This window comes from Amblyomma americanum, chromosome 3 (assembly GCF_052857255.1).
Source record: "Amblyomma americanum isolate KBUSLIRL-KWMA chromosome 3, ASM5285725v1, whole genome shotgun sequence".
Lineage (NCBI taxonomy): Eukaryota > Metazoa > Arthropoda > Arachnida > Ixodida > Ixodidae > Amblyomma > Amblyomma americanum.
In genome coordinates, this window is record NC_135499.1 from 187,697,691 (window position 1) to 187,768,642 (window position 70,952).

A 70,952-nucleotide genomic window follows, 5' to 3' on the forward strand; every position below is an offset into this window, starting at 1 on the left:
CTTCAAGCAATTGGCGCGCAGCGAGGCGGACACTCCAGGAACACGGGCCCAGTCTCTCCACATCTCATGCACCTGTGCGAATTACTTCTGCGGTAGTGGATCACTCGTCGACACGGGCGGAAAGAGCGATAGGGCGAATTGCAATATCTTCCCAGACTTCCACCCTTTACACTTCCCTGGGTAACGACGTGTCGAGGCATAACGCCTGGCCTTGCTTCTAAGGGTTCTAAGTTACGGTACCAAGTTCTGCACGGAGCCCAAGGGGAATTCTGTGGAGCTACTGGCTACAGTAAAAAGGATCTCAAGTAAAGCCAACGACGAAGACAAGGGAAGATGCAGTTCCAAGAGCACCCGCTGTTTTCCAAAATAGTAGGAAAAGTAATTAATCTAAGGTTAACTAAGCACTTAACTGAAAATTCGTTGCTCTATGCAGCCCAGTATGGTTTCCACAAGAGGAAATCAACTGAATCTGCACTAGTATTCATTAAATATAAGTTAGCACATAGTATAGAAATGCAGTTGTTTACCATAGGAAATTTTGGGGATTTTAACAATGCTTTCGACTCAATTAAACATGAAATACTTTTACAAAAATTACCGCTCTACGTAATAAGAGGCGTCGCGCTCAAGCTATTTCGCAGCTATGTGTCCAACCGTTCTCAATTTGTCGTTATGAATGGTATTGCCTCGGATTCGGAGTTCATAAATTATGCGGTTCCTCAGGGTTCCATCATATACCCTTTATTATTTCTTAAATATATATATTAATGATATCATTGATACCCTGGAACTTCTAATTTATAGCTCGATGTCGATGACACTAGTGCATTTTTTGCCTCACGAAACTTACCCGCTCTAATGTCTGTGGCAAACAAATGGCTTAAAGATCTGTCGGAATGGCTTTGTGCCAACCAGCTGATGTTGAATGTTAATAAAACGAAATATATAATTTTTTTCCGCTGTCAATAAACCAATAATTTATTCTATCACACTTTTGTTCCAATATAGCTCCCTAGAACGTGTTTCAGTGCGCGTATCTTGCCATATCCGCTTGTTCGCTGACGATTGCGTTATTTATCGTTCGGTAACCAACCCTTCTGACCAAGAATCCCTTCAAGCAAACATAAACCTCGTACTAAACTGGTGTTCGCAGTGGATGATGACACTCAACCCTAACAAATGTAAGTACATGTCTTTTCACCGCCGTCGCAACCCTTTTGTTTTTGAATATTCCGTTTCTAACTGCCCTGTTGACCTCGTCCAGTCTTACAAATACTTAGGTATCACCATTTCTGATGATTTATCTTGGCGACTGCACGTAACTAATCTGATATCATCAGCTAATAAAACATTAGGTTTCTTAAAACGTCACCTGAGGGAAGCCCCTCAACACGTCAGACTACAAGCATACATCTCACTTATCAGAACTAAACTGGAATACGCATCGCCCATCTGGAACCCTCATCAAGCATATTTAACAAATGCCATCGAAGCTGTACAAAACCGAGCTACCAGATTTATTCACTCTTCATACTCATACGACGTTAGCATATCATCTCTAAAATTAAGGTTTGTGTGATCTTTCTGCTCGCCGTCGCATTGCCAGTCTTGTTTTGTATCACAAGTTTTTTTATTCGCCCCTAAGACAAGAACCATACATATGCGCACCCCCACCACGCAGATCCCATCGCATCGGTCACCCTCTTCAAGTTTTGCGTCCACGAGCCCGTACTACTACCTTCATGAACTCATTTTTTTCACGAACAGAAACTGACTGGAACGGCCTTCCCCACCATGTCGCTGCCATAACCTGTCCATCCACATTTTCGACTTCTGTGATCGCCTGCATCTTGTAAACCCCACCCCTTATGTAACACCCCGAAAGGGGTCTTTAAGGAAAATAAAGTGATGTGATGTGATGTGAAATATTAGGCGTGCTGTTTCACAAAAACCTCCGCTGGTGTTACCATGTAGACCTTGTAACCAGCAAAACTGCCCGATACATCGGTATACTAAATATATTTCACCCCCTTCTCCCAATACATTTGAGCAGGCAACTATATTTTTCCATGGTCCAGTCTCGCGTGCAGTACTGTTTGTTGGTATGGGGAGCGTGTACGAAAAGAAACATGGAAAATGCTTATATTCTACAAAAAAAGGCCTTCTTTTCATTGAATATATGTCTAGATATGACTCTGTTTCAGCATACTTTAAAAGAAGTCAGATATTAAGTATAACAGCACTCTATAATCAAGAACTGTCCGAATTTATATACTTACTATACAAAACTCATTGTAGTGCGTTTTCAAATACGTTTACTAATACAGACCTAAGAAAATTCAACTTCCTAAAACCTTATATAAGAGCCAGGTATGGTCAGCATTTAATTCACTGGCAAATCGCGAACCTTTTGAACTGTTACCCTCGCATATTTTATCATCTTGAACAATCATCATCCTTGTCATGCTTTAGAAAAAAAAGCTAAATTATACTTTGTGGAACGTAGGCGATTATGTGTGCCATATTCCTTCTGTGTTCTCGCATTCTCTGATCTTCTAACTGTTCATTTGATGTAAGTAAAGGGTTGTATTTCTTATGCGTTTGTATATGCACTTTACCCGCGACCACTGACTGATAGTTTTGTTTTGTTCCATGCCCCCCCCAAATTGCGTTGCATATGTAATCTATGGTACCGAAGGCCCAGTCAGGTGACTTGTACGTCACCTTTAGCCTCGGTCCCATGGCAAGTTTGTATTTGCTAAAAATTTCAATAAATAGATAAAAATAAATAAAAAAGGAACTAAAGAAAGTGTGAGTGACCCCGTCAGAAATACTGTTCAGTACCTACGAACGAACAATGTAAAGCTATTAGTTGCGGATAAGCAGGGTGGTTTTGCGGTGACGTCGAACCGTTTGTACGAAGAAAAGGCAAAAATGGCAATATCTAAGAATTTCGTTGCTCCAACTATAACGAGCCAGAAAGCAAAGAAGCAGGCTTTAAGGCTGTGTAAAGAGACTGGACTGGACAGTTTGAGCAAAAGAATAGGCGCCAGGAAGGAAATGGCACTCAGCGTTCTCTTTACGGCAAAAACACATAAAGATGTACCGCTGAGGGCGACTGTGTCGTAGAAAGGGTCGTGGCAAGGCGCACTTTCCAGATTCCTGCAAGAGAAATCGTCTCCTGAAAGTCGAGGACCCTTTTTTGGTTCGTAACTCTAATGAGGCAGTGGATTATTTTAAGAACCATGAGGAATCGTCGCAGTTCAACTCTGCCTTTTCTATAGATGTAGTAGACCTGTTTTACTCGATACCACAGGAGGAAATCATGATTGCCTTGCGCGACTGTATTGAAAGTGGGAACCCTTAGTCCTTTCAGAATGCAACGGCATGTCAATCGACAGCTTTTTAAACTTAGTATCGTTTTACTTTTCGATGACTGTCGTTAAGCATGAAGGTGCATAATATTGTTATGAAGACGAAGAAGAGTGCAGTGGCGCGGGACGGAGTGCTCGCGCTAGGCCCTTGAGCCATTAAATCATATCTCCATTCTGTCATCATGTCGTGCTTTCCTTGGCTTGCCACCACGCAACATTTGGTGGAGGTGCTGGGTACTCATCGTCATCCTAGTCCCCGGAGCATCGCCGCCTTCTGCTCGCCTTCGTCGTCGGCCGAGGGGACCTGGGCTCCGCCGCCCGGCACAACCCCAGCTCGAACTGACCAGAACCAACCAGCCGCTTTCCCCCGCCCCGTCCCCTGCCCCGAACACAAGACACGACGACCAGAACCTGACGTACGATGACCCGACTACGACCCGAACCAAGATGGCACCCCCGCCCAGGCTGTGCGGCGATCCCTCAACCCTTGACCTTCGGCAGTGGGTGACCGACCGCTGGACCTGAAGCTCCGGGGGCAACCGTCCACCAGATCATCTCCTTTATATTTGTGGCAAGCCTTTCATCTTCTTCTATCCTTCCTAATCATCCTCATCGTCACCTCACCATTCGTAATTCAAGCAATCGATCGGGACGATCGCTCTGAGGACCGGGGTCATGTTATGACGACGAAGAAGAGTGCAGTGGCGCGGGACGGAGTGCTCGCGCTAGGCCCTTGAGCCATTAAGAGAGAGAGAGAAAACTTTTATTTCTTTCCAAGAGGTTCGCGGGGATGAAGACTTCCTGGTCGTCTTGCTTGGGTGCTGGCGACTTGAGTCTTCAAGCAAGAGTGGGCCCTCAGTCCAGGGCTCCACTGAGTTGTGCCGCTTCAGTTGCGTGCTTTACCAAGGCCCTCTGGACCTCAAGCTCGCTGCTGAAGAGACAGCTCTCCCATTGCTCCGCACTCGGTGTTTGTTGATTGTGGAATGCTATGTTTCTCTTGCATTCCCAGGTGATGTGATAGAGTGTGGGCGTACTGCCGCACCAGGGGCAGTCTGGTCTGAATTGCGTTGGTGATATCTTGTTGTATGTGTGTAGGTTAGGGAAGGTGTTCGTCTGTAGCCTACGCCATCCTACAGCCTCTTCCCTATTTAGTGCTTTGTGTGGTGATGGATATCTCTTTCTGATTCCCCTATATAGTTGTAGGGTCTCTGTGTAGCCCCCCTCGCATATGAGTAGCCGTGACTCCGAGACGATCGATAAGCCTGCTCGGTAAGTGAGCCCTCGAGCTAGACTGTCCGCCCTTTCGTTTCCTGCTACGCCTGCGTGGGCTGGCACCCAGATTATATGTTGTATGGGTATTCTTTCAGCTGAGGCTGCCGCCTCGCTGATTATTCTGAGGGCAGTGCCGCTGATATTGCCCTTCGTATAGTTTCTGCATGTTTCTTTCGAGTCCGTTAGGATATTTAGGGAGCGACCTTTTCTGTAGCCTTCGGCTATCGCTAGCGCGACGGCAATTTCTTCGGCCTCTGCTATCCCTGACACCCCTACTGAAGCGCAGGTGATAGTTTCCCCTGTACCGTTGACCACCGCTACCGCGGCTGTGCGTTTCTCTGCTCTTGCGTACATAGAAGCGTCTGTGTATAGTGTGCTTTCGGATTGGCCTAGCCTTCTGTTTATCTGTTCGGCCCTGGCTCTCCGCCTTTCTTCGTGTAGGTTGGGATCCATATTTTTAGGTAAGGGTCATTCTGTCATCATGTCGTGCTTTCCTTGGCTTTCCACCACGTAACAATATGTTCAGAAGGATGGTATATGCGTTGAGTTCTTGTATCGCCCCAGCACTTAGTGACATTTTTTAGCCTGTTGTGACTAGCTTAATGTTGCCCGGATAAACAGTGACAAACTAAAACGCGTTTTCAGATATGTTGACGACTACCTTGCAGTAACGAACCTAACAATGTCTGACAAAAGGGAACATACGGTAGGAAATGTACTTGATGTGTTTTATTCCTGTAGCCGGGGTCTAACCTTCACAACAGAAATGTCAAGCGACGATAGACTGCAGTTCCTTGACATATGCTTGAAGTTTGAAAGGACACGCGCTTGCTGGTTGTATCAGCCGAGAACAAAAAAAAAAAAAAGAAATCCGCAAGCGTCAATCGGCGAATTCAAAACTAGTAAAGAGAGGTATTGCCTAGAATGCCATCCGCGCTGCTCTCTACAAGTCGTGCCAGCACTGCATCACCGAAAGCGTGGCTTTTCAAAAACTGCGTCTAGAGGACGCCGGGTTTCCTGAGGAAACCGTAGCATCTGTGGCAGAAAAGCTACTGAAAGAAGTGGGAAATGGGCAGTGACAAAATCGCGAAGATCCACTTCGACGAACTTGACTTGTGGCCATGCCATATGTGCGCAATGTGTCGCACTGTCTAAAAAAGATGGCAGAAAAGTGTGGCGTCGATCTTGTATTGACTGACTTGAAAAAGCTTGTGCGCCTGTGCCCACTCGTGAACGGCGCGGCAAGGCAGCCAAGCTACACTGCGAGCTACCAAACGCAGTTCGTCCCTTGCAAAGTCGGTGTCGTGTACAGGATCCCGCTCACTTGTGGCAAGTCATACATTGGGTAGTCTGGTCGATGCCTAAATGATCGGCTTAGAGAGCATCGCTTGGCGGCAGGACCCTTATCGGCTGGGGGGAATCTCGCTGATCACTGTAAACGGTGTGTTATCGACGATATCCTGGTGACCCTAACCCTATACCTTGCACTCCTATCTTGCAGGAAACGAGCGTGCTATCCAAGATAAATTCGCAATCAGAGCGGGAAATTTTTGAAGCCCTATGTACTGATATCGAAGGACCAAATTGTGTCAGCACTCGTTCTGTCTATCTCTCCAAGAAAGCGATATAGTTCCTGAAGTGTGGCACCACTACTGCGCGTGTGTAATTTTCTACATCTTTGTTAAAGAAATGGCAGTTGTAGACTAGCTTCTGTCCTGCGCGTATGTGTTACTCTGTACTCGTGTCGAAACAAGCGCTAGCAAATATGATTGTGCATCATTTCCAACTTGAATATTTGATAAGCGCCCCCTTTCGCAGCAGACGAAGGTTGGGGCCAGAACGTGGGAATCCGTGAGAAGAAAAACAAAGTTTCGGAAATTCACTGCCGTTGTTTTTTGCCTATCTTTTGATAGGCAAACAACAACAACAACAACAACCCGCAACCCAGCGCGACCGCACCCTGAAAGAATCCCCAGCCGGGACTCGCATTGTGCATTTAGTCTGAGAGGAGCGCATCTGAGACATGTGCAGCTGGGTGCACTGTCGGCGCCGGAACAATTTTTGGTTTTTGTGTAGTAATTATGTGGAATCATTTCTCTTTCCCTTCCAACGATAGCGGCGTTCACTATAGACGAGAAATTACCAAAAATTTGGTTGTAAACACGCCAAGTGGCCGGAAAATGAGCAGTATTTAGCTACTTTCATGACGGCAACACAATTCGTTAGCAACGTTTCCTGCTTTTGCTACGCTGCAGGTAGGTAGAGAAAGCATCCTTGTTTCCGACGCGCTCAGCGCCAGTTTCGTAGCTCGAAAAAGAAACCAGACACTATGTCATTGAAAGCTGCTTCTCCACTGTGCAGTTAGATCACTTTGTGCGCATTTTTCTTTATCTAACACCGCTGCTTGACATGACATTCTTGTACTTGCTGTTGTCGCATCACAATGAAATTTGGTGTGGATGTGCTTTCCTATTGAAATTGCCCCTTTTCAAGAGGAATTAAAATGCGTTACAACCATTCCTGTCCCCTAAAGCAGATATTCTAAACAGTATTAACATTTAGCACAATCAAAACTGTTATATATGGCACACTTTTCTCCGGCTGCTTAAAAGGAATCATAGCGAGGAAAATGAGATATTTTTCAGAGTTGTCGTATATTTATACTCACGACAAATAGGTGCACAAAAGCATCCCTACATTTCAAATGCATGACTTGCAAAAATTGCAGAGACAAAAATGACAACCGTTTCAAAAAGAACCTCCAAAAACCTGTCAACTATTGAATTTCCAGTCACCTGAAACAATGTGTTCTGGAGCATGTCTTCTTAAAGCCCTCTTTTATCTCATTTTTAGTGAACGTGCCTCATGCCCGTGGCCATCTTGCGGGAACTACGGGATCTGCAACGCGAAGTGCTGCACTCACTGCGGGGAGTTGCATTGGAGCTGGCAAGTAGAAAGATGGCCCCTGATCTGGCCGGTGTGGTGGATGCCGTACTGTTGAAGCCACAGAGGCTACCTTCACTGAAAACGGACCTTTTATAAGCTCAGAAGAGTTCGAGAAATGAAATACAGGTGTCGCCATCAGCGGCTGTTCCCACAAGCAAACATGCGGTGATGCCAAGGCAGTTCTTTGGAGCGGATCCCTGGAAAAATCCTGCGCCTCCTTTCCCTTCCACACGGTGAGCACGAAGCCTCTTTTGCCTTTAACCTCATCAGTTCGTAATTAGGGGCAGGGGGAAAAAAAAGGTGCATTTTCAAATCCTTATTTGTTAGCAATGATTTAGTTTTGGGTCGGACAAACTAGCACAGCCAGAAACAGCTGCCCAATCGGTTTCCACTGAGAACAAACATTTCATTCAGCTGCACCCCGCCTTCCTTGAAGCTGTCATGATTAGTATGCGCTCGGACGCGTTACAAACCCATCTTACACGAACTATGCCGCAATGCGAGTGACCCAAACTACTCAGCGCTAATTTCGTTTAATTTCATTTTTATTTCCTTAAGGAACCTTTTTAAGGAGCATTACATAAGGGGTAAGAATGAAGAAGCAAAGAAAAAAAACAAAGCGGGCCCGTCCGGGATTTGAACCCGGGACCTCTCGCACCCAAAGCGAGAATCATACCCCTAGACCAACGGGCCGCACAGTTACACGGCCAACGAGCGCGCGGAGAAACGCGTCCTGTCGTGAGAATGCTTTGAAATCCAGTTTTGCGATTTCTTCTTGCTGTTGAGCCAAGATTCGTCTCTCGGCATTCACGAAGCCCTTCGGTGTTCCTCATTGAAATTCTGCAGGCTTCCGGTCCGTTACGGCTCGCTGTGTCGGTTACGTACTCTGTCCGCTGCTTTATCTGACCTTTTGTTTCTTTTGCATGCTTTATTTTCGTATATTACAAAAAAGAATAGGCGAGTATCCTCTTCAAGTGCCTGCACGTTCTCTTTGACCACCACTGATTCTGGAATAGGGAATAAGAGCAGCATAATATCTGTAAAGAAATAGCCTGCTTTATTAAAGATGATTTGTTTCTAGGTTTTAACACGGGGCGGTCTAATCGGGATGCTGTTCTGGCGCTATAACCAATGAGGGCTTCATTCGCGTATGAGCTTAAAACCTCCTCCGAAAAAATCTCAGTACGCGCAACGCGTACAAGTGGAGTTTCAATGCTCCGACGACTGAGGCGTTCCAGTTTCCAACGCACAATGCCACAGAGGGCACGCACTGTTATTTGGCGCACTGGGTGAACTCTGGCATCCATGCATTAGCTCCAAAAAATTTCCAGATACATCCTCGCGACATATCTCTATTTGTTATAACAAAAAAAATCTACACACAGCTACAGGCCCAGCAGTCTTTCGGCTGTTGGATGCATGTGCGCCCCTTTGTTCTTCGAACTGGTGGCGTGCATGGCCTCCCCCAGCTGCTTTCGCAGTTTGAGGTTCCTCCGTCAAATGTAAGAAATGTGGAGCGAGAGAGACCCTCGACCATGTTACTTGGGAGAGCACACATTCCCCAGGAAGGGCGAATGAAAAAAAATCGTTTAACTGCGTGAGGGCGAAAGCCGTTTGCGACTGACTGCACTGATTTGAATTTGAGCTGTGACGTCACGCTGCGCATGCGCAGTTGTTGCTTGGCGTCGTATCACACCACCCGCCACAGTGGGCAGCTTGCTCACAGTCCAGTTTGCAGGTTGTGATCACGTTACAAGGTCACGTGAGACGAGACCTAGCACGGTACGGACGGACACGGCCACGTGACCTAGGATGTAACACAAAATCTGTGAGACGTTCCACAAATGTCTACGCCTTTCCTGCAGTGCAGTGCATGCTTACGCCTACTCCCGACGACGGCATAAACTTCAAATGCGCCGTACGTCATAAAATTCGCCCATTGGCATCATGGAAGTGACGTCACTGCACTTCCGGTAGGCATCAAGAGCTTCCAAAGCTATCGCACTCCCAACACATAAAGTGATCAGGCGTCCTTGCTATTCTGCTTTTCTGAAGCAGAATGAAAAGAAACAGGAAGTTGCCTTTGTTCTTCACTGAACATGTAAAATCCAAGCAGTTCCTATTAGGCAGAGTAGCAGTTTTTATTGGGTGGACAGTAGCTTCCTCTATACCCACTTATTTCCAATACTGGCGCATTTTTATTTTTTCCAGTGACCTTAGCGCTGCTTATCGCTAATTTCGTTTAATTGCACTTTTATTTCCTTAAGGACCCTTTTTCAGGGGCATTACATAAGGGGTAAGAATGAAGAAGCAAAGAAAAAAGAAAGCGGGCCCGTCCGGGATTTGAACCCGGGACCTCTCGCACCCAAAGCGAGAATCATACCCCTAGACCAACGGGCCGCACAGTTACACGGCCAACGAGCGCGCGGAGAAACGCGTCCTGTCGTAAGAATGCTTTGAAATCCAGTTTTCCGATTTCTTCTTGCTGTTGAGCCAAGATTCGTCTCTCGGCATTCACGAAGCCCTTCGGTGCTCCTCATTAAAATTCTGCAGGCTTTCGGTCCGTTACGGCTCGCTGTGTCGGTTACGTACTCTGTCCGCTGCTTTATCTAACATTTTGTTTCTTTTGCATGCTTTATTATCGTATATTTTCAGAAAGAATAGGCGAGTATCCCCTTCAAGTACCTGGACCTTGTCTTTGACCACCACTGATTCTGGAATAAGGAATAAGAGCACAATATCTGTAAAAAAAAAAATAGCCTGCTTTATTAAAGAGGATTTGTTTCCAGGTTTTAACACGGGCCGGTGTAATCGGGATACTGTTCTGGCGCTATAACCAATGAGGGCTTCATTCGCGTATCAGCTTGGAGTCTCCTCCCAAAAGACCTCAGTACGCGCAACGCGTGCAAGTGGAATGTCAATTCTCCGACGACTGAGGCGTTTCATTTTCCAACACTGAATGCCACAGAGGGCAGGCACTGTTATTTGGCGCACTGGGCGAACTCTGCGGCATCCATGCATTAGCTCCAAAAAATTTTCAGATACCTCCTCGCGAATTATATCTCTATTTGTTATAACAAAAAAAAATGGAGAAATACCAGCGCACGTAAGAGGGTGATTATGATCTAATCTTTTTTTTTGCACCTAGAGATTTTTTTCTAGAGAAAGCTAAACCCAGATTGGCTATTCTTGTAGTCATCAGGAGAGGTCGTGAAAATATCAGGTAGACCTCCAGTGACGAAGAATGCGGTATTAAGTTTGGGTACATCGTCCCATTTGCTACGCGTACTCAAGTGCTCGGTACATCTTATCCAGCCTTCAACATCTTGATCATCAGTGCCGCTATAAATGGGTGGATCACGTTGGCGGCGAATGGGCCTAGTACTTGGTCCGGCGTAGAGATACATAGTAGAGGTTTCCTGTCGCGGAAACTTGCGGGTGCGAAGTTCGAGGGTGCTATCGCGGGTTCGGGTTACCCCGCAACCTCCACCACCTGAAAAAGGAGGTTTATTTGCAGGGCTCGATGGCAGGGAATCTCAGAAAGCTGTCGTTCAACCTCTTCACGTGCAAATTCTTGTATCTAATGAAACAAAGAGGAGTCGATACCGGCAGTCAAACTGGATAGTTAGGTCTCATCTGTCCGCCGAGTAAAGATGCATTGCCGACGTAGCTCTTCGAAACTTTGGCAAAGAGCGATCACATCCGTGACAGTGCGGGGATTCTCGGTCAATAGCATTTTAAATGCGCATTCGTCAATTCCCTTGACGGGTTCGAACCCGACCTTCACGGCCGCGTTTTGATGGAGGAGAAACGCAGAAGGCGCCCGTGGGCTGTGCGATGTCAGTGCACGTTAAAGATCCTCAGGTGGTCGAACTTATCCGGAGACCTCCACTGCGGCAGCTTTTTCCTCCTTTATTTTTTTCACTCCCACCTTTATCCCTTCCCTTGTGGCTAGGCTGCGCCTTCGGTCGCATATCTGTGCTGTCATTACGGAGGTCCTCTTGGTCGGGACGCCATGAGTTTTAATCAAGTGGCATTGGAATTTTTTTTTTGAAATCCATTTCTCTCCGCACACATGCGCCTTTTTTTGTTGAACAAACGTAAACATAGGCAGAAAGAATCACATAATAAATTTTTGTTAAAAACAAAATTTGCGTCTCAAGATCTCCTCAGTGCCTCTTCTAAGCATTCATGATCGCGCTTGGACGTGTCAGAAACATATCTTACGTACGCTGCGCCACATACCGAGGCAGCCCATTACTTGGCGCTAGCTTTGAAAAGCAAGTAGGTAGAATGACTAGAGGGGCCTGTTCGGGATTTGATCCCAGGACCTCTCGCACCCAAAGCGAAATTCATAATTCTGAACTTGGCTTGCACAAGACCCACCGGTGGCAGCACCTGCGCTCGCAGGGCAGTGCACTCCTTGACCGCTTCTCCATTGCGCAGTGAGTGTATGAGGAGGGACATATGACTGTAAAGTTGAGAATGACCAATTCGGCATATATGGGCATTAACCGATTTACGCCACCGCGTCATACCTTAAGGATGAGCTTAAGTGCCCCCTACAATTTTGAACGGACTCTATTTAAGGACGAAAAGCTTATACCTTCCACCCTCCAAATATTCAGGCGAAAATGGTCTGGAAACCGCAATAAATTAGAGGCCGAAGGTGAAGACGATAATATTGGAAAGCTTCTTAATTGTTTAGTCAGAATGGCATCCAGAAGAAAAAAAATAACGGCGTGATCAGACACCTGATGCGAGAGATCCGCCAAAGCAGTAGAATTTACCCTCTGTTATTTCTTTGATGCTTTTTCTCTGAGCCTAATTTCACTCACACGGCAGGGTTTGCCTGGAGTGTAAAGGTGGCGGAAATGAAGCCTAGGGGGCGGCTGATGCTTCTGGAGGGCAGCTGGTACTGCGTACGCTTCCAGCGGGTGTGGGCAGTTGCGTTACTTGTAGGGGGCACTTTTGCAGGGTAGATTTAGGTGCATGGGTGGAGGCTTCACTCTCCACATCTGCTGACAAATTATGGCATTTTTCCTATGTGACTCTGGCACAGCGCTTCCGCAGCAGAACTCGCTTCGTGTGGGATTCAAACCAGTGCCGGCGCAAAGACAGCAGCTCCGTTTTTCCGATGCCTCGGGTGTTCCAACTGGCAGTCCTTCGCGGTCGGCGTCGCTGCCTCCGAAGCAGGGCATAGCAGTGGCAAGAGGTAAAAAGCTCGGCTATGCCGCCTTTTATGCAGCCTCACACGAAGGTGAGATGGCGGCCGAGGAGGCTAAAAGCATCGCATCGCTATGGCTGATGAAAAGTGAGCAGGCGCTATAGCGCCTCCAACAGCAAAAGCAGCCGAAGGACGCAGATCGCGTGCCCATCACAAAACACTTAAAGCGCGCCACGTTAAGAAACAAAAGCGGCGACGGAAGCAGAGCACGATGTCAAACTAAGGAAAGCGGCTCATGACGGAGTGAGTGAGTGAAAAACTTTATTGTCCAACAGAAGACGACCTCATCTTATCCTCCGGCTCTCCCTCTCAGTCGAGTGATGAGGGCCAGGAGGGATTGCGCTGGGCAGGGTCTCCGCGTCAGATGCTCGCCTGCAGATTTCTTGAATCCCTGCAGCCTCTTCAGCCAGTTGGACGGCTAGGAGCTGGTGTTCAGGGTTCGGGCTGCACAGCAATGTCTCCCAGGCCTCTATACTATCGATTAAGGCGAAAGCCTTTAATATCTCATACTCGCAATGCCTGTCCGTCCGGCCACGTGACTTCGCGGTGTCCGTGTGTTACATCCTAGGTCACGTGACCGTGTCCTTCTGTTACGTCCTAGGTCACGTCACCGTGTCCGTCCGCTACATCCTAGGTCACGTGACCTTGTCCGTCCGTTATTTTACATCCTAGATCACGTGACCGTGTCCGTCCGCTACATCCTAGGTGACGTGGCCGTGTCCGTCCGCTACATCCTAAGTCACGTGACATTGTTCGTCCGTTACATCCTAGGTGACGTCACTGAGTCCGGCCGCTGCATCATAGGTCACTTGACCTTGTCCGTCCGTTACATCCTAGATCACGTCACCGTGTCCGTCCGCTACATCCTAGGTCACGTGACCGTGTCCTTCCATTACGTCCTAGGTCACGTCACCGTGTCCGTCCGCTACATCCTAGGTCACGTGACCTTGTCCGTCTGTTACATCCTAGGTCACGTGACCTTGTCCGTCCGATACATCCTAGGTCACGTGACCGTGTCCGTCCGGTACATCCTAGGCGACGTGGCCGTATCCTTCCGTTACATCCTAAGTCACGTGTCACGAGACCTTGTAACGTGATCACAACCTGCCAACTGGACTGTGAGCAAACTGCCCACTGTGGCGGATGGTGTGATACGACGCCAAGCAACAACTGCGCGTGCGTAGCGTGACGTCACCGCTCAAATTCAAATCAGTGCAGTGAGTTGCAAACGGCTTTCGCCTTCCCGCAGTTACACGATTTTTTTTATTCGCCCTGCCTGGGGACTCTGTGCACTCCCAAGTAATGTGGTCGAGGGTCCCTCTCGCTCCACATTCCTTGCATTTGACGGAGGAACCTCAAACCGCGAAAGCAGCTATGGAGCCCATGCACGCTGCCGGTTCGAAGAACAAAGGGGCGTACATGCATCCAACAGCCGAAAGCCTGGGCCTGTAGCTGTGTGTAGCTACCACAATCTGTGAGACGTTCCACAATTGGCTACGCCTTTCTTGCAGCGCAGTGCATGCTTACGCCTACTCCCGACGGCGGCATAAACTTCAAATGCGCCGTACGTCATAAAATTCGCCCATTGGCATGATTGGAAGTGACGTCACTGCACTTCCGGTAGGCATCAAGAGCTTCCAAACCTATCGCACTCCCAACACATAAAGCGATCAGGCGTCCTTGATATTCTGCTTATCTTAAGTAGAATGAAAAGAAACAGGAAGTTGCCTTTGTTCTTCACTGAACCTGTAAAATCCACGCAGTTTCTATTACGCACAGTAGCAGTTTTGGTTGGGTGGACATTAGCTTCCTCTATTCTCACTTATTTCCAATACTGGTGCATTTTCACTCTTTCCAGTGACCTTAGCGCTAATTTCGTTTAATTGCACTTTTATTTCCTTAAGGACCCTTTTTCAGGGGCATTACATAAGGGGTAAGAATGAAGAAGCAAAGAAAAAAGAAAGCGGGCCCGTCCGGGATTTGAACCCGGGACCTCTCGCACCCAAAGCGAGAATCATACCCCTAGACCAACGGGCCGCACAGTTACACGGCCAACGAGCGCGCGGAGAAACGCGTCCTGTCGTAAGAATGCTTTGAAATCCAGTTTTGCGATTTCTTTTTGCTGTTGAGCCAAGATTCGTCTCTCGGCATTCACGAAGCCCTTCGGTGCTCCTCATTGAAATTCTGCAAGCTTCCGGTCCGTTACGGCTCGCTGTATCGGTTACGTACTCTGTTCTCTGTTTTAGATAACCTTTAGTTTCTTTTGCATTCTTTATTTTCGTATATTACAAAAAAGAATAGGCGAGTATCCCCTTCAAGTGCCTGAACGTTCTCTTTGACCACCACTGATTCTGGAATAGGGAATAAGAGCAGCATAATATCTGTAAAGAAATAGCCTGCTTTATTAAAGATGATTTGTTTCTAGGTTTTAACACGGGGCGGTCTAATCGGGATGCTGTTCTGGCGCTATAACCAATGAGGGCTTCATTCGCGTATGAGCTTGAAGCCTCCTCCGAAAAAATCTCAGTACGCGCAACGCGTACAAGTGGAATGTCAATGCTCCGACGACTGAGGCGTTCCATTTTCCAACACACAATGCCACAGAGGGCACGCACTGTTATTTGGCGCACTGGGTGAACTCTGTGGCATCCATGCATTAGCTCCAAAAAATTTCCAGATACCTCCTCGCGACATATCTTTATTTGTTACAACAAAATATTGGAGAAATAGCAGCGCAAGTAAGCGCGTGATTATGATCTAATCTTTTCTTTTGCACTTAGAGATTTTTTTTTCTAGAGATTTCCATATTCGCTACTGTTCCTCACAAGGAAATGTCGTGAAAATATCAGGTAGACCTGCAGTGATGAAAAATACGGTATTAAGATTTAGTACATTGTCCCATTTGTTACGCGTACTCATGTGCTCGGTACATCATTTATCCAGCCTTCAACATCATGATCAGCAGTGCCGCTGTAAATGGGTGGATGACGTTGGCGGATGGGCCCAGCACAGACGATAAAAGGCGCTGGGGCCGTTGGTACTTTCTCCCGCGTAGAGATACATAGTAGAGGTTTCCTGTCGCTGGAAACTTGCGGGTGCGAAGTTCCAAAATGCCATCGCGATTTCGGGTTACCCCGCAACCTCCACCACTTGAAACAGGGGGTTTATTTGCAGGGCTCGATGGCAGGGGATCTCAGAAAGCTGTCGTTCAACCTCTTCACGTGCAAATTCTTGTATCTAATGGAGCAAAGAGGAGTCGATACCGGCAGTCTAACTGGACAATTAGGTCTCATCTGTCCGCCTAGTAAAGATGCATTGCCGACGTAGCTCGTCGAAATTTTGGCAAAGAGCGATCACATCCGTGACAGTGCGGGGATTCTCGGCCAATAGCATTTTAAATGCGCATTCGTCAATTCCCTTGACGGGTTCGAACCCGACCGTCACGGCCACGTTTTGATGGAGGAGAAACGCAGAAGGCGCCCGTGGGCTGTGCGATGTCAGTGCACGTTAAAGATCCTCAGGTGGTCGAAATTATCCGGAGACCTCCACTGCGGCAGCTTTTTCCTCCTTTCTGTTTTCACTCCCACCTTTATCCCTTCCCTTGTGGCTAGGCTGCGCCTTCGGTCGCATATCTGTGCTGTCATTACGGAGGTCCTCTTGGTCGTGACGCCTTGAGTTTGAATCAAGTGGCATTGGAATTTTTTTTTGAAATCCATTTCTCTCCGCACACATGCGCCTTTTTGTGTTGAACAAACGTAAACATAGGCAGAAAGAATCACATTATAAATTTTTGTTAAAAACAAAATTTGCGTATCAAGATCTCCTCAGTGTCTCTTCTAAGCATTCATGATCGCGCTTGGACGTGTCAGAAACATATCTTACGTACGCTGCGCCACATACCGAGGCAGCCCATTACTTGGCGCTAGCTTTGAAAAGCAAGTAGGTAGAAAGACTAGAGGGGCCTGTTCGGGATTTGATCCCAGGACCTCTCGCACCCAAAGCGAAATTCATAATTCTGAGCTTGGCTCGCACAAGACCCACCGGTGGCAGCACCTGCGATCGCAGGGCAGTGCACTCCTTGACCGCTTCTCCATTGCGCAGTGAGTGTATGAGGAGGGACATATGACTGTAAAGTTGAGAATGACCAATTCGGCATATATGGGCATTAACCGATTTACGCCACCGCGTCATACCTTAAGGATGAGCTTAAGTGCCCCCTACAATTTTTAGCTGACATTCTTTAAGGACGAAAAGCTTATGCCTTCCACCCTCCAAACGTTCAGGCGAAAATGGTCTGGAAACCGCAATGGATTAGAGGCCGAAGATGAAGCCGATAATATTGGAAAGCTTCCTAAATGTTTAGTCAGAATGGCAGCCAGAATAAAAAAATAACGGCGTGATCATACACCTCATGCGAGAGTTCCACCAAAGCAGTAGAATTTACCCTCTGTTATTTCTTTGATGCTTTTTCTCTGAGCCTAATTTCACGCACACGGCAGGATTTTCCTGGAGTGTAAAGGTAGTGGAAGGGGTGATGGGGTGGCGGTGAGTGGAAGGAAAGCCTAGGGGGCGGCTGATGCCTCTGGAGGGCAGCTGCTATACTGCGTGCGCTTCCAGCGGGTGGGGGCAGTTGGGTTACTGGTAGGGGGAACTTTTGCAGGGTAGAGTTAGGTGGATGGGTGGAGGCTTCACTTTGCGCATCTGCTGACAAACTCCGGAATTTTTCCTATGTTACTCTGGCACAGCACTTCCGCTGCAAACTTGCTTCGAGTGGGATTCAAACCAGCGCCGACGCAAAGACAGCAGCTTCGTTTTTCCGATGCCTCGGGTGTTCCAACTGGCAGTTGGCGTCGCTGCCGCCGAGGCTGGGCATAACAGTGTCAAGAGGTAGAAAGCTCGGCTATGCCGCCTTTTATGCAGCCTCACACGAAGGCGAGATGGCGGCCGAGGAGGCTGAAAGCATCGTTAAGGCTGATGAAAAGCGAGCGGGCGCTATAGCGCCTCCAACAGCAAAAGCAGCCGAAGGACGCAGATCGCGTGCTCATCACAAAACACTTTAAGCGCGCCACGTAAAGAAACAAAAGCGGCGACGGAAGCCGAACACGATGTCAAACTAAGGAAAGCGGCTCATGACGGAGTGAGTGAGTGAAACACTTTATTGTCCAACAGAAGACGACCTCTTCCTATCCTCCGGCTCTCCCTCTCAGTCGAGGGCCAGGAGGGATTGCGGTGGGCAGGGTCTCCGCGTCAGATGCTGGCCTGGATATCTTGAATCCCGGCAGCCTCTACAGCCAGTTGGACGGCTACGAGCTGGTGCTCAGGGTTCGGGCTGCCCAGCAATGTCTCCCAGGCCTCTGTACTATCTATTAAGGCGAAAACCTTTAATGGCTCATACTCGCGATGACCGTCCGTCCGGTCACGTGACCTCGCGGGGTCCGTCCGTTACATCTTAGATCACGTGACCGTGTCCGTCCGCTACATGCTAGGTCACGTGTCACGAGACCTTGTAACGTGATCACAACCTGCAAACTGGACTGTGAGCAAACTGCCCACTGTGGCGGGTGGTGTGATACGACGCCAAGCAACAACTGCGCATGCGCAGCGTGACGTCACAACTCAAATTCAAATCAGTGCAGTCAGTCGCAAACAGCTTTCGCCTTCCCGCAGTTAAGAGATATCTAAGTGCCTCCAACGATTTTTTTTTATTCGCCCTGCCTGGGGACTGTGTGCTCTCCCAAGTAAAACGGTCAAGGGTTCCTCTCGCTCCACATTTCTTACATTTGACGGAGGAACCTCAGACCGCGAAAGCAGCTATGGAGCCCATGCACGCTGCCTTTTCGAAGAACAAAGGGGCGCACATGCATCCAACAGCCGAAAGCCTGGGCCTGTAGCTGCGTGTAGCCACCACAATCTGTGACATGTTCCAGAATTGGCTACGCCTTTCTTGCAGCGCAGTGCATGCTTACGCCTACTCCCTACGACGGCGTAAACTTCAAATGCGCCGTACGTCATAAAATTCGCCCATTGGCATCATGGAAGTGACGTCACTGCACTTCCGGTAGGCATGAAGAGCTTCCAAAGCTATCGCACTCCCAACACATAAAGTGATCAGGCGTCCTTGCTATTCTGCTTTTCTGAAGCAGAATGAAAAGAAACAGGAAGTTGCCTTTGTTCTTCACTGAACATGTAAAATCCGCGCAGTTCCTATTAGGCACAGTAGCAGTTTTTATTGGGTGGACATTAGCTTCCTCTATAGCCACTTATTTCCAATACTGGCGCATTTCTATTCTTTCCAGTGACCTTAACGCTACTTATCGCTAATGTCATTTCATTGCATTTTTATTTCCTCGAAGACCCCTTTTCAGGGGCATTACATAAGGGGTAAGAATGAAGCAAAAGAAAAAAAAGCGGGCCCGTCCGGGATTTGAACCCGGGACCTCTCGCACCCAAAGCGAGAATCATACCCCTAGACCAACGGGCCGCACAGTTACACGTCCAACGAGCGCGCGCAGAAACGCGTCCTGTCGTAAGAATGCTTTGAAATCCAGTTTTGCGATTTCTTCTTGCTGTTGAGCCAAGATTCGTCTCTCGGCATTCACGAAGCCCTTCGGTGCTCCTCACTAAAATTCTGCAGGCTTTCGGTCCGTTACGGCTCGCTGTGTCGGTTACGTACTCTGTCCGCTGCTTTATCTAACCTTTTGTTTCTTTTGCATGCTTTATTATCGTATATTTTCAGAAAGAATAGGCGAGTATCCCCTTCAAGTACCTGGACCTTGTCTTTGACCACCACTGATTCTGGAATAGGGAATAAGAGCAGGATAATATCTGTAAAGAAATAGCCTGCTTTATTAAAGAGGATTTGTTTGCGGGTTTTAACGCGGGCCGGTGTAATGGGGATACTGTTCTGGCGCTATAACCAATGAGGGCTTCATTCGCGTATCAGCTTGGAGTCTCCTCCGAGAAGACCTCAGTATGCGCAACGCGTGCAAGTGGAATGTCAATGCTCCGACGAGTGAAACGTTTCATTTTCCAACACTGAATGCCACAGAGGGCACGCACTGTTATTTGGCGCACTGAGTGAACTCTGCGGCATCCATGCATTAGCTCCAAAAATTTTTCAGACACCTCCTCGCGACATATCTCTATTTGTTATAGCAAAATATTGGAGAAATAGCAGCGCACGTAAGCGGGTGATTATGATCTAATCTTTTTTTTACACTTAGAGATTTTTTTTTTCTAGAGAAAGCTAAACCCAGATTCGCTATTATTATAGTCATCAGGAGATGTCGTGAAAATATCAGGTAGACCTCCAGTGACGAAGAATACGGTATTAAGTTTGGCTACATCGTCCCATTTGCTATGCGTACTCAAGTGCTCGGTACATCTTATCCAGCCTTCAGCATCATCAGTGCCGCCGCAAATGGGTGGATCACGTTGGCGGATGTGCCCAGCACAGACGATGGAAGGCGCTGGGGCCGTTGGTACTTGGTCCGGCGTAGAGATACACAGTAGATGTTTCCTGTCGCTGGAAACTTGCGGGTGCGAAGTTCAAGGATGCTATCGTGAGTTCGGGTAGCCTGCTCCACACCGGTAAGCCGCGCCATCCTGATTAAATTGAAAAAATTGCGCCAAGCTCATAGCTTCTTACTATGCAGGCAGACGGAACCTTAGCTCTATAGCCACGGTTTCAAAATATCAGTGTACGTTGCAGATCACTTACAACGAGCATGACTGTCGATCACGAGGCATTGGTTGGTTATATGCCTCCAAGTTTGCAGTAAATGTACGAATAAAAGCTAACGACGCAACACTGAATTCTATGCTTAATTGTTTTGTCATATGCGCGAACTTCCTTTGGTACGCCGAAGTTTCGGTAATTGTTTTCGAGCTGCTGCCGTTTCTTCCTTGCTGTCATGTCTTCAAATCGAACCTTGGTAGGTATGATTCCTACTGACCGGCCGATTATGTATAGCGTGAGTCAAATGATCCAAGTTTGCGTTTAATTTTGACGGAAATAACATTTGGTTGTGCATTTACACGTGAAAATATCGCGATTTCTTCGTATACCGAGCATCGCAACTGTACGACAATGCTGTCTCTGCTGAACGCTGAAGCTTGTGAGGAGAACCCACTGCGACGCTGCGCGCAGGCATCGTTCCATGATATGCAGCCAAATTTTTGAACCTAATAAATTACACTTAACCTTGTAAGGCCCGTTTGTGAAAATACCACAGGCAGCGCGGCATAGGATAGGATAGGAAAACTTTTAATATCCAACAGAAAGAGGGTAGCCAGAGGGCTACCCGCCTAGACGACGGCCGAAAGGTCTTGACTCTCGGCGGCGGCTTCGGCCAGTCGGACGAGTTGTAACTGAGTCGCCGGGTCGGAGCTCAGTAGTAAGGTCTCCCATTGATCTTTTGTGTTAATACCTCGTCCCTCCCGGGGAGCATGAGGACATTCCCATAGTATGTGGTCCAAGGTGGCTCTAAGTTCGCAGTTCGCGCATTTTTCTGAAAATTGCCCTGGGTACATAAGACTCCAGAGGGCCGGGTTTGGAAATGTGTAAGTTTGTAACCGGCGCCAGTTGATGGCTTGGTATCTGGACAAGGATCTATCCGCTGGAGGAAGTCTAGCTCGTTGCAAACGATAGTGTTGTGTAATTTCTCTGTAGGTCACCATGCGATCCCTGTCTGTAAAGACCACCTCGCTCGGGTCCGCCCGGAAAGAAAAGCCTCGGGCGAACTCGTGGGCCGTCTCATTACCAGGCAGGGATGCATGTGCTGGTGTCCAGACTAGCGTAATTTTCCGGTCTATTACATGACGGCTTAGAATTGTATTCGTTAGAGGGGAGACCCGGCCCCTGCTGAAATTTAGTATGGCAACTTTGGAGTCACTGATGATGTATCTCGCTTTTGTGCCTACACAAGCCAGTGCTATGGCAGCTTCCTCTGCAGTCTCTGGGTTACCCGAGAGTATGGAGGCACTTATTTTGAGGAGTTGTTTATTATTGACGACCGCGACGGTCATCGTGTTGTTACCATACTCAGCGGCATCCACGTAGACCACGTCCTCGTCTTTGTAGGAGCGGAAGCGTTTCTCTAGCGCCTCTGCCCGCTTGGCCCGGCGCACTGAGTGATGAATAGGATGCATATTCCTGGGTAATGGGGGTACAACTATATTGTCTCGAATTTTTCCGAGCATGTCAACTTTGGCGGTTGTTCTGTTATCTCGGCTAAGATTGAGTTTTTCTAGAATGGCCCTGCCGGTTGTGGTCCCGGCTAAGCGTTCGATTTGGGACGTTCTCACTGCTTCCGTAATTTCTTCCAGGGTATTATGCATTCCCAGCTCTAGGAGGCGGTGAGTGGATGTACGGATGGGCAATCCTAGAGCTTGTTTCGTGCATCGCCTGATAATTCCATTTATTTTTTCCTTTTCTGAAACTTTAAGATCAAGGAAGGGGGCAGCATACGAGATACGGCTTACTACGAACGCCTGTACCAGCCGTAGGAGATTATGCTCTTTCATGCCGTGTCGTCTGTTGGCAATCCGCTGTATGAGCCGCATAGTTTGTTGCGCGCAGTTTTCAATCTTAGTTATTGCATCACCGTTATACCCGTTGCTTTGTATAATCATTCCTAAAATTCTGATTTTTTCAACATGAGGAATCTCCGCCCCTTGAGTTTGTAATTTGATGTTAGGGATGGTTCTAGTTTGTCTTTGATGCAGAGGTCTATAAAAAAGAAGTTCAGACTTCTGCGGCGAGCATTGCAAGCCCCTACGGCTGACATAGTTTTCGACCTCATTTATGGCCTTCTGTAGCGTACTTTCGATGTGCGCGTCGTGGCCACGGGTCATCCACATGGTGATATCGTCCGCATACATGCAGAAATTCAAGCCATCTATCCCCTCCAGTCTCTTCGGGAGCCGTATCATGGCCACGTTGAAGAGAATAGGGGAAAGTACCGAACCCTGAGGGGTGCCTATGCTGCCCAAGTGTATGTCTTGAGACTGACTTTCACCAAAGTGGATGCGCGCTATCCTGTCCGAAAGGAAATTGGCAATGTAGTTGTATGTGCGCTCCCCGACGTTTAAAAGAGCCAGGTTTTCTAGTATCGCCTCGTGTTTTACATTATCGAAAGCTTTAGTGAGATCAAGTCCCACTATTACTTTCGCATCCAGCGACTTAGTGTCTAATATGTGATGTGTGAGCTGTATCATGACATCTTGCGTGGACAAATGCGATCTAAAACCTATCATCGAATGGGGGTATAAGTCGTTGTCTTCCATGAAATTGGTTAGTCGCGTTTGTATGACATGTTCCATCAGTTTTCCAACGCAAGAGGTGAGGGATATAGGCCTTAGATTTTCTAGATTGAGCGGTTTCCCTGGCTTAGGTATGAAAATTACCTTAGCGGTTTTCCATTGTTGGGGAATCTCACCCTTCTCCCAGCATTCTTGCATGAAATTGGTCAGCGCCGTTATAGATTTGTCATCTAGGTTTCTAAGCATTTTGTTGGTTACACCATCGGGTCCGGGGGCTGATTTGGTTTTCAGTTTTAGTATTTCTGCTCGAACCTCGAATTCGTGAATAGGGGCGTCTAGGTCGCTGTTGGATTTACCCTCATAGCGCGGTAAGGTAGTTTTGGTGGCGGAGCCTATATATCGACAACGAATTGCATCGAGGAGTTCCTGCTCCGAACCTTCAAATTTATAACCTAATTTCTGTAAATTTTGTCGATGTGTTAATTTGCTACCTTCTGGATCGAGGAGGTGCCGAAGGAGGTTCCATGTTTTGGCGAGGCCGATATTGCCCTCAAGCTGGTCGCACATTGTTTCCCAGTTCTGATCGCAGAGTCTAAGTGCATATGCCTCAATCTCTTTGTTGTGGCGCGCTAGGCGTCTTCTGAGATTGCGATTCCACTTTTGTCTCTTTAATCGCTTTTCCATACTAGCTTTGGCCTCCCACATATGAAGAAGGCGGCTGTCTAGTACTTCAAGTTCCGCGTTGTCGTCGAGCGTTTTTGTCGCATTTTTGGCGTCCCTGCGGAGTTCCTCCGCCCATTGTTCTATGTTTGTGATTTCTGCCTTTCTCCCGTCCTGGTTACGAGCGTCGCGGAAAGCGTCCCATTCGATAATATGCGGGGAGCGCGTTTGGCGCTTGGCAGGGCCAACGTCAGTTTCCGTGACAAGTATGTAATGGTCACTGCCTAGGTTTAGCAAGGAGTTGGACCAATTAGCTGTACCCGCATTCTTCACCAGGGTGAGGTCTGGGGACGTGTCAGCGCACACGCTGTTACCCATTCTTGTGGGGGTAAGAGGATCCGTGAGCAGGGTGAAGCCCATTTGCTGTATGTCTAGCCATAGCTCTCTCCCCTTCGTACAGGGCCGCGGGTAGCCCCACGCAGGGTGGTGGGCATTGAAGTCACCTAGAATAACCAGTGCGTGCTTGTTGCCCATACGCATCACATTCCTGAAGAGGGAGTCGAATTTAACTTTCTTTTGACTTGGAGTGCTATAAATATTCAGAATGAAAAGACTGCGTTGAGTCTTTGTGGCCGGAATAAGTTCGACGAGGACGTGCTCTATGTGGCGGATGCCCGTGTCATGTTCAATGGCCGTAATGTTCCTTCTAACGAATGTGGTAACATTAGGTTTGTCGCCTGTGGCGTTAAAAGCTTGATAACCAATTAATTTTGACGCGCCTCCAGTCTCCTGGAGGGCGATAACCTCTGGGTGGACCTTCAGAGACGCAAGGAGCTGCTGGAGGATCGGCCTTTTCCGCCGATACCCCCGGCAGTTCCATTGCCACAGCAAGTAGTTGTTATTCTTTGTGTATATGGCCATGTTGAATTTGCTGAATGGTATGTTCCACAGTTTGCTGCCATATATTGATGGCTAAGAGCTCATTCCTGTGTCCTTGTGTTACGTCTGTGAGTCCCTGTATTGCGGAGAGAATCGACTGAATTTGGTTTTGCATGTTAGTTTCCAATGCCTGAAATTGCGCTTGTATTTTGGTATCCAGGGCCTGAATCTGGGTCTGAATGTTGGTCTCCAGTTTATGGCAGACTTCCTCCAGCGTAATTTCGGGTTGTGCGCCCTCCAACGATTTTCTCTTGCTGGGTGATGGTAGGGATTTCTCCACCACCATCGTACTCTCCTGGGTATTATGTGGAGGTTTTTCGGCTTCCTGTCGTTTCCTATCTATCTGGATCTTAAGCGTCAGCTGCTTCCTAAGTTCCGCGTTTTCATTTTGAAGGGCCGTAACCGCCCCGGTTAATTTTTCCACCATGCGTTTAAGTTGTAAGATGTCCTCAGACCCACCGGGTGGATGAGTATGGGAGACCTTATCTACAAAGCTCACCCTCTTGTGGTCATCCGGCACGTTGGTCTTGTCCGTGGGCGGCGTTGACCCTTGCTGATGACACTCAGAGCGTCCCTCGATTTTGGGCCGGGCTCCGATGTTCCATTTGTTGCCAGTGTTGTCCCGCCCCCTGGAAGCGGAGCGCTTGCGAGAGCTGGAGTGGCCCCTGGAGCTGGAACGACCCCGGGAGCCGGAACGACCCCGGGAACTGGAACGACCCTGGGAGCTGGAAGGGCCCTTGCAGCTGAGGCGGTCCCGGGAACCCGAGCGACCTCGGGAGTTGGAGCGTCCCGTGGACTGGCCGTGACCACCAGAGCCTGTCCCCGACACCAGGCGCGGGAAGGAGTCCTGTCGCATGTGAAATCCCCCTTCTGCCCTGGTTCTTGGTCTGCTCTGTCGTCCAGATGCGTTGTTCTCGCTGTCTGTTGTTGCCTTGCTCTCATTGTCTTGCGTTCGTTCCTTCCACTGTCGCTTCTTAATTATGTGCGGGGTAGACGGGGAATGCGGTTGCGAGGCGCGATCCGTCCGTCCAACACAAGCTAAGAGTCAAGCATTTGCGCACGTTTGGTGGGAAGCATCCTCAGCGACCGCATATTCCGGTCTATAAGTCGCAGCGCCTCCAAACGGCAGTTTTCTAGAAAAAAAATTATAAGACGCACCAGTTGATTCGGTAAGCGCTATAAAAGCACGATGTGAATACATTCGGCAAAGATTGCGAGAAAAATACACACTCTCAGAGGCGGCTGAGTGGGACGATTCTCGAGCGTTGGCAAGCGTGCCGTCTTCCCACGGCTTTTTTTGCTGTCTTCATCGACCACAGCGCGCTTGCGGCTTTGCGCCAGATGATGTTTTCGTTCGCGTCGAGCAGTCTCCCGAATTCCCGGTTGGCGCGCAGCTTCAACGGCACACAGCTTGAATTAATTGCACCGCAGCTCCTTCGGCTCCCAGGCGGTGTGCTGTTGAGTACGACCAACGCTCTACGGACACAGCGAGGAACGGAAATGACGCGAAGTGAAAACTTTTCAAAGAGAAACGGGGGTCGTGGCGACATTGCGTTATTTCACCCGTAAGATAACGTATAATTTCTCGTTTTTCTCATTATTTACTCGTAGAGTAGAGGGGGTGGGGGGTGGAGGACAATAAGCATCGACAGCGCATTAGTGCCTGGTTCCACTCCGCACCCGTCCCGCGAGATCCACTCCTATTTCGGGTAGCCTCGCAGTGAGCTCGAAGCGTCTGTGACCCAGTGCAATGCTGGGCTCGCGTTGGTTGGTTGGTTGGTGAAACTTTATTTCCAGCGGATATAGAGGAGCGACACGAAGTCGCCCCCCGCTTAAACGGCGGCCGCTATCCCTTGGGCAGCGGCGGCGTCTTCAGCCAGCTGGAGGAGCTTGATCTGTATCCCCGGGTCGGGGCTGAGCAATAGAGCCTCCCAATGAGCAGAGTCGGTAATGAAGTGACTCGCGGGTAGGGACTGCGGGCAGTTCCAGATCATATGATTTAGATCGGCTTTCGCATCACAATTTTTGCATTTGTTTGAGTAGAGTCCTTCCGAATAGAAGCTACACAATTGGGGATTTGGATAGGTGTTAGTTTGAAGTTTACGCCAGGCTTTGGCCTGTTGCTTGGAGAGCGTTTTATCTGCTGCGGGGAATCTGAGTCTTGCAAGCCTGTAGTGCTGCAGGATTTCTCTGTAAGAAAACAACCTGTCCTTGCCAGAGTATAGGGCGGGTGGGCTGCACGACCCAGCTCGGCGGGACAGTTCTCGAGCTAGGTTATGAGCCGCCTCATTACCAGCAAGGGAAGCATGAGCAGGCGTCCAGATTAGGCGAATGCGCCGCGTGGGCTGATAATTTAGCAGAATCCGTGCTGCTTGTGGGGAGATTCTTCCAAACGTGTAGTTACGTATTGCCAATTTTGAGTCGCTGACAATGGTTTCTGCCGAGGATCCCACAATGGCTAGAGCAATGGCTGTTTCTTCTCCAACATGTGTGTGCTGAGTGCGTATAGTGCCCCCAGTTATGAGTGTACCACGTTCCGTGGTGACCACAGCTACCATCTTGTCAGCCGAAGAATCTGCCGCATCTACATATACCACAGAGGTATCATTAAGAAAGCGTTTGCCTAATGATTTGGCTCTCTCTGTACGACGTTCAGCGTGGAAATCTGGGTGCATGTTCCGAGGTAGTGGAGGAATGACCAGAAGCTGGCGTATATGTTTGGGAAGGTAAGTTGTGGGTCCGCCTTGTCGTTCGTATGTTATGCCTAGTGTGGACAGAATGTGTCTGCCAGTTGGTGTGGCCGATAGTCGTTCGTACTGCGAGACGGTTACCGCTTCAATAATCTCGCTTAGGGTGTTATGAAGACCGAGACCTAACACTTTCTCAGTCGCTGTGTGCATGGGTAGCCCAACTGCCTGTTTGACGCATTTTCTGATTATGGCCTCCACTTTTTCTTTTTCAGCTGACTTGAGATGTAGGTAAGGGCATACGTAAGCTATGCGGCTTATCACAAAGGCTTGTACTAAACGGAGAGTATTGCTTTCCTTCAAGCCCGAGTGGCGGTTACTAATGCGGCGAATGAGTCGCATAATTTGCTGCGAGGTTCCCTGTAGCTTCCGAATTACGTCACCATTAAAGCCATGTTCTTGTAGAATTAGGCCCAAGATTTTAATTTTGGGCACTCGAGGAATGGGGACTCCGCGAATACTGAGTTCGATGGCCGGTGGGGTTTGCGCAAGGGATCTGATGTTGCGGAATATGAGAAATTCAGATTTGGCTGGAGAGCACCGCAGCCCCCTAGGGTCTACATAGTTCCCCACGATATCTATTGCATGCTGTAGTCTCTCCTCGATTTCGGCATCATTGCCCTCGGCGGTCCACAAGGTGATATCGTCAGCATAGAGGCTGTGGTGGAGTTGCGGAACCTGCGCTAATAGGTGTGGAAGTTTCAACATTGCAACGTTGAAGAGAAATGGTGATAGGACCGATCCCTGCGGGGTGCCCTTGTTGCCGAGGGGAAAGTCATGCGAGTGGAGACCTCCTACTTGAAAATGCGCCTTTCTACCTGAAAGAAAGTCGCGGATATAGTTGAAGGTGCGGGCTCCCACCCCGAGTTCATGTAGGTTCTCCAAGATCGCATCATGTCTGACATTGTCAAAGGCCTTTTCCAGGTCAAGTCCAAGAATTATTCTGGTGTCCCGCGTTTTTGCCTCAATAATCTGATGCTTGAGCTGAAGCATTACATCCTGCGTAGAAAGTTTTGGTCGAAATCCAATCATGGTTGGAGGGTACAGCTCGTTCTCCTCCATAAACCGGTTGAGGCGGGTATGAACTACGTGCTCCATGAGCTTACCTACACAAGACGTGAGCGAAATCGGCCTGAGGTTCTCAAGGCTGAGTGCCTTCCCTGGCTTTGGGATGAGAATGATCTCTGCCGTTTTCCATATTTGTGGGATGGAGCCCTCCGACCAACATTTCTGCATATACTCAGTTAGTGGTTGTAGCGACACTTCATCCAGGTTGCGGAGGATCTTGTTGGATACTGCATCGGGGCCAGTGGCGGATTTGCAGTTTAGCCTGGCAATCTCTGCCCTAACCTCATCCACAGTAATGGGGGAGTCGAGCTGCGTGTTTTCCGGACCAGCATAATCTGGGAAGGCTTGGATAGGAGCATTGCCAATATATCTATCTTTAAGTTCAAGGAAAAGGTCCTCTGGTGGGCCTGCATACGCATGCACAAGCTTCTGCAGGTTCTGCCTCTGGGTGGTTCTGCTACCTGTAGGGTCAAGTAGATGACGAAGCAAGTGCCAAGTCTTAGAGACTCCCATATTGCGATCCATTTGGTTGCATATGTCATCCCAGTTTTGTTGAGTAAGTTTAGCTGCATGATCCTCGATCTCCTTGTTTAGCCTAGCTATTCTTCTGCGCAGATTGCGGTTCCACCGCTGTCGTTTGAGTCGGTTCTCGAGTCCACTCTTTGCCTCCCATAGGTGAAGAAGCCGGCTGTCCGCAATCTCCAGGTGGTCAGCCTGGTCTAACGTATGGGTGACTGCTTTGGCATCTTGACAAAGATCCTGCGCCCAGATATCTATGTCTAGTATTTCGGGGGTATCAGCTTCTCGGGCGGCTCTTTTAGCGCGGAACGCGTCCCAATCGACAAGGGTGGGGGCTCGAGCGCTACGACGTTTGGGGCCAGTTGAGGTCACTATTTCCAATATGTAGTGATCGCTGCCGAAATTTTGTTGAGTGTTTATCCATGTTGGAGTGCCCGAATTTTTAGCAAAAGTCAGATCGGGAGACGTATCCCTGGAAACACTGTTACCGCAGCGGGTGGGGACTAGTGGATCTGTAAGAAGAGTCAACCCACACTGTTGTGCGGTGAGCCACAGTTTTCTACCTTTAATGTCCTCCTGTGCGTAACCCCAAGCCGAGTGTTGGGCATTAAAGTCTCCCGTGAAAATGACGGGGTGATTGCCTGCGAGCTTCAGGGTCGCCTGAAAAAGCGGGCCGAAGCTTGCTTTCCGTAACTTTGGGCTGCTATAGACATTCAGCACAAACAGACTGTGGTCGGGTTTCCTAGGCGGAATTAATTCGACTAGCACGTGTGTGACATTTGTGACTGGGGTATCGTGCTGCACTACCGCAATATTTCGTTTGACAAGAGTCGTGACTCCAAGCGTTCCACCCCCCGATGAAAAGGATTGATACCCAGCTAGCTTGCTATTAGTTTGTGTCTCTTGTAGTGCGATTAAGTCCGGTCCGTCCCTATTGTTGAGGAATTGTTGGAGTACAGCTCGTTTGCGGCTAAATCCTCGGCAGTTCCACTGCCAGATGGTGTAATTGGGTTGTGGCGCCATGTTGTTGCTAGTCGGATACCGCTTCAGAAGAAGCGGGTTTGCGAATTTTTTGAGGAAGGAGCCTGCTCTCTGCTTCCTGCTGCCAGCTGCCTAAGTTAATTAATTCCTGCCGGTGTCTGCATAATTCTTCCATGATGGAAGTCATTGTAAGCTGCACTTGAATGAGGGTGCTGTTAGTCTGCGTTTGCGCTTCTTCAATTTTGTGAATGGTGTCGGCTAGTGTTTGGCCTTCGGACAGGGAATCGCCTGCTTTTCGCTTAGGCGGGGGTGCCCGCGTTGATTCAGCATGCATGTCCGCTCCGGCGGAGGTAGAGGGGGTAGGTTTATTGGCGCCATCGGTCGTAGGCGGTGACCCAGCCTGCATTTGTTGCTGTTTTAGAGCGGCATTTTCTTTCTTTAGGTCCTCGACCTCACGAAGTAATTTCCCTACCAGCACTTTCAGGTCTGCTAGCTCAGAGGGGTTGGAGTTAGATTTCTGGGAGGCTTTATCTGCCCAGCCTACCTTTTGCGTGCCGACGGCGTCCTGGTTCAAACCGGCGTTCCGCGGCTGGTGTGAAGGAATCCTGGATTTGGAGGCGGACCGGCCTCTCGGTTCCAGTCGTGGAAAGGAGCTGGATCGATGTCTATAATTTGTTCGTCCCCTGCTTTTGGAGCGGCTGCGTTGCTCTTTAGACTGCGGCGACTCTTGGCTATGCTGGGTCAGATGTTGGCGTTCCTGTTCCCAGCGGCGTTTGCTGACAATGTATGGAGTGCGGTAGATTTCGCGGCATTTGTTGCTGCCCAGTTCATGGCCCTTACCGCACAAGGCACACTCAGGCTCGCAGCTATGTGTCTCAGGAGGATTGGCCACGCCGCATCCGCGGCAGCGAGCGTTTTTCGGGTCCGGGCAAACGTCTCTGCGATGTCCGAGTTGTCCGCACAAAGAACACACTTCGTATTTTTTTTTGTAGAGGCAGCAGCGAATCATGCCACCACCGAAGCTGATCCAACGGGGAACTCGCTCACCATTGAAGAGAATGAGGACCGTCTGCGACTGCGCACCCATGCGCCGGACTCCACATATTGGAGGATTCCTTGGATGCTGAAGGTTCGCAAGGATGTCAGCGTCCGATAGATGTTTCGGAACGCCTTGGATCACTCCTTTACCACTGCCATCCGGCGTGGCGACATACGAGGTGATGGCGATCTTGTTCTCGCCGTAGATGAGCTCCTTGATGTTTAAGTAGCGTTCCACTCGTACCGCGGAATGGGTGGCCACCAGTATGGTGTGTTGCTTGAAGTTAAGTAGCATGCAGTCTTCAGATGATTCTGCCAAGGTGAGGCCCGCGGCGTCCCGGATGAGTTGAAAGATGCCGAGTTGGCCACAGCTCTCGAGTATACGGAGGCCGCCCGATGGCCGGAATATCACCTTGGTTAGGCCCTTGGGTAGGCGAGGTAGGTTCGACGCCACCGATTGTCGAGCAAGTCGTCGGCCAAGCTTTTTCGCAGAGGAGTCGGCAGAGTGCCGCATGCTGCCCTGTCCCTGGGCGCGATCGGTTCCATTGTGTGCCGCGGGGTTATTCCTTTGGCGTTCGTGACCGGAGCGTTTCGATTCACCGACGGTGAACCAACCATATTGGTGCGAAACTTCTTCGGGGCTAATGTCAGCCCCCTCCACGGTGACTTCCATGTCCAGTGTTGGAGGAAGATCCCACTCAGATAATGCGGCACAGCCCCGTCAGAGCGGGGTCGCTAGGCCTGGCGTGGGCCTAGCGGGCCGTGCGTAGCGGCGAGAGCCGAAACGCAGAAAAGTCCGCAGAAACAGGCAGAAAGGGACTTGCCGATGCGTCCGACGGCGTTATCCGAGCTTCGAAGACGAAATCCAGGCAAGAGCGGTGTTGACCGTCGCTGAATTCAGCGGTGGGCATGGGTGAAGCGAGGAGCGTTCGCGCGAGCGTCCGATCCAAGCCACGTCCGAGCCGGTTCCTGGGCTCGCGTGGAGGATTTTTTCCTCCTTTCTGTCGCGTGCATGTTGCGCCCATTGTTATCGCATTGTGCGTCGAATGTTTTTGATGCTCATGTGCGTTCATTATGAAGGCGACGGCCACGCGGCGCGTTTCAGAACGCGGGCTTCTGCATCTTCCTGCCTCTTCGTTGTCACCAAGCACTGCTTCCGAGGGCGTGCCATGCATACCCACAGTGCCCATTTTAACTGCCGCGTCGACCTCATTTGTAATAGGCCAGTGTTCGTTATAAATGGGCGCAACTGTACGGAATTGCTGCGTTTGCGCTTCTCCGTTCGCATAAACAAATGAAACGCCATGCATCGTGAAGGATTATAGTTCCGGCTGTGTGCGCACTGCAGGCAGAACTGTCAAGGACGATGCTTCAGCCAGCAGAGGGATTTATCAAGACTGGTCTGGCTCACAAAGATATGGAGGCGGCTGAGTTGAACAGGTGATTAAGAGCCACTAAATGAGGCAAGTGCAAGTGGCCAAGAAAATGGGAAAGAACTGGCAGACATAAACGCGGGAGAAGATTTAATGTGTGTGCGTGTGAGGGAAGTTTAATAAAACCTTTTAAGCTATGTACAGAAAACGGGGGAGCCACACATAAGCACACTTGATCTACCGTGTTCACGAACATATGCGAAGTGCGTGCTCTCCAAGTAAACACTGTGCGATATACTTCGCAAAGGTAGCGTTTTTAAAATAGAATCGAACACCTATCAGATGTGACTCTGGACCAATAATGACTAACTTAGTAGTCTAGCATACCTTTGCATCACACTCAAACTTTTCCAGCATTGTTTGCCAACCAAAAGGATTTGGAAACTGAAGCTTAAAGGAAAAAAGGAATGCGGTCACTGACCAAGTCAAGACGTTCAACACATTTCGGAACCTCATACGGGTTCCTTGATCACTACTACTTGACGTATGAGAAGTGGGACGTTCGAATTCGTTCAAACGATTTGTCTTCTTATGCAGTATACGTTCGCAACTAAACGGGTTTACAATGCAGACACCCGGATATAACGACATTTGTGCCGGATAAAGCAAAGATAGATACACACCATATGATTATGGTGCAATATCCGTTTGATAGGCGGTGCTATATGCTTGGTTGCCTCGGCGGAGCTAAAGCTCGATTATACGCTGCCTCAGCGTCTGGTACCTCTCAATAAACGCGCCTTATTTCCACGGCCATCTTGCTGGAATTACGGGGTCTGCAATGCAAAGTGCTGCACTCATTGCCGATAGTTTCTTTGCAGCTGGCTAGTAGAAAGGCGACCCCTTATTTGGCCGTTGTTGTGGCTACCGTACCGTTGAATAATACCTTCACTGAAAACGGGCCTTTTATAAGCTCAGAAAACCTCGCGGGCAAACATGTGGTGATGCCAAGGAAGTTCTTTAGAGCGGATCCCTGGAAAAATCCTGCGCCTTGTTTGAATTCCACGCGTTGATCACAAAGCCTTTTTTTTCCCTTAGCCTCAATAGTTCGTAGTCAGTGGCAGGGGAAAAAAAAGGTGCATTTTCAAATCCGTATTTGTTAGCAATGGTGCGGTTTTTGGAGTCAAACAAACTACGGTACAGCCAGAAAGAGCTACCGAATCGGTTTCCACTGAGAACAAACATTGCATCCAGGTGCCCTCCGCCTTCCTTGAAGCTGTCGTGATTCGTATGCGCTCGGACGCGTTACAAGCCCATCTTACATGAACTGTGCCATAAGGCGAGTGACCCAAACTACTCAGCGCTAATTTCATTTAATTGCATTTTTATTTCCTTACATACCCCTTTTTCAGGCGCATTACATAAGGGGTAAGAATGAAGAAGCAGAGAAAAAAGAAAAAACAGAGCGGGCCCGTCCGGGATTTGAACCCGGGACCTCTCGCACCCAAAGCGAGAATCATACCCCTAGACCAACGGGCCGCACAGTTACATGGCAAACGGGCGCGCGCAGAAACGCGTCCTTTCGTAAGAATGCTCTGAAATCCAGTTCTGAGATTTCTTCTTGCTGTTGAGCCAACATTCGCCTTGCTATTCACGAAGCCCTTCGGTGCTCCACATTGAAATTCTGCAAGCTTTCGGTCCGTTACGACTCGCTTTGTCGGTTAGGTACTCTGTTTGCTGTTTTATCTGACCTTTTGTTTCTTTTGTGTTCTTTACAATCGTATATTATAAGAAAGAATAGGTGAGTATCCCCTTCAAGTACCTGGACGTTGTCTTTGACCACAATTGATTCTGGAATAAGGAATAAGAGCACAATACCTGTAAAAAATATAGCCTGCTTTATTGAAGAGGATTTGTTTCTATGTTTCAACATGGGCGGGAAATCGGGATACTGTTCTGGCGCTATAACCAATGAGGGCTTCGTTCGCGTATGAGCTTTGAGCCCCCTCCCAGAAGACCTCAGTACGCGCAACGCGTACAAGGGGAATGTCAATGCTCCGACGACGGAGACGTTCCATTTTCCAACACACAATGCCACCGAGGGCACGCACTGTTATTTGGCGCACTGGGCGAACTCTGCGGCGTCCATGCATTAGCTCCAAAAATCTTTCAGATACCTCCTCGCGACATTGATTGAAGAAGGAAACCAGCGCAAAAGACGAAGACACAGGAACAAGGAACACAGGACGACGCTGGACGGGTAATGATGTAATCTCTTTTTTTTGCACTTAGAGATATTTTCTTTCTAAAGAAAGCTAATCCCAGATTCGCTATTCTTAGTCATGAGGAGATGTGAAAATATCAGGCAGACCTGCAGTGACGAAAAATACGGTATTAAGTTTGAGTACATCGTCCCATTTGTTACGCGTACTCAAGCGCTCGTGGCATCCTATCCAGCCTTCAACATCTTGATCATCAGTGCCGCTATAAATGGGTGGATGACGTTGGCAGATGGGCCCAACACAGACGATGGAAGGCACTGGGGCCGTTGGTAATTGGTCCTGCGTAGAGATACATAGTAGAGGTTTCCTGTCGCTGGAAACTTGCGGGTGCGAAGTTCCAGGGTGCTATCGCGATTTCGGGTTACCCCGCAACCTCCACCACTTGAAACAGGGGGTTTATTTGCAGGGCTCGATGGCAGGGAATCTCAGAAAGCTGTCGTTCAACCTCTTCACGTACAAATTCTTGTATCTAATGGAGTAACGAGGAGTCGATACCGGCTGTCAAACTGAACAATTAGGTCTCTTCTGGCCGCCGAGTAAAGATGCATTGTCGGCGTAGCTCGTCGAAACTTTGGCAAAGAGCGATCACACCCGTGACAGTGCGGGTATTCTTGGCCAATAGCATTTTAAATGCGCATTCGTCAATTCCGTAGAGGGGTTCGAACCCGACCGTGGCGGCCGCGTTTCGATGGAGGTGAAAGTCAAAGGCGCCCGTTTGCTGTGCGATGTCAGTGCACGCTAAAGATCTCCAGGTGGTCGAAATTATCCGGAGACCTCCATTGCGGCAGCTTTTTCCTCCTTTCTTTTTCCACTCCCTCCTTTATCCCTTCGAAAGAAAAACTGGTAATGGCGCAAGAAACGGGGACACAGAAGGCACACAAAAGACAGGACTGACGCCCGTTTCTTGCGCCATTACCAGTTTTTCTTTCAACATGAACCAACTCGCCCAAACTAGAGTTTTACTTTATCCCTTCCCTTATGGCTAGGCTGCGCCTTCGTTCACATATCTGTGCCGTCATTACGGAGGTTCTCTTGGGTGTGCCGTCATGAGTTTGAATCGAGTGGCATTGGAAAAAATTGTTTTTTTTTTATCTTTGAAATCTAACTTTCTCCGCACACATGCGCCTTTTCGTGTTGAACAAACGTAAACATAGCCAGAAAAAAAACACAGAATAGATTTTTACTAAAAACGAAAATTTCGCTAAGTTCTCCTCAGTGCCACTCCAAAGCAGTCATGATCGCGCTTGGACGTGTCAGAAACACATCTTGCATACGCTGCGCCACATACCGAGGCAGCCCATTACTTGGCACTAGCTTTGAAAAACATGTAGATAGAGACTAGAGGGGCCTGTCCGGGATTTGAACCTGGGACATCTAGCACCCAAAGCGAAATTCATAATTCTCAACTTGGCTCGCACAAGACCCACCGGTGGCAGCACCTGCGATCGCAGGGCAGTGCACTCCTTGACCGCTTTGCCATTGCGCAATGAGTGTATGAGGAGGGACATATGACTCTAAAGCTGAGGATGACCAATTCCGCATATATGGGCATTAACCGATTTACGCCACCGCCTCATACCTTAAGGATGAGTTCAGTGCTCCCTCCAATTTTTAAGTGACTTTCTTTAAGCACGAAAAGCTTATACCTTCCACCCTCGAAAAATTCAGGCGAAAAGGGTCTGGAAACCGCAAGGGCCGAAGATGAAGCCGATAATATTGGAACGCTTCTTAATTGTTTAGTCAGAATGGAAGCCAAAAGAAAAAAAATAGCGGCGTGATCAGACACCTGATGCGAGAGTTCCGCCAAAGCAGTAGAATTTACCCTCTGTTATTTCTTTGATGCTTTTTCTCTGAGCCTAATTTCACGCACACGGCTGGATTTTCCTGGAGTGTAAAGGTGGCGGAAGGGGTGAGGAGGTGGCGGTGAGTGGAAGGTAAGCCTAGGGGGCGGCTGATGCTTCTGGAGAGCAGTTGGTACTGCGCACGCTTCTAGCGGGTGGGAGCAGTTGGGTTGCTGGTAGCGGGCACTGTTGCAGGGTAGAGTTAGGTGGATGGGTGGAGGCTTCACTCTCCGCATCTGCCGACAAACTCCGGCATTTTCCCTATGTGACTCTGGTACAGCGCTTCCGCAGCAGAACTTGCTTCGAGTGGGATTCAAACCAGTGCCGGCGCAAAGACAGCAGCTCCGTTTTTCCGATGCCTCGGGTGTTCCAACTGGCAGTCCTTCGCGGACGACGTCGCTGCCACCGAGGCTGGGCATAGCAGTGTCAAGAAGTAGAAAGCTCGGCTATGTCGCCTTTTATGCACGGTCGAGGAGGCTGAAAGCATCGCTAAGGCTGATGAAAAGCGAGCGGGTGCCTCCAACAGCAAAAGCAGCCGAAGGACGCAGATCGCGTGCCCATCACAAAACACTTAAGCGCGGCACGTAAAGAAACAAAAGCCGCGACGGAAGCCGAGCACGATGTCAAACTAAGGAAAGCGGCTCATGACGGAGTGAGTGAGTGAGTGAAACACTTTATTGTCCAGCAGAAGACGACCTCATCCTATCATCCGGCTTTCCCTCTCAATCGAGTGATGAGGGCCAGGAGGGATTGCGGTGGGCAGGGTCTCCGCGTCAGATGCTGGCCTGGTTTTCTTGAATCCGGGCAGCCTCTTCAGCTAGTTGGACGGCTAGGAGCTGGGGCTCAGGGTTCGGGCTGCACAACAATGGCTCCCAGGCCTCTCTACTATCTATTAAGGCGAAAGCCTTTAATGGCTCATATTCGCGATGATCGTCCGTGCGGTCACGTGACCTCGCGGTGTCCGTGCGTTACATCCTAGGTCACGTGACCGTGTCCGTCCGCTACAACCTAGATCACGTCACCGTATCCGTCCGCTACATCCTAGGTCAGGTGACCTTGTCCGTCCGCTACATCCTAGGTCACGTGACCGTGCCCGTCCGCTACATCCTAGGTCACGTGACCGTGTCCATTCGCTACATCCTAGGTCACGTGGCGATGTCCGTCCGTTACATCCTAGGTCACATGTCACGAGACCTTGTAACGTGATCCCATCCTGCCAACTGGACTGTGAGAAACTGCCCACTATGGCAGGTGGTGTGATACCCCGCCAAGCAACAACTGCGCATGCTTAGCGTGACGTCACCGCTCAAATTCAAATCAGTGCAGTGAGTCGCAAACGGCTTTCGCCCTCACGCAGTTAAACGATTTTTTTTATTCGCCCTGCCTGGGGACTCTGTGCACTCCCAAGTAACATGGTCGAGGGTCTCTGTCGCTCCACATTTCTTACATTTGACGGAGGAACCTGAAACTGCGAAAGCAGCTGGGGAGGCCATGCACGCTATCTGTTCGAAGAACAAAGGGGCGCACATGCATCCAACAGCCGAAAGCCTGGGCCTGTAGCTGTGTGTAGCCACCACAATCTTTGAGACGTTCCACAATTGGCTACGCCTTTCCTGCAGTGCAGTGCATGCTTACGCCTACTCCCGACGACGGCATAAACTTCAAATGCGCCGTACGTCATAAAATTCGCCCATTTGCATCATGGAAGTGACGTCACTACACTTCCGGTAAGCATCAAGAGCTTCCAAAGCTATCGCACTCCCAACACATAAAGTGATCAGGCGTCCTTGCTATTGTACTTTGCTGAAGCACAATGAAAAGAAACAGGAAGTTGCCTTTAGATAGATAGATGAAGAGGAGGAGGGAAAGGCAGGGATGTTAACCAGAAAGGGGTTCCGGTTGGCTACCCTGCACAGGGGAATAGGAATTAGGGGACTAAAAGGAGGAAGAGAGAAGGGGAAAAAGGCATAACAAACACACACGCACAACGCTGTCAAAATTTGTCACTCAATCCAGTCGCTCTCAAGTAGGCAAAGAGTGCCTTGTATGCCTTGAGGGCAGTCGACTGCTGTGGCCACGGACCGAGGATCTTTTGCTCTGTTAATGGGCGAGGATCGAGGCGGTCCAGGGCACAACACTGTTTATGTCGCACTCGCAAATGCCGGGCACTCACAGAGAAGATGAGCGATGGTCTCCTCAAAACCACAGCTTTCACAGGCAGGACTGTCGGCCATCCCCATCCGGAAAGCATAGTGGTTGGTAAAAGCAACGCCGATCCATAAACGGCATAGCAATGTTGCTTCGCGACGTGATAAGTTACGTGGAAGACGAAGGCGCAGTCCAGGGTCCAGTGCCTTGAGGCGGAGGTTGCAAAACTCTCGCGTGTTCCACGCTGAAAGTGTGAGTTCCAGCGCCAAAGGGCGAAGCCCACACACAGCGTCAGGTCTTGATATTGGGATCCTCACTGGAAGTCCGTCGTCGTGAGCAGAACGCGCAGCCGCATCGGCCTGGTGATTACCGTTAACACCACAGTGTCCTGGCAGCCATTGAAAAATGATGTCATGACCTTTGGATACGGTGCCGTGGTACAGTAGACGGATCTCAGTAACAAGTTGTTCCTGCGACCCGCGGCGTAGCGCAGCTTGCAGGGCTTGAAGGGCTGCTTTAGAGTCGGTGAAAACCGTCCAGTCATGTGGAGGTTCTTGGCTGATGAACTCTACCGCAGCCCGTAAGGCTGCGAGTTCCGCACCAGTTGAAGATGTTGGATAGGTCGTCTTCACTTTCATGAAGATGGATCTGGCCGGTATCACCACCGACCCCGCAGAACTGGTCGAGTGAACTGATCCATCTGTGTAAACATGTACGTGGTGGTGATTCAATGTCAGTGGTTTGAGAGCGGGCTGTGATACACCAGCTTTCTTCGTTATGCCAGGAATATAGAGGTGAACCCGAGGTTCATGAAGACTCCATAAGGGATAGCACTGTCTTGCCGCAGGGGTGAACTTCGATAGAAGATATGCGCGATGGGCTTCAATGACTTTGGCGAATGCAGTACGCGACCTAATTATTGGGAGTGTTGCGAGGTGATGACAGGCAACCCGTATGAGGTGCCGAATATGTGTTCTCATGGCGTCAACAGCAATGTATGCAGTAACTGGATGTTCCCTGGCAACAAGAACAGTTGCTGCTGTTGATGCACATTTAGGCAGTCCAAGGCAGATAAGGAGAGCTTGCGCTTGCACGATTTGAAGAGTGTTGATATTTGTCTTTCTAATGGAACTGAATATCGGAAGACTGTACCGCATGTAGCCCAAAAATAGGGAACGGTACAGTTGTAGCATCGAGCGCACTGATGCGCCCCAGGACTTTCCCCCGAGGAAGGAGATTACGTGGACGATCGCAATTAGTCTCTTTCTTATGTCGTAGATATGTGGACTCCACGAAAGGTTCCTGTCGATGACAACGCCAAGAAATCTGTAGGTTCTCTCATAGGGAATGGCTTCGCCATTGATGCGAATGGTGTAACGTGACATTATTTTGCGTGTGAACGCCACAAGTGAACACTTTTCGGTCGAAATGTTCAGGCCCTGCAAGTCAAGATAAGATGTCAATATCGATGCCGCCTTTTGAAGCCTTGCACGAACTTGAGGACAGGTCACTCCTGATGCCCAAATACAAATATCATCTGCATATACAGAGATCTGAGCAGATTATGGCAATATGTCGACCAGTCAGATGAGAGCAAGGTTGAAGAGAACTGGGCTGAGCAGTCCACCTTGAGGGATTCCGCGCGAATTTCAGTGTAAGGACGTTGGTCCGTCCGCAGTCAGGACAAAAAACGACCTCTCTGATAAATAGCTGCGTATCCAGCTGAACGTGCGGCTTCCGATCTCAGCAGCTTCCATTGCGTCCAAAATGGCCTGATGCGTTACGTTGTCGTACGCGCTCTTGATATCCAAAAACAATGCCACGGTCAATCTTTTCAAACTTTTGCTGTGTTGCACCGAGTTACAACGTCAACCACGTTGTCGATAGAAGAGCGGCCCCGTCGGAACCCAGGCATGAAGGTTGGATAAATCTGATATCGCTCCAAGTACCATTCCACGCGTGTGAGCAGCATTCTTTCCATGACTTTGCCGACGCACCTGGTTAGTGCAGTTGGACAGTATGATGAAAGGTCGAGCGGTGACTTCCCCGGTTTAAGAAGTGGAACCAGACGACTGGTCTTCCAATCATGAGGAACTATGCCAGCAGTCCATGACTTGTTATAAGTGTCGAAAAGAGCCCGTCGAGCTTCTTGGCCAAGGTTGGCAAGTGCGGAGTACGTCACACCATCGGGCCCTGGTGATGATGACCTTCTACAACAAGCCAGTGCAGCATCAAGTTCTTCCATGGGGAATAGCACATCCATCCGAGAATCCCGTGAGGGTGGAACATTGTCGCAGTGCAGCGGTGCGCCTGGATTCGGAGGGCCTGTTATTCTTGCGCAGAAATCTTCGGCTACCTCAACCACACTGCGCCTTTGGTGGAGCGCTACGGATTTGAACGGGTAGCGCTGTTGAGGGGACGTGCGAAGATCCTGAATTAGACTCCAAACGCGTGACAAAGGCTTCCGTGGATCAAGTGTTTGGCAAAATTGTCGTCCAGCGTTGTGTTTGCAGTGCCTGAATTCTGCGCTGAATCTCCTTCTGTAGGCGCCTAGCATCTCTTAGGTCTAGGCGCGACTTTGTGCGTCGGTATCTGCGCTCTGCCCTGCGCCGTTGTGATCGCAGTCGCTGCAATTCGAAGTCAAAATCGGTGTAGTTAGCGACAGAGTTAAAGGGGCAGGTGGCGTGTTCCATGGCCTCCTTAATTTTTTGTTCAAGACCGGTAGAGAAGCCCTCTGTGCAAGCAGCCTCCATAAGTAATTTAAAAACTGTCCAGTCAATGCACTGCCTTCACGTGGCTGGGGAAAATGTGGAATGGCCGGTAATAATCAGATAGGTTGGGATATGGTCGCTGCCATGGGTTTCTACATCCGAAAACCACCGGACGCTGTTGGTAAGGCACTGTGAAACGAAAGTCAAGTCCAAGCAGTTGCTATTAGTCATCCTTCGAATATAGGTCGGGCTTCCGTCATTAAGGCACTGGAGGTCATGGTCAGAGGTGAACGACACAAGCTGTCTTCCCCTAACGTCCATCCTAACTCTTCCCCACATGGCGTGATGAGCATTGAAGTCACCCATAACGACCCACGGAGAAGGTATAGCTGCCATCAAACCACTCAACCTTCTGGCGTCGAAACGACTTGATGGCGCCAGGTACACCGCCAGTAGCGTAAACGTCAGGTTTCGGCTCTTCACTGTCAGGCAACGTACTGATTGTCTTCGTTCGGAGAAACTGAATGTTGCACATATGTAAGGTCACGTCGAATGTAGACGATGACTTTGCTGGATCTGTGGAACGTGGGTGATGCAAATGCCTCATAACCGGATATTCGCAAAATGGCCGGAGTCTTCGGTTCACAAATCACAAGAATGGGGAAGTGATTCTCGTAGACGTAGTGCCGTCAATCGGAAATCCGGGAGTGGAGTCCACGAGCATTCTATTGGAAAATGAAAGCTTGCTTGACTTTCTTCTGAAAAGACAGGTCCGAAGGAGCCATGATGCCTTCTACTGTAGAGCCGCAAGAACTGGATGTAGCGCGTCCAGCACTTGAAGTGCGCTGTTTGCTGCTGGCGTACGTAGGCTGGAAAGCAGAGCACGCATGGCATTCATTGGTGACGTTAGCATTGCAATCACTTGCATATCTGGGCCATGGCCTTGATCGTGCCTGTTGGCTGGATCAGTCGTAGGCGCTGCACACTGCCCTGAGTGCGCCAACATCCCTGGCACAGTAGGCGTAGAAGGCTTTGGCAGTGGTGGCCAAGTTGAATCTGAGGCAGCAGGTCCAGCCTCACCAAGCGCCGGACTCCCTTGATTTGGTACGGTCTTTGGCGGAGGCGGACAAGCTGCAGTTGCGTTTGGGGCATTCTTCTCAAATGTGACTGCTTTCTTTGACGACATTCGGCGGCGCGAACGACGTCGTCGCACCTTTGCGGCGGCTTCTTTGTGCGTAGAATGGTCTCGCACCATTTGCTTCAGTACCGCCCGCTCGGTCTTTACACGGGGGCAGTCTTTCGAGGAAGAGTCATGAGGGCCGTGGCAGTTGGCGCACTTCAAGGTAGTCGCGCGGCAAACGTCACCGCTGTGTGACTCGGAGCATCGCAGGCACACGATGGAGTTGATGCAGACGCCGCTCACGTGGCCGATCCTCATGCACTTCCTGCATTGAAGGGGCTTAGGCACAGAAGGTCGAACTGGATTACGAAAGTGTCCAACCTTCACGTACGATGGTATGCAGTCACCCTTGAAGGTCAGCTTGATGCATGTAGATCTTCCTAACCGCTGAACTTGAATGATGGATATGCCGTTGGTTGCCGGCTTGATCAACATGGGTAAATCTGCGTACCTGATGGCGATGCCGACGTTGTAGATTACGCCAGCCGTAGTGCCGCTGTCCTGGAGAATAAGGGGCGTACACTGATGTTGCTGAGTTTGGTGATTGCGGTTAAACTCTCTAGCGCACTTCGCTCCAACACATCAATGGCAGTGGCGTTTTTGAACGGGTTTATTCTGACATCTTTAATGCCTCCCGGTACGAGGCTCTCCAGATAAATAGAGATGGCTTGCCTGTTCAGGAGGTTCAAGTTGTCCGTTGAGTTCAACGGCACAAACAAGGCTGTATGCGCAGAGGAACTTCGCGCCGTGATGATCGTTGGCGTTCTTGATCAGGACACCGTTGACGTGCTCGATGAGGACGATCCGGCTTGTCTACGCAGTCTGCGCTTGGCCTTCTTGCCGACAACCGGTATGAAACCGTCGTCGGCCGAGGACGAGGAGTCTTCACTTGGCACCGAGTACACAACAGTGCCCTGGCTGCTCGAGTCACTCTGGCGGTGCAGGCGCTTCCTCTGGGCGCCTGCTGCCGACCCACAGGGTTCCAATAGAGTCCCAGCAGCCTCCACTTCCATCGCCGTGACAAAAAGCGAAGTTGCCTTTGTTCTTAACTAAACCTGTAAAATCCACGCAGTTCCTATTACGCACAGTAGCACTTTTTATTGGGTGGACATTAGCTTCCTCTATTCTCACGTATTTCCAATACTGGCGCACTTTTACTCTTTCCAGACCTTAGCGCTGCTTAGCGCTAATTTCGTTTAATGGCATTTTTATTTCCTTAAGGACCGTTTTTCAGGGGAATTACATAAGGGGTAAGAATGAAGAAGCAAAGAAAAAAAATAGCGGGCCCGTCCGGGATTTGAACCCGGGACCTCTCGCACCCAAAGCGAGAATCATACCCCTAGACCAACGGGCCACACAGTTACACGGCCAACGAGCGCGTGGAGAAACGCGTCCTGTTGTAAGAATGCTTTGAAATCCCGTTTTGCGATTTCTTCTTGCTGTTGAGCCAAGATTCGTCTCGGTATTCACGAAGCCCTTCGGTGCTCCTCATTGAAATTCTGCAGGCTTTCGGTCCGTTACGGCTCGCTGTGTCGGTTACGTACTTTGTTCTCTATTTTACATAACCTTTAGTTTCTTTTGCATTCTTTATTTTCCTATATTAAAAGAAAGAATAGACGAGTATCCCATTAAACGTACCTGGACGTTCTCTTTGACCACCATTGATTCTGGAATAAGGAATAAGAGCATAATATCTGTAAAGAAATAGCCTGATTTATTAAAGAGGATTTGTTTCCAGATTTTAACACGGGCCGGTGTAATCTGGATACTGTTCTGGCGCTATAACCAATGATTCATTCGCGTATCAGCTTGGAGCCTCCTCCCAAAAGACCTCAGTATGCGCAACGCGTGCAAGTGGAATGTCAATTCTCCGACGACTGAGGCGTTTCATTTTCCAACACTGAATGCCACAGAGGGCAGGCACTGTTATTTGGCGCACTGCGCGAACTCTGCGGCACCCATGCATTAGCTCCAAAAAAATTTCAGATACCTCCTCGCGACATATCTATATTTGTTATAACAAAAAAATTGGAGAAATAGCAGCGCACGTAAGAGGGTGATTATGATCTAATATTTTTTTGAACTTAGAGATTTTTTTTTCTAGAGAAAGCTAAACCCAGATTCGCTATTCTTATAGTCATCAGGAGATGTCGTGAAAATATTAGGTAGACCTCCAGTGACGAAGAATGCGGTATTAAGTTTGGGTACATCGTCCCATTTGCTACGCGTACTCAAGTGCTCGGTACATCTTATCCAGCCTTCAACATCTTGATCATCAGTGCCGTTGCAAATGGGTGGATGACGTTGGCGGATGGGCCCAGCACAGACGATGAAAGGCACTGGGGCCGTTGGTACTTGGTCCGGCGTAGGGATACATTGTAGAGGTTTCCTGGGAACTTGCGGGTGCGAAGTTCCAGGGTGCTATCGCGGGTTCGGGTTATCCCGCAACCTCCACCACCTGAAAAAGGGGGTTTATTTGCAGGGCTCGATGGCAGGGAATCTCAGAAAGCGGTCGTTCAACCTCTTCACGTGCAAATTCTTGTGTCTAATGGAGTAACGAGGAGTCGATACCGGCATTCAAACTGGACAATTAGGTCTCATCTGGCCGCCGAGTAAAGATGCATTGCCGACGTAGCTCGTCGAAACTTTTGCAAAGAGCGATCACATCCGTGACAGTGCGGGGATTCTCGGCCAATAGCACTTTAAATGCACATTCGTCAATTCCCTTGACGGGCTCGAACCTGACCGTTGCCGCCGCGTTTGGAAAGAGGCGAAACACAAAAGGCGCCCGTGGGCTGTGCGATGTCAGTGCACGTTAATGATCCCCAGGTGGTCGAAATTATCCGGATACCTCCACTACGGCAGCTTTTTCCTCCTTTATTTTTTCACTCCCTCCTTTATCCATTCCCTTATGCCTAGCCTTCGCCTTCGTTCACATATCTGTGCCGTCATTACGGAGATCCTCTTGGTCGTGACGTCATGAGTTTGAATCGAGTGGCATTGGAAAAAATTGTTATTTTTATCTTTGAAATTCAATTTTTTCCGCATTTTGTGTTGATCAAACGTAAACATAGCCCGAAAGAACCGCAGAATATATTTTTGTTAAGAACAAAAATTGCGTTAAGGACTGCTCAGTGCCTCTTCAAAGCGGTCATGATCCGCGCTTGGACGTGTCAGAAACATATCTTAAGTACGCTGCGCCAAATGCCGGGGCAGCCCATTACTTGGCGCTATCTTTGAAAAACAAGTAGGTAGAAAGACTAGAGGGGCCTGTCCGGAACATGAACCCGGGACCTCTCGCACCCAAAGCGAAATTCATAATTCTCAACTTGGCCCGTACAAGCCCCACCGGTGGCAGCACCTGCGCTCGCAGGGCAGTGCACTCCTTGACCGCTTCGAGTGTATGAGGAGGGACATATGAGTGTAAAGCTGAGAATGACCAATTTGGCATATATGGGCATTAACCGATTTACGCCACCGCGTAATACCTTACGGATGCGCTTAAGTGATCCCTCCAATTTCTAACTGACTTTATTTAAGGACGAAAAGCTTATACCTTCCACCCTCCAAAAATTCAGGCAAAAATGGCCTGGAAACCGCAATAAATTAGAGGCCTAAGGTGAAGCCGATAATATTGGCAAGCTTCTTAATTGTTTAGTCAGAATGGCAGCCAGAAGAAAAAGATAACGGTGTGATCAGACACCTGATGCGAGAGTTCCGCCAAAGGAGTAAAATTTACCCTCTGTTATTTCTTTGATGCTTTTTCTCTGAGCCTAATTTCACGCACACGGCAGGATTTTCCTGGAGTGTAAAGTTGGTGGAAGGGCTGAGGAGGTGGCGGTCAGTGGAAGGGAAGCCTAGGGGACGGCTGATGCTTCTGGAGGGCAGTTGGTACTGCGCACGCTTCTAGCGGGTGGGAGCAGTTGGGTTGCTGGTAGCGGGCACTGTTGCAGGGTAGAGTTAGGTGGATGGGTGGAGGCTTCACTCTCCGCATCTGCTGACAAACTCCGGCATTTTCCCTATGTGACTCTGGTACAGCGCTTCCGCAGCAGAACTTGCTTCGAGTGGGATTCAAACCAGTGCCGACGCAAAGACAGCAGCTCCGTTTTTCCGATGCCTCGGGTGTTCCAACTGGCAGTCCTTCGCGGACGACGTCGCTGCCGCCGAGGCTGGGCATAGCAGTGTCAAGAAGTAGAAAGCTCGGCTATGTCGCCTTTTATGCACGGTCGAGGAGGCTGAAAGCATCGCTAAGGCTGATGAAAAGCGAGCGGGCGCCTCCAACAGCAAAAGCAGCCGAAGGACGCAGATCGCGTGCCCATCACAAAACACTTAAGCGCGGCACGTAAAGAAACAAAAGCGGCGACAGAAGCCGAGCACGATGTCAAACTAAGGAAAGCGGCTCATGACGGAGTGAGTGAGTGAGTGAAACGCTTTATTGTCCAGCAGGAGACGACCTCATCCTATCATCCGGCTTTCCCTCTCAATCGAGTGATGAGGGCCAGGAGGGATTGCGGTGGGCAGGGTCTCCGCGTCAGATGCTTGCCTGGTTTTCTTGAATCCGGGCAGCCTCTTCAGCTAGTTGGACGGCTAGGAGCTGGTGCTCAGGGTTCGGGCTACGAAGCAATGTCTCCCAGGCTTCTCTATTATCTATTAAGGCGAAAGCCTTTAATGGCTCATACTCGCGATGCCCGTCCGTCCGGTCACGTGACCTCGCGGTGTCCGTGTGTTGCATCCTAGGTCACGTGACCTTGTCCGTCCGTTACTCTAGGTCACGTCACCGTGTCGGTCCACTATATCCAAGGTCACGTGGCCTTGTCCGTCCGCTACATCCTAGGTCACGTGACCTTGTCCGTCCGCTACATCCTAGGTCACGTGACCGCGTCCTTCCGTTACGTCCTAGGTCACGTGACCTTGTCCGTCCTTTACATCCTATGTCACGCGACCCTGTCCGTCCGTTACATCCTAGGTGACATGACCTTGTCCGTCCGTTACATCCTAGGTAACGTGACCTTGTCCATCCGTTACATCCTAGGTCTCGTGACGGTGTCCGTCGGCTACTTCCTAGGTCACGTGACCGTGTCCGTCCGTTACATCCTAGGTCACGTGACCTTGTCCGTCCGTTACATCTTAGGTCACGTGACCGTGTCCGTCACTACATTTTAGGTCACGTGACCGTGTCCGTCCGTTGCATCCTAGGTCACGTGACCGTGTCTTTCTGTTACGTCCTAGGTCACGTCACCGTGTCCGTCCGTTACATCCTAGGTCGCGTGTCACGAGACCTTGTAACGTGATCACAACCTGTCAACTGGACTGTGAGCAAACTGCCCACTGTGGCAGGTGGTGTGATACGCCGCCAAGCAACAACTGCGCATGCTTAGCGTGACGTCACCGCTCAAATTCAAATTAGTGCAGTGAGTTGCAAACGGCTTTCGCCTTCCCGCAGTTACACGATTTTTTTATTCGCCCTGCCTGGGGACTCTGTGCACTCCCAAGTAACATGGTCGAGGGTCTCTCTCGCTCCACATTCCTTACATTTGACGGAGGAACCGCAAACCGTGAAAGCAGCTGGGGAAGCCATGCACGCCACCGGTTCGAAGAACAAAGGGGCGCACATGCATCCAACAGCCGAAAGCCTGCTGGGCCTGTAGCTGTGTGTAGCCAGCACAATCTGTGACACGTTCCACAATTGGCTACGCCTTTCCTGCAGCGCAGTGCATGCTTACGCCTACTCCCTACTACGGCATAAACTTCAAATGCGCCGTACGTCATAAAATTCGCCCATTGGCATGATTGGAAGTGACGTCACTGCACTTCCGGTAGGCATCAAGAGCTTCCAAACCTATCGCACTCCCAACACATAAAGCGATCAGGCGTCCTTGCTATTCTGCTTTTCTGAAGCAGAATGAAAAGAAACAGGAAGTTGCCTTGGTTCTTCACTGAACCTGTAAAATACACGCAGTTTCTATTACGCACAGTAGCAGTTTTTGTTGGGTGGACATTAGCTTCCTCTATTCTCACTTATTTCCAATACTGGCGCCTTTTCACTCTTTCCAGTGACCTTCGCGCTGCTGAGCGCTAATTTCGTTTAGTTGCATTTTTATTTTCTTAAGGACCTTTTTTCAGGTGCATTACATAAGCGGTAAGAATGAAGAAGCAAAGAAAAAAAAGTGGGCCCGTCCGGGATTTGAACCCGGGACCTCTCGCACCCAAAGCGAGAATCATACCCCTAGACCAACGGGCCGCACAGTTACACGGCCAACGAGCGCGTGGAGAAACGCGTCCTCTCGTAAGAATGCTTTGAAATTCAGTTCTGAGATTTCTTCTTGCTGTTGAGCCAACATTAGTTTTGGTATTCACGAAGCCCTTCGGTGCTCCTCATTGAAATTCTGCAAGCTTCCGGTCCGTTACGGGTCACTGTATCGGTTACGTACTCTGTCCTCTGCTTTATCTAACCTTTTGTTCCTTTTACATTTTATATTTTCCTGTATTATCAGAAATGATAGGGGAGAATACCCTTGAAGTGCCTAGACGTTCTCTTTGACCACCATTGATTCCGGAAGGAATAAGAGCACAATACCTGTAAAAAAATATAGCCTGCTTTATTAAAGAGGATTTCTTTCCAGGATTTAACATTGGCCGGTGTAATCTGGATACTGTTCTGGCTCGTAACATCTTATCCAGCCTTCAACATCATCAGTGCCGCTGCAATTGGGTGGATGACGTTGGCGGATGGGCCGAACACAGACGATGGAAGGCACTGGGGCCGTTGGTACTTGGTTCGGCGTAGAGATACATAGTAGAGATTTCCTGTCGCTAGAAACTTGCGGGTGCGAAGTTCCAGGATGCTATCGCGGGTTCTGGTTACCCCGCAACACCCACCACCTGAAACAGAGGGGTTTATTTGCAGGGCTCGATGGCAGGGAATCTCAGAAAGCTGTCGTTCAACCTCTTCACTTTCAAATTCTTGTGTCTAATGGAGTAACGAGGAGTAGATACCGGCTGTCAAAATTGACAATTCGGTCTCATCTGGCCGCCGTGTTAAGATGCTTTGCCGATGTAGCTCGTCGAACCTTTGGCAAAGAGCGATCACATCCGTTGCAGTGCGAGTATTCTTGACCAATAGTATTTTAACTGCGCATTCGTCAATTCTCTTGATGGGTTCGAAGCCGACCGTGGCGGCCGCGTTTCGATGGAGACGAAACGCAGAAGGCACCCGTGTGCTGTGCAATTCTCAGTGCACGTTAAAGATCCCCAGGTGGTCGAAATTATCCGGATACCTCCACTACGGCAGCTTTTTCCTCCTTTCTTTTTTCACTCCCTCCTTTATTCCTTCCCTTATGGCTAGGTTGCGCCTTCATTCACATATCTGTGCTGTCATTACGGAGGTTCTCTTGGTCGTGACGTCATGAGTTTGAATCGAGTGGCATTGGAAAAAGCTTTTTTTTTTGTCTTTGAAATCCAATTTTCTCAGCACACATCGCCTTTTTGTGTTGAACAAACGTAAATACAGCCATAAGAAACACAGAATAGATATTTGTTAAAAACAAAAATTGCGTAAAGGTCTCCTCAGTGCCTCTTCAAAGCAGTCATGATCCGCGCTTGGACGTGTCAGAAACATATCTTACGTACGCTGCGCCATATGCCGAGTCAGCCCATTACTTGGGGATAGCTTTGAAAAGCAAGTAGGTAGAAAGAGAAGAGGGGCCTGTCCGGGATTTATCCCGGGACCTCTCGCACCCAAAGCGAAAATCATAATTCTCAACTTGGCTCGCACAAGACCCACCGGTGGCAGCACCTGCGATTGCAGGGCAGTGCACTCCTTGACTGCTTTGTCATTGCGCAATGAGTGTATGAGGAGGGACATATGACTGTAAAGCTGAGAATGACCAATTCCGCGTATATGGGCATTAACCGATTTACGCCACCGCGTCATACCTTAAGGATGAGCTTAAGTGTCCCCTAAAATTTTTAACTGACTTTCTCTGAGGACGAAAAGCTTATACCTTCCACCCTCCAAAAATTCAGGCGAAAATGGTCTGGAAACCGCAATGAATTAGAGGCCGAAGGTGAAGCCGATAATATTGGCAAGCTTCTTAATCGATTAGTAAGAATGGCAGCCAGAATAAAAAAAAATAGCGGCGTGATCAGACACCTGATGCGAGAGTTCCGCCAAAGCAGTAGAATTTACCCTCTGTTATTTCTTTGATGCTTTTTCTCTGAGCCTAATTTCACGCACACAGCAGGATTTTCCTTGAGTGTAAAGGTGGCGGAAATGAAGCCTACGGGGCGGCTGATGCTTCTGGAGGGCAGCTGGTACTGTGTACGCTTCCAGCGGGCGGGGGCAGTTGGGTTGCTGGTAGGGGGCACTTTTGCAGGGTAGAGTTAAGTGTATGGGTGGAGGCTTCACTCCCCGCATCTGCTGACAAACTCCGGAATTTTTCCTGTGTTACTCTGTCACAGCACTTCCGCTGCAAACTTGCTTCGAGTGGGATTCAAACCAGTGCGGGTGCAAAGACAGCAGCTTCGTTTTTCCGATACCTCGGGTGTTCCAACTGGCAGTCCTTCGCGGTGGACGTCGCTGCCTCCGAGGCTGGGCATAGCAGTGGCAAGAGGTAGAAAGCTCGGCTATGCCGCCTTTTATGCAGCCTCACACGAAGGCGAGATGGCGGCCGAGGAGGCTGAAAGCATCGCTAAGGCTGATGAAAAGCGAGCGGGCGCCTCCAACAGCAAAAGCAGCCGAAGGACGCAGATCGCGTGCCCATCACAAAACACTTTAAGCGCGCCACGTTAAGAAACAAAAGCGGCGACGGAAGCCGAGCACGATGTCAAACTAAGGAAAGCGGCTCATGACAGAGTGAGTGAGTGAAACACTTTATTGTCCAGCAGAGGACGACCTCTTCCTATCCTCCGGCTCTCCCTCTCAGTCGAGGGCCAGGAGGGATTGCGCAGGGCAGGGTCTCCGCGTCAGATGCTGGCCTGTATTTCTTGAATCCCTGCAGCCTCTTCAGCCAGTTGGACGGCTAGGAGCTGGTGCTCAGGGTTCGGGCTGCGCAGCAATGTCTCCCAGGCCTCTCTACTATCGATTAAGGCGAAAGCCTTTAGTGGCTCATACTCGCGATGTCCGTGCGTTACATGCTAAGTCACGTGACCGTGTCCGTCTGCTACATCCTAGGTCACGTGACCGTGTCCGTCCGTTACATCCTAGGTCACGTGTCACGTGACCTTCCAACGTGATCTCAACCTGCCAACTGGACTGTGAGCAAACTGCCCACTGTGGGGGGTGGTGTGATACGCCGCCAAGCAACAACTGCGCATGCGCAGCGTGTCGTCACCGCTCAAATTCAAATCAGTGCAGTGAGTCGCAAACTGCTTTCGCCTTCCCGCAGTTAAGCGATTTTTTTTTCCCTGCCTGTGGACTGTGTACACTTCCAAGTAACATGGTCGAGGGTCCCTCTCTCTCCACATTTCTTACATTTGACGGAGGAACCTCAATCCGCGAAAGCAGCTATGGAGCCCATGCACGCCACCGGTTCGAAAAACAAAGGGGCGCACATGCATCCAACAGCCGAAAGGCTGCTGGGCCTGTAGCTCTGTGTAGCCACCACAATCTGTGAGACGTTCCACAATTGGCTACGCCTTTCCTGCAGCGCAGTGCATACTTACGCCTACTCCCGACGACGGCATAAACTTCAAATGCGCCGTACGTCATAAAATTCGCCCATTGGAATGATGGAAGGGACGTCACTACAGTTCCGGTAGGCATCAAGAGCTTCCAAAGCTATCGCACTCCGAACACATAAAGTGATCAGGCGTCCTTGCTATTCTGCTTTTCTGAAGCAGAATGGAAGAAAACAGGAAGTTGCCTTTGTTCTTCACTGAACATGTGAAACCAAAGCAGTTCCTAATAGGCACAGCAGTAGTTTTTATTGGTGGACATTAGCTTCCTCTATTCTGACTTATTTCCAATACTGGCGCATTTTCACTCTTTCCAGTGACCTTAGCGCTGCTTAGCGCTAATTTCGTTTAATTGCATTTTTATTTCCTTGAGGACCCTTTTTCAGGGGCATTACATAAGGCGTAAGAATGAAGAAGCAAAGAAAAAAGAAAGCGGGCCCGTCCGGGATTTGAACCCGGGACCTCTCGCACCCAAAGCGAGAATCATACCCCTAGACCAACGGGCCGCACAGTTACACGGCCAACGAGCACGCGCAGAAACGCGTCGTGTCGTAAGAATGCTTTGAAATCCAGTTTTGCGATTTCTTTTTGCTGTTGAGCCAAGATTCGTCTCTCGGCATTCACGAAGCCCTTCGGTGTTCCTCATTGAAATTCTGCAGGCTTCCGGTCCGTTACCGCTCGCTGTGTCGGTTACGTACTCTGTTCTCTGTTTTACATAACCTTTAGTTTCTTTTGCATTCTTTATTTTTCTATATTATAAGAAAGAATAGGCGAGTATCCCCTTCAAGTACCTGGACGTTCTTTTTGACCACCACTGATTCTGGAATAGGGAATAACAGCAGCATAATATCTGTAAAGAAATAGCCTGATTTATTAAAGAGGATTTGTTTCCAGATTTTAACACGGGCCGGTGTAATCTGGATACTGTTCTGGCGCTATAACCAATGAGGTCTTCATTCGCGTATCAGCTTGGAGTCTCCTCCCAAAAGACCTCAGTATGCGCAACGCATGCAGATGGAATGTCAACGCTCCGGCGACTGAGACGTTTCATTTTCCAACACTGAATGCCACAGAGGGCAGGAACTGTTATTTGGCGCACTGGGCGAATTCTGTGGCATCCATGCATTTGCTCCAAAAAGTTTTCAGATACCTCCTCGCGACATATATGTTTACTGGTTGCAACAAAATATTGGAGAAATATCAGAGCACATCAGCGGGTGATTATGATCTAATCTTTTTTTTGCATTTAGAGATTTTTTTCTATAAAAAGCTAATCCCAGATTCGCTATTATTAGTCATGAGGAGATGGCAAGATATCAGGTAGACCTGCAGTAATGTAAAATACTGTATTAAGTTTGAGTACGTCGTCCCATTTGTTACGCGTACTGAAGTGCTCGTAACATCTTATCCAGCCTTCAACATCATCAGTGCCGCTGCAATTGGGTGGATGACGTTGGCGGATGGGCCGAACACAGACGATGGAAGGCACTGGGGCCGTTGGTACTTGGTTCGGCGTAGAGATACATAGTAGAGATTTCCTGTCGCTAGAAACTTGCGGGTGCGAAGTTCCAGGATGCTATCGCGGGTTCGGGTTACCCCGCAACACCCACCACCTGAAACAGAGGGGTTTATTTGCAGGGCTCGATGGCAGGGAATCTCAGAAAGCTGTCGTTCAACCTCTTCACTTTCAAATTCTTGTGTCTAATGGAGTAACGAGGAGTAGATACCGGCTGTCAAAATTGACAATTCGGTCTCATCTGGCCGCCGTGTTAAGATGCTTTCCCGATGTAGCTCGTCGAACCTTTGGCAAAGAGCGATCACATCCGTTGCAGTGCGAGTATTCTAGACCAATAGTATTTTAAATGCGCATTCGTCAATTCTCTCGATGGGTTCGAAGCCGACCGTGGCGGCAGCGTTTCGATGGAGGCGAAACGCAGAAGGCGAAACGTGTGCTGTGCGATGTCAGTGCACGTTAAAGATCCCCAGGTGGTCGAAATTATCCGAAGACCTCCACTGTGGCAGCTTTTTCCTCCTTTCTTTATTCACTCCCTCGTTAATCCCTTCTCTTATGGCTAGGCTGCGTCTTCGTTCGCATATCTGTGCTGTCATTACGGAGGTCCCCTTGGTCGTGACGTCATGAGTTTGAATCGAGTGGCATTGGAAAAAGCTTTTTTTTTTGTCTTTGAAATCCAATTTTCTCAGCACACACCGCCCTTTTGTGTTGAACAAACGTAAACACAGCCAGAAGAAACACAGAATAGATATTTGTTAAAAACAAAAATTGCGTTAAGGTCTCCTCAGTGCCTCTTCAAAGCGGTCATGATCCGTGCTTGGACGTGTCAGAAACATATCTTACGTACGCTGCGCCATATGCCGAGTCAGCCCATTACTTGGGGATAGCTTTGAAAAGCAACTAGGTAGAAAGAGAAGAGGGGCCTGTCCGGGATTTATCCCGGGACCTCTCGCACCCAAAGCGAAAATCATAATTCTCAACTTGGCTCGCACAAGACCCACCGGTGGCAGCACCTGCGATTGCAGGGCAGTGCACTCCTTGACTGCTTTGTCATTGCGCAATGAGTGTATGAGGAGGGACATATGACTGTAAAGCTGAGAATGACCAATTCCGCATATATGGGCATTAACCGATTTACGCCACCGCGTCATACCTTAAGGATGAGCTTAAGTGTCCCCTAAAATTTTTAACTGACTTTCTCTGAGGACGAAAAGCTTATACCTTCCACCCTCCAAAAATTCAGGCGAAAATGGTCTGGAAACCGCAATGAATTAGAGGCCGAAGGTGAAGCCGATAATATTGGCAAGCTTCTTAATCGATTAGTAAGAATGGCAGCCAGAATAAAAAAAAATAACGGCGTGATCAGACACCTGATGCGAGAGTTCCGCCAAAGCAGTAGAATTTACCCTCTGTTATTTCTTTGATGCTTTTTCTCTGAGCCTAATTTCACGCACACAGCAGGATTTTCCTTGAGTGTAAAGGTGGCGGAAATGAAGCCTACGGGGCGGCTGATGCTTCTGGAGGGCAGCTGGTACTGTGTACGCTTCCAGCGGGTGGGGGCAGTTGGGTTGCTGGTAGGGGGCACTTTTGCAGGGTAGAGTTAAGTGTATGGGTGGAGGCTTCACTCCCCGCATCTGCTGACAAACTCCGGAATTTTTCCTGTGTTACTCTGGCACAGCACTTCCGCTGCAAACTTGCTTCGAGTGGGATTCAAACCAGTGCCGGCGCAAAGACAGCAGCTCCGTTTTTCCGATGCCTCGGGTGTTCCAACTGGCAGTTCTTCGCTGACGGCGTCGCTGTCGCCGAGGCTGGGCATAGCAGTGGCAAGAGGTAGAAAGCTCGGCTATGCCGCCTTTTATGCAGCCTCACACGAAGGTGAGATGGCGGCCGAGGAGGCTGAAAGCATCGCTAAGGCTGATGAAAAGCGAGCGGGCGCTATAGCGCCTCCAACAGCAAAAGCAGCCGAAGGACGCAGATCGCGTGCCCATTACAAAACACTTTAAGCGCGCCACGTAAAGAAACAAAAGCGGCGACGGAAGCCGAGCACGATGTCAAACTAAGGAAAGCGGCTCATGACAGAGTGAGTGAGTGAGTGAAACACTTTATTGTCCAACAGAAGACGACCTCTTCCTATCCTCCGGCTCTCCCTCTCAGTCGAGGGCCAGGAGGGATTGCGGTGGGCAGGTTCGCTGCGTCAGATGCTGGCCTGTATTTCTTGAATCCCTGCAGCCTCTTCAGCCAGTTCGACGGCTAGGAGCTGGTGCTCAGGGTTCGGGCTGCGCAGCAATGTCTCCCAGGCCTCTCTACTGTCTATTAAGGCGAAAGCCTTTAATGGTTCATACTCGCGATGACCGTCCGTCCGGTCACGTGACTTTGCGGTGTCCATGTGTTACATACTAGGTCACGTGACCGTGTCCTTCCGTTACGTCCTAGGTCACGTCACCGTGTCCATCCGCTACATCCTAGGTCGCGTGTCACGTGACCTTGCAACGTGATCACAACCTGCCAACTGGACTGTGAGCAAACTGCCCACTGTGGCGGATGGTGTGATACGACGCCAAGCAACAATTGCGCATGCGCAGCGTGACGTCACCGCTCAAATTCAAATCAGTGCAGTGAGTCGCAAACGGCTTTCGCCTTCCCGCAGTTACACGATTTTTTTTATTCGCCCTGCCTGGGGACTGTGTGCGCTCCCAAGTAACACGGTCGAGGGTCCCTCTCGCTCCACATTCCTTGCATTTGACGGAGGAACCTCAATCCGCGAAAGCAGCTATGGAGCCCATGCACGCTGCCGGTTCGAAGAACAAAGGGGCGTACATGCATCCAACAGCCGAAAGCCTGGGCCTGTAGCTGTGTGTAGCCACCACAATCTGTGAGACGTTCCACAATTGGCTACGCCTTTCTTGCAGCGCAGTGCATGCTTACGCCTACTCCCTACTACGGCATAAAGTTCAAATGCGCCGTACGTCATAAAATTCGCCCATTTGCATCATGGAAGTGACGTCACTGCACTTCCGGTAGGCATGAAGAGCTTCCAAAGCTATCGCACTCCCAACACATAAAGCGATCAGGCGTCCTTGCTATTCTGCTTTTCTGAAGCAGAATGAAAAGAAACAGGAAGTTGCCTTGGTTCTTCACTGAACCTGTAAAATACACGCAGTTCCTATTAGGCACAGTAGCAGTTTTTATTGGGTGGACATTACCTTCTTCTATACCCACTTATTTCCAATACTGGCGCCTTTTCACTCTTTCCGGTGACCTTAGCGCTAATTTCGTTTAATTGCATTTTTATTTCCTTAAGGACCCTTTTTCAGGGGCATTACATGAGGGGTAAAAATGAAGAAGCAACGAAAAAAGAAAAACAGAACGGGCCCGTCCGGGATTTGAACCCGGGACCTCTCGCACCCAAAGCGAGAATCATACCCCTAGACCAACGGGCCGCACAGTTACACGGCCAACGAGCGCGCGGAGAAACGCGTCCTATCGTAAGAATGATTAGAAATCCAGTTCTGAGATTTCTTCTTGCTGTTGAGCCAAGATTCGTCTCTCGGCATTCACCAAGGCCTTCGGTGCTCCTCATTGAAATTCTGCAAGCTTCCGGTCCTTTACGGCTCGTTGTATCAGGTTAGGTACTCTGTCCTCTGTTTTGCATAACCTTTTGTTTCTTTTGCATTCTTTATTTTCCTATATTATAAGAAAGAATAGGCGAGTATCACCTTCAAGTACCTGGTCGTTCTCTTTGACCATCATTTATTCTGGAAAAATGAATAAGAGCATAATATCTGTAAAGAAATAGCCTGCTTTATTGAAGATTTGTTGCCAGGTTTTAACGCGGGCCGGTGTAATCGGGATACTGTTTTGGCGCTATAACCAATGAGGGCTTGATTCGCGTATCAGCTTGAAGTCTCCTCCAAAAAGACCTCAGTATGCGCAACGCGTACAAGTGGAATGTCAATGCTCCAACGACTGAGACATTTCATTTTCCAACACTGAATGCCACAGACGGCAGGCACTGTTATTTGGAGCACTGAGCTTACTCTGCGGCATCCATGCATTAGCTCTAAAATTTTTCAGATACCTCCTCGCGACATATCTCTATTTATTACAACAAAATATTGGAGAAATATCAGCGCACGTAAGCGGGTGATTATGATATAATGTTTTTTTTTGCACTTAGAGATTTTTTTATAGAGAAATCTAATCCCAGATTCGCTATTCTTAGTCATGAGGAGATGTGAAAATATCAGGTGCACTTCCAGTGACGAAGAATACGGTATTAAGTTTGGGTACATCGTCCCATTTGTTACGCGTACACAAAAGCTCGTAACATCTTGTACAGCCTTCAACATCATCAGTGCCGCTGCAAATGGGTGGATGACGTTGGCGCATGGGCCCAGCACAGACGATGAAAGGCACTGGGGCCGTTGGTACTTGGTCCGGCGCAGAGATACATAGTAGAGGTTTCCTGTCGCTGGAACCTTGCGGGTGCGAAGTTCAAGGATGCTATCGCGATTTCGGGTAGCCTGCGCCTAACCGGTAAGCCGCGCCATCCTGATTAAAATGAAAAAATTGCGCCAAGCTCATAGTTTCTGACTATGCAGGCAGACGGAACCTTTGCTGTATAGCCACGGTTTCAAGATATCAATGTCCGTTGCAGCTCACTTACAACGAGCAGGACTGTCGATCACGCGGCCGTCGTTGGTTATATGCCTCGAAGTTTGCAGTAAACGCACGAATAAAAGCTAACGTCGCAACGCTGAATTCTATGCTTAATTTGTTTTTGTCATATGCGGGAACTTCCTTTGGTACGGCGAAGTTTCGGTACTTGTTTTCGAGCTGCTGGCGCTCCTCCCTCTCTGGCATGCCTTCAGAATCGAACCTTGGTAGGTATGATTCCGACTGACCGGCCGATTATGTCAAGCCTGAGTCAAATGATCCGAGTTTGCGTTTAATTTTGACGGAAATAACATTTGATGGCACATCTGACACGTGAAAATATCGCGATTTCTTCGTATACCGAGCATCGCATCTGTGCCACAATGCTGTCTCTGCTGAACGCTGAAGCTTGTGAGGAGAACCCACTGCGACGCTGCGCGCAGCCATCGTTCCATGATATGCAGCCAAATTTTTGAACCGAATAAGTTACACTTACTCTTGTAAGGCCCGTTTGTGGATATACCACAGGCAGCGCGGCAGACGGCGAATGCGGTTGCGAGGCGCGATCCGTCCGTCCAACACAAGCTAAGAGTCAAGCATTTGCGCACGTTTGGTGGGAATCATCTTCAGTGACCCCTTTTTCCGGTCTATAAATCGCAGCTCCTCCAAACAACAGTTTTCTAAAAAAAAAATTATAAGACGCACCAGTTGATTCGGTAAGCGCTATAAAAGCACGCTGTGAATACATTCGGCAAAGATTGCGAGAAAAATACGCGCTCTTAGCGGCGGCTGAGTGGAACTATTCTCGAGCGTTGGCAAGCGTGCTGTCTTCCCACGGCCTTTTTTTTTTTTTGGCTTCATCGACCACAGCGCGCTTGCGGCTTTGCGCCAGGTGATGTTTTCGTTCGCATCGAGCAGTCTCCCGAATTCCCGGTTGGCGCGCACCTTCAACGGCACACAGCTTGAATTAATTGCATCGCAGCTCCTTCGGCTCCCAGGCGGTGTCCTGTTGAGTACGACCAACGCGCTACGGGCACAGCGAAGAACGGAGATGCCGCGAATTGAAAACTTTTGACAGGCAAACGGGGATCGTGGTGACATTACGCTATTCCAGCCGTAAGATAACATATAATTTCTCGTTTTTCCCATTATTTACTCGTAGAGTAGAGGGGGTGGGGGGTGGAGGACAATAAGCATTGACAGCGCATTAGTGTCTCGTTCCACTCCGCACCCGTCCCGCGAGATCCACTCCTATTTCGGCTAGCCTCGCAGTGAGCTCGAAGTGTCTGCGAGCCAGGGCAATGCTGGGCTCGCGTGGAGGATTTTTTCCTCCTTTCTGTCGCATGAATGTTGCGCCCTTTGTTATCGCATTTTGCGTCGAAAGTTCTTGACGCTCATGTGCGTTCGTTATGAAGGCGACGGCCACGCGGCGCGTTTCAGAACGCGGGCTTCTGCATCTCCCTGCCTGTTCGTTGCAACCAAGCACTGCTTCCGAGGGCGTGCCCATACCCAGAATACTCATTTTAACTGCCGCGTCGACCTCATTCGTAATAGGCCAGTGTTCGTTATAAATGGGCGCAACTGCACGGAATTCCCGCGTATGGGCTTCGCCGTTCGCATAAACAAATGAAACGCCATGCATCGTGAAGGATTATTGTTCCGGCTGTGTGCGCAGTGCAGGCAGAACTGCCAAGGACGATGCTTCAGCCAGCAGAGGGGTTTATCAAGACTGGCCTGGCTCACAAGGACATGGAGGCGGCTGAGTTGGACAGGTGATTAAGAGTCACTAAATGAGTCAAGTGCAAGTGGCCAAGAAAATGAGAAAGAACTGGCACACATAAACACGGGAGAAGATTTAGTGTGTGTGCGTGTGGGGGAAGTTTAATAAAACCTTTTAAGCTATGTACAGAAAAGGGGGGAGCCACACATAAGCACACTTGATCTACCGTGTTCACGAACATATGCGAAGTGCGTGCTCTCCAAGTAAACACTGTGCGATATACTTCGCAAAGGTAGCCTTTTTAAAATAGAATCGAACACCTATCAAGTGCGACTCTGGACCAATAGTGACTAACTTAGTAGTCTAGCATACCTTTGCATCACTCTCAAACTTTTGCACCATTGTTTGCCAACCAAAAGGGTTTGGAAACTAAAGCCTAAAGGAAAAAAGGAATGCGGTCACTGACCAAGTCAAGAACTTCAACACGTTTCGGAACCTGAAACGGGTTCCTTGATCATTACTACTTGACGTACATGAAGTAAGACGCTCGAATTGGTGTCAAACAATATGTCTGCTTATGCAGTATACGTGGGCAACTAAACGGGTTTATAATGCAGACATCCGGATATAACAATATTAGTACCGGATAAAGCGAAGATAGATACACACTATATGATTATGGTGCAATAGCCGTTTGATAGGCGGTGCTATGCTTGGTTGCCTCGGCGGAGCTAAGGCTCGATCATACGCTACCTAAGCGTCTGGTTTCTCTCAATAAACGTGCCTCATGCCCACGGCCATCTTTCTGGAATTACGGGATCTGCAATGCGAAGTGCTTCACTCACTGCCGATAGTTTCTTTGCAGCTGGCTAGTAGTAAGGCGACCCCTTATTTGGCCGCTCTGGTGGCTACCGTACTGCTGAAGAATACTTTCACTGAAAACGGACCTATTATAAGCTCAGAAAACCTCGCGAGCAAACATGCGGTGATGCCAAGCAGTTTTTTAGAGCGAATCCCTGTAAATATCCGGCGCCTCGTTTGACTTCCACACGTTGATCACGAAGCCTTTTTTTGCCCTTAACCTCATGAGTCCGTAATCAGTGGCAGGGGAAAAAAAAAGGTGCATTTTCAAATCCTTATTTGTTGGCAATGATGCGGTTTTTGGGGTCGGACAAACTACGGTACAGCCAGAAAGAGCTACCGAATCGGTTTCCACTGAGAACAAACATTGCATCCAGGTGCCCTCTGCCTTCCTTGAAGCTGTCATGATTCGTATGCGCTCGGACGCGTTACAAGCCCATCTTACATGAACTATGCCATAAAGCGAGTAACCCAAACTACTCAGCGCCAATTTCGTTTAATTGCATTTTTATTTCCTTAAATACCGCTTTTTCAGGGGCATTACATAAGGGGTAAGAATGAAAAAGCAAAGAAAAAAGAAAAACAGAGCGGGCCCGTCCGGGATTTGAACCCGGGACCTCTCGCACCCAAAGCGAGAATCATACCCCTAGACCAACGGGCCGCACAGGTACATGGCCAACGAGCGCGCGCAGAAACGCGCCCTGTCGTAAGAATGCTTTGAAATCCAGTTTTTCGATTTCTTCTTGCTGTTGAGGCAAGATTTCTCTCGGTATTCACGAAGCCCTTCGGTGCTCCTCATTGAAATACTGCAGGCTTTCGGTCCGTTACGGCTCGCTGTGTCGGTTACGTACTGCGTTTTATGTTTTATCTGACGTTTTGTTTGTTTTGCATTCTTTATTTTCGTATATTATAAGAAAGAATAGGGGAGTATCCCCTTCAAGTACCTGGACGTTCTTTTTGACCACCACTGATTCTGGAATAGGGAATAACAGCAGCATAATATCTGTAAAGAAATAGCCTGCTATATTAAAGAGGATTTGTTTCCAGGTTTTAACACGGGCCGGTGTAATCTGGATACTGTTCTGGCGCTATAACCAATGAGGGCTTCGTCCGCGTATCAGCTTGGAGTCTCCTCCCAAAAGACCTCAGTATGCGCAACGCATGCAGATGGAATGTCAACGCTCCGGCTACAGAGACATTTCATTTTCCAACACTGAATGCCACAGAGGGCACGCACTGTTATTTGGCGCACTGGACGAACTCTGCGGCATCCATGCATTAGCTTCAAAAAATTTCAGATACCTCCTCGCGACATATCTCTATTTGTTATTACAAAATAATTGGAGAAATAGCAGCGCACGTACGAGGGTGATTATGATCTAATCTTTTTTTTTTTGCACTTAGAGATTTTTTTTCTAGAGGAAGCTAAACCCAGCTTCGCTACTCTTATAGTCATCAGGAGATGTCGTGAAAATATCAGGTAGACCTCCAGTGACGAAGAATACGGTGTTAAGTTTGGGTACATCGTCCCATTTCCTACGCGTACTCAAGTGCTCGGTACATCTTATCCAGCCTTCAACATCTTGATCATCAGTGCCCCTATAAATGGGTGGATGACGTTGGCGGATGGGCCCAGCAGAGACGATGGAAGGCGCTGAGGCCGTTGGTAATTGGTCCCGCGTTGAGATACATAGTAGAGGTTTCCTGTCGCTGGAAACTTGCGGGTGCGAAGTTCCAAAATGCTATCGCGGGTTCGCGTTACCCCGCAGCCTCGACCACCTAAAACAGGGGGTTTATTTGCAGAGCTTGATGGCAGGGAATCTCAGAAAGCTGTCGTTCAACCTCTTCACGTGCAAATTCTTGTATCTAATGGAGTAACGAGGAGTCGATACCGGCATTCAAACTGGACAATTAGGTCTCATCTGGCCGCCGAGTTTTTAAAGATACATTGTCGGCATAGCTCGTCGAAACTTTGGCAAAGAGCGATCACATCCGTCACAGAGCGGGGATTCTCGGCCAACAGCATTTTAAATGCGCATTCGTCAATTCCCTTGACGGGTTCGTACCCGACCGCGGCGTCCGCGTTTCGATGGAGGCGGAACGCAGAAGGCGCCCGTTTGCTGTGCGATGTCAGTGCACGTTAAAGATCTCCAGGTGGTCGAAATTATCCGGACACCTCCACTGCGGCAGCTTTTTCCTCCTTTCTTTGTTTACTCCCACCTTTATCCCTTCCCTTGTGACTAGGCTGCGTCTTCGTTCGCATATCTGTGCTGTCATTACGGAGGTCCTCTTGGTCGTGACGTCATGAGTTTGAATCGAGTGGCATTGGAAAAAATTGTTATTTTATCTTTGAAATCCAATTTTCTCCGCACACATGCGCCTTTTTGTGTTGAAAAAACGTAAACATAGCCAGAAAGAACCAAAGAATATATTTTTCTTAGAAACAAAAATTGCGTTAATGTCTCCTCAGTGCCTCATCAAAGCAGTCATGATCCGCGCTTTGACGTGTCAGAAACATATCTTACGTACGCTGCGCCACATGCCGAGGCAGCACATTACTTAAGGCTAGCTTTGAAAAGCAAGTAGGTAGAAAGACTAGAGGGGCCTATCCGGGACTTGAACCCGGGACCTGTCGCACCCAAAGCGAAATTCATAATTCTAAACTTAGCTCGCACAAGACCCACCGGTGGCAGCACCTGCGATCGCAGGACAGTGCACTCCTTGACCGCTTCGCCATTGCGCAATGAGTGTATGAGGAGGGACATATGACTTTAAAGCTGAGAATGAGCAATTCCGCATATATGGGCATTAACCGATTTACGCCACCGCGTCATACCTTAAGGATGAGCTTAAGTGCTCCCTCCAATTTTTAACTTACTTTTTTTAAGCACGAAAAGCTTATACCTTCCACCCTCCGAAAATTCAGGCGAAAATGGTCTGGAAACCTCAGAGGCCGAAGATGAAGCCGATAATATTGGAAAGTTTCTTAATTGTTTAGTCAGAATGACAGCCAGAAGAAAAAAATAGCGGCGTGATCAGACACCTGAAGCGAGTTCCGCCAAAGCAGTAGAATTTACCCTCTGTTATTTCTTTGATGCTTTTTCCCTGAGCCTAATTTCACCCACACGGCAGGATTTTCCTGGAGTGTAAAGGTGGTGGAAGAGGTGAGGAGGTGGCGGTGAGTGGAAGGGAATCCTAGGGGGCGGCTGATGCTTCTGGAGGGCAGATGGTACTGCGTACTCTTCCAGCGGGTGCGGGCAGTTGGGTTGCTGGTAGGGGGCACTTTTGCAGGGTAGATTTAGGTGGATGGGTGGACGCTTCACTCTCCGCATCTGTTGACAAACTCCGGCATATTTCCTATATGTGACTCTGGTACAGCGCTTCCGCAGCAGAACTTGCATCGAGTGGGATCCAAACCAGCGCCGGCGCAAAGACAGCAGCTCCGTTTTTCCGATGCCTCGGGTGTTCCAACTGGCAGTTGGCGTCGCTGCCGCCGAGGCTGGGCACAGCAGTGTCAAGAGGTAGAAAGCTCGGCTATGCCGCCTTTTATGCAGTCTCATATGAAGGCGAGATGGCGGCCGAGGAGCCTGGAAGCATCGCTAAGGCTGATGAAAAGCGAGCGGGCGCTATAGCGCCTCCAACAGCAAAAGCAGCCGAAGGACGCAGATCGCGTGCCCATCACAAAACACTTTAAGCGCGCCACGTTAAGAAACAAAAGCGGCGACGAAAGCCGAGCACGATGTCAAACTAAGGAAAGCGGCTCATGACGGAGTGAGTGAGTGAAACACTTTATTGTCCAATAGAAGACGACCTCATCCTATCCTCCGGCTCTCCCTCTCAGTCGAGGGCCAGGAGGGATTGCGGTGGGCAGGGTCTCCGCGTCTGATGGTGGCCTCGATATCTTGAATCCCGGCAGCCTCTGCAGCCACTTGGACGGCTAGGAGCTGGTGCTCAGGGTTCGGGCTGCGCAGCAATGTCTCCCAGGCCTCTCTACTAACTATTAAGGCGAAAGCCTTTAATGGCTCATACTCGCGATGATCGTCCGTCCGGTCACGTGACCTCGCGGTGTGCGTGTGTTACATCCTAGGTCACGTGACCACGTCCTTCCGTTACGTCCTAGGTCACGTCACCGTGTCTGTCCGTTACATCCTAGGTCTCGTGACCTTTTCCGTTCGTTACATCGTAGGTCACGTGACCTTGTCCGTCCGTTACATCCTAGGTCACGTGACCGTGTCCGTCCGCTACATCCTAGGTCACGTGTCACGTGACCTTGTAACGTGATCACAACCTACAAACTGGACTGTGAGCAAACTGCCCACTTTGGCGGGTGGTGTGATACGCCGCCAAGCAACAACTGCGCATGCGCAGCGTGACGTCACCGCTCAAATTCAAATTAGTGCAGTGAGTTGCAAACGGCTTTCGCCTTCCCGCAGTTACACGATTTTTTTATTCGCCCTGCCTGGGGACTGTGTGCACTCCCAAGTAAAACGGTTAATGTTCTCTCTCGCTCCACATTTCGTACATTTGACGGAGGAACCGCAAACCGCGAAAGCAGCCGGGGAGGACATGCACGCTACCTGTTCGAAGAACAAAGGGGCGCACATGCATCCAACAGCCGAAAGCCTGCTGGGCCTGCAGCTCTGTGTAGCCACCACAATCTGTGAGACGTTCCACAATTGGCTACGCCTTTCCTGCAGCGCAGTGCATACTTACGCCTACTCCCGACGACGGCATAAACTTCAAATGCGCCGTACGTCATAAAATTCGCCCATTGGCATCATGGAAGGGACGTCACTACAGTTCCGGTAGGCATGAAGAGCTTCCAAAGCTATCGCACTCCCAACACATAAAGTTTTCAGGCGTCCTTGCTATTCTGTTTTTCTGAAGCAGAATGGAAGGAATCAGGAAGTTGCCTTTGTTCTTCACTGAACATGTAAAATCCAAGCAGTTCCTATTAGGCATAGTAACAGATTTTATTTGGTGGACATTACCTTCCTCTATACTCACTTATTTCCAGTACTGGCGCCTTTTCACTCTTTCCAGTGACCTTCGCGCTGCTTAGCGCTAATTTCGTTTAGTTGCATTTTTATTTTCTTAAGGACCTTTTTTCAGGTGCATTACATAAGCGGTAAGAATGAAGAAGCAAAGAAAAAAAAACTGGGCCCGACCGGGATTTGAACCAGGGACCTCTCGCACCCAAAGCGAGAATCATACCCCTAGACCAACGGGCCGCACAGTTACACTGCCAACGTGCCGCGCACAGAAACGCGTCCTGTCGTAATAATGCTTTGAAATCCAGTTCTGAGATTTCTTCTTGCTTCTGAGCTAAGATTCGTCTCTCGGCATTCACGAAGCCCTTCGGTGCTCCTCATTGAAATTCTGCAGGCTCTCGGTCCGTTACGGCTCGCTGTATCGGTTAGGTACTCCGTTCTCTGTTCGATCTAACATTTTGTTTCTTTTGCATTCTTTATTTTCGTAAATTATAGAAAAGAATAGGGGAGTATACCCTTCCGGTACCTGGACGGGTTTTAACACGGTCCGGTGTAATCGGTATACTGTTTTGGCGCTATAACCAATGAGGGCTTCATTCGCGTATGAGCTCGGAGTCTCCTCCGAGAAGACTGAGACGTTTCATTTTCCAACACTGAATGCCACAGAGGGCAGGCACTGTTATTTGGCGCACTGGGCGAACTCTGCGGCATGTATGCATTAGCTCCAAAAAAATTTCAGATACCTCCTCGCGACATATCTCTATTTGTTATAACGAAAAAATTGGAGGAATAGAAGCGCACGTAAGAGGGAGATCATGATCTAATCTTTCTTTTTTTTTTTGCACTTGGAGATTTTTTTTTCTAGAGAAAGCTAATCCCAGGTTCGCTATTCTTAGTCATGAGGAGATGTGAAAATATCAAGTAGACCTGCAGTGACGAAAAATACGGTATTAAGTTTGAGTACGTCGTCCCATTTGTCACGCGTACTCAAGTGCTCGGTACATCTTATCCAGCCTTCAGCATCATCAGTGCCGCTGCAAATGGGTGGATGACGTTGGCGGATGGGCCCAGCACAGGCGATGGAAGGCACTGGGTCCGTTGGTACTTGGTCAGGCGTAGAGGTACACAGTAGATGTTTCCTGTCGCTGGAAACTTGCGGGTGCGAAGTTCCAGGATGCTATCGCGATTTCGTTTAGCCTGCGCCAAACCGGTAAGCCGCGCCATCCTGATTAATTTAGAAAATTGCGCCAAGCTCATAGCTTCTGACTATGCAGGCAGACGGAACCTTAGCTGTAGCCACGGTTTCAAAATATCAATGTCCGTTGGAGGTCACTTACAACGAGCATGACTGTCGATCACGAGGCATTCGTTGGTTATATGCCTCGAAGTTTTCAGTAAATGTACGAATAAAAGCTAAGGTCGCAACGCTGAATTTTATGCTTAATTTTTTTGTCATATCTGCGAACTTCCTTTGGTACGGCGAAGTTTCGGTACTTGTTTTCGAGCTGCTGCCGTTTATCCCTCGCTGGCATGTCTTCAGAATCGAACCTTGGTAGGTATGATTCCGACTGACCGGCCGATTATGTCTAGCCTGAGTCAAATGATCCGAGTTTGCGTTTAATTATGACGGAAATATCATTTGGTGGTGCATTTACAGGTGCAAATATCGCGACTTCTTCGTATACCGAACATCGCATCTGTACCAGAATGCTGTCTCTGCTGAATGATGAAGCTTCTGAGGAGAACCTACTCTGACGCTGCGCGCAGCCATCGTTCCATGATATGCAGCCAAATTTTTGAACCGAATAAGTTACACTTAATCTTGTAAGGTCCGTTTGTGATAATACCACAGGCAGCGCGGCAGACGGCGAACGCTGTTGCGAGGCGCGATCCGTCCGTCGAACACAAGCTAAGAGTCAAGCATTTGCGCACGTTTTGTGGGAATCATCTTCAGTGACCCCTTTTTCCGGTCTATAAATCGCAGCGCCTCCAAACGACAGTTTTCTATAAAAAAAAAAGTATCAGACGCACCAGTTCATTCGGTAAGTGCTATAAAATCACGCTGAGAATACATTCGGCAAATATTTCGAGAAAAATAGACCCTCTCAGCGGCTGCTGAGTGGGACGATTCTCGAGCGTTGGCAAGCGTGCCGTCTTCCCACGGCCTTTTTTGTTGGCTTCATCGACCACAGCGCTCTTGCGGCTTTGCGCCAGATGATGTTTTCGTTCGCGTCGAGCAGTCTCCCGAATTCCCGGTTGGCGCGCACCTTCAACGGCGCACAGCTCGAATTAATTGCACCGCAGCTCCTTCGGCTCCCAGGCCTTGTCCTGTTGAGTACGACCAACGCGCTACGGGCACAGCGAGGAACGGAAATGCCGCGAAATGAAAACTTTTCAGAGGCAAACGGGGATCGTGGCGACATTACGCTATTCCACCCGTAAGATAGCATATAATTTCTCGTTTTTCCCATTATTCACTCGTAGAGTAGAGGGGGTGGGGGGTGGAGGACAATAAGCACTGACAGCGCATTAGTGGCTCGTTCCACTCCGCACCCGTACCGCGAGATCCACTCCTATTTCGGGTAGCCTTGCAGTGAGCTCGATGTGTCTGCGAGCCAGGGCAATGCTGGGCTCGCGTGGAGGATTTTTTCCTCCTTTCTGTCGCAAGCATGTTGCGACCATTGTTATCACAATGTGCGTCGAAAGTTCTTGACGCTCATGTGCGTTCATTATGAAGGCGACGGCCACGCGGCGCGTTTCAGAACGCGGGCTTCTGCATCTTCCTGCCTCTTTGCTGCCACCAAGCACTGCTTCCGAGGGCTTGTTCACACCCACAATGCCCATTTTAACTACCGCGTCGACGTCATTCGTAATAGGCCAGTGTTCGTTATAAATGGGCGTGACTGCACGGAATTGCTGCGTTTGCGCTTCGCCGTTCGTATAAAAAAACGAAACGCTATGCATCGTGAACGGTTAGTTCCGGCTGTGTGCGCACTGCAGGCAGAACTGTCAAGGACGATGCTTCAGCTAGCAGAGGAATTTATCAAGACTGGCCTGGATCACAAGGATATGGAGGCGGCTGAGTTGGACAGGTGATTAAGAGCCACTAAATGATGCAAGTGGCCAAGAAAATGGGGAAGAACTGGCAGACATAAACACGGGAGAACATTTAATGTGAGCGTGTGGGGGAGATTTAATAATACCTTTTAAATTATGTACAGAAAAGGGGGGAGCCACACGTAAGCACACCTGATCTACTGTTCTCCAAGTAAACACTGTGGGACATATTTCGCAAAGGTAGCATTTCTAAAATGGAATCAAAGACCTATCAGGGGCGACTCTGGGCCAGTATTGACTAACGTATAGCATACCTTTGCATCACACTCAAACTTTTCCAGCATTGTTTGCTATCCAAAGGGATTTGGAAACTAAAGCCTAAAGGAAAAAAGGAATGCGGTCACTGACCAAGTCAAGATGTTCAACATGTTTCGGAACTTCATACGGGTTCCTTGATCACTACGACTTGACGTACTACATGAAGTGGGCCGTTCGAATTGGTGTCACACGATTTGTCTTCTTATGCAGTATACGTGGGCAACTAAACGGGTTTATAATGCAGACATCCGGATATAACAACATTAGTACCGGATAAAGCGAAGATAGATACACACTATATGATTATGGTGCAATAGCCGTTTGATAGGCGGTGCTATGCTTGGTTGCCTCGGCAGAGCTAAGGCTCGATCATACGCTACCTAAGCGTCTGGTTTCTCTCAATAAACGTGCCTCATGCCCACGGCCATCTTTTTGGAATTACGGGATCTGCAATGCGAAGTGATTCACTCACTGCCGATAGTTTCTTTGCAGCTGGCTAGTAGAAAGGCGACGCCTTATTTGGCCGCTGTGGTGACTACCGTACTGTTGAAGAATACCTTCACTGAAAACGGACCTTTTATTAGCTCAGAAAACCACGCGAGCAAACATGCGGTGATGCCAAGGCAGTTCCTTAGAGCGGACCCCTGTAAATATTCTGCCCCTCATTTGACTTCCACACGTTGATCACGAAGCCTTCTTTTCCCTTAGCCTCAGGAGCTCGTGATCAGTTGCAGGAAGAAAAAACAGGTGCATTTTCAAATCCTTATTTGTTGGCAATGATGCGGTTTTTGGGGTCGGACAAATTACGGCACAGCCAGAAAGAGCTACCGAATCGGTTTCCACTGAGAACAAACATTGCATTCAGCTGCACCCCGCCTTCCTTGAAGCTGTCATGATTCGTATGCGCTCGGACGCGTTACAAGCCCATCTTACATGAACTATGCCATAAAGCGAGTAACCCAAACTACTCAGCGCCAATTTCGTTTAATTGCATTTTTATTTCTTTAAAAACCCCTTTTTCAGGGGCATTACATAAGGGGTAAGAATGAAGAAGCAAAAGAAAAAAAAACAGAGTGGGCCCGTCCGGGATTTGAACCCGGGACCTCTCGCACCCAAAGCGAGAATCATACCCCTAGACCAACGGGCCGCACAGTTACACGGCCAACGAGCGCGCGCAGAAACGCGTCCTGTTGTAAGAATGCTTTGAAATCCAGTTCTGAGATTTCTTCTTGCTGTTAAGCCAAGATTCGTTTTGGTATTCACGAAGCCCTTCGGTGCTCCTCATTGAAATTCTGCAAGCTTCCGGTCCGTTACGACTCGCTGTGTCGGTTACGTACTCTGTCCTCTGCTTTATCTAACCTTTTGTTTCTTTTGCGTTTTATATTTTCCAGTATTATCAGAAAGGATAGGGGAATATACCCTTCAAGTACCTGTACTTTCTTTTTGACCACCATTGATTCTGGAAGGAATAAGAGCAGTATAATATCTGTTAAGAAATAGCCTGCTTTATTAAAGAGGATTTGTTTCTATGTTTTAACGCGGGCCGGTATAATGGAGATACTGTTTTGCCACTGCTGCTTTGTGCCGCCGCA

The 70,952-nt window shown here is 49.1% G+C and overlaps 11 non-coding genes across 11 annotated transcripts; all 11 read right to left on the minus strand.

Annotated features, from left to right (window-relative positions):
- Positions 1 to 8,213: 8,213 nt before the first annotated feature.
- TRNAP-UGG (transfer RNA proline (anticodon UGG)) lies at positions 8,214 to 8,285 on the minus strand. Its single transcript has one exon. It is a non-coding gene; the product is annotated as a tRNA-Pro (tRNA).
- Positions 8,286 to 9,920: 1,635 nt separating this feature from the next.
- On the minus strand, positions 9,921 to 9,992 carry TRNAP-UGG (transfer RNA proline (anticodon UGG)). The gene has a single exon. It is a non-coding gene; the product is annotated as a tRNA-Pro (tRNA).
- Positions 9,993 to 14,784: 4,792 nt separating this feature from the next.
- Positions 14,785 to 14,856, minus strand: TRNAP-UGG (transfer RNA proline (anticodon UGG)). The gene has a single exon. It is a non-coding gene; the product is annotated as a tRNA-Pro (tRNA).
- Positions 14,857 to 19,228: 4,372 nt separating this feature from the next.
- Positions 19,229 to 19,300, minus strand: TRNAP-UGG (transfer RNA proline (anticodon UGG)). The gene has a single exon. It is a non-coding gene; the product is annotated as a tRNA-Pro (tRNA).
- Positions 19,301 to 33,874: 14,574 nt separating this feature from the next.
- Positions 33,875 to 33,946, minus strand: TRNAP-UGG (transfer RNA proline (anticodon UGG)). Its single transcript has one exon. It is a non-coding gene; the product is annotated as a tRNA-Pro (tRNA).
- A 9,905-nt stretch (positions 33,947 to 43,851) lies between these two features.
- On the minus strand, positions 43,852 to 43,923 carry TRNAP-UGG (transfer RNA proline (anticodon UGG)). Its single transcript has one exon. It is a non-coding gene; the product is annotated as a tRNA-Pro (tRNA).
- Positions 43,924 to 48,738: 4,815 nt separating this feature from the next.
- On the minus strand, positions 48,739 to 48,810 carry TRNAP-UGG (transfer RNA proline (anticodon UGG)). The gene has a single exon. It is a non-coding gene; the product is annotated as a tRNA-Pro (tRNA).
- A 3,868-nt stretch (positions 48,811 to 52,678) lies between these two features.
- TRNAP-UGG (transfer RNA proline (anticodon UGG)) lies at positions 52,679 to 52,750 on the minus strand. The gene has a single exon. It is a non-coding gene; the product is annotated as a tRNA-Pro (tRNA).
- Positions 52,751 to 57,125: 4,375 nt separating this feature from the next.
- On the minus strand, positions 57,126 to 57,197 carry TRNAP-UGG (transfer RNA proline (anticodon UGG)). The gene has a single exon. It is a non-coding gene; the product is annotated as a tRNA-Pro (tRNA).
- Positions 57,198 to 61,583: 4,386 nt separating this feature from the next.
- TRNAP-UGG (transfer RNA proline (anticodon UGG)) lies at positions 61,584 to 61,655 on the minus strand. Its single transcript has one exon. It is a non-coding gene; the product is annotated as a tRNA-Pro (tRNA).
- Positions 61,656 to 70,435: 8,780 nt separating this feature from the next.
- On the minus strand, positions 70,436 to 70,507 carry TRNAP-UGG (transfer RNA proline (anticodon UGG)). Its single transcript has one exon. It is a non-coding gene; the product is annotated as a tRNA-Pro (tRNA).
- Between the last annotated feature and the right edge of the window lie 445 nt (positions 70,508 to 70,952).